Genomic DNA, 72,089 nt, shown 5'->3' with positions numbered 1-72,089 from the left:
TTGCACGCAGGCGATCGGTCACGGGCAGGTACCACACTGACAGTGCTGGACTTTTCCTGTGCGTGTAACCCTCTTCTTCATCGTCCTACTGAGCCGAGATCTGTTTGGCCACACTGCTCTTCTTTGCCCCCTTCTTGTTCTTCTTCCGACCACCCCGCAAGCCTCCCTCGTCTTCTGCATCCATGCGACAACCAGCATTTTTCTTGTACCGACTAAAGCCATAGTGCGGACAACTCGTCAAATTCTCATACTCATTGCCCCGATACAGGATGCAGTGGTTAGGGCATGCATCAAACTTTCTAAGCTTCATCGCCACTGGCCGGATCAGCTTCTTGGCCCGATAAGTATTAGCGGGCACCTTGTTAGCTGTTGGGTACGTGGTGGCAAGGTAGCTTAACAACTCATTGAAGCTAGTGTCAGACCAACCATGACGAGCCTTCAACATCAACATATGGAGGTTAAAACGGAGCGCCATGCACTCCTTTGGACAATCGCCGCCGTCCTTATAGAGAGGATCAACTGCCGCCTGCTTCAACTCTCTGAAATTCTCCAACCACTTTGGGCAACCCAACACAACGTCGTCTTCATCGAAATGTTTGACTAGATCTTCAACAAGCTGCACATCCTCAGGTTGGCTCACAGTATCCTGACCATCCCCACCGTCGCTGGCTTCATCGGCCATGTCTTGCATTAGATCATCCACCATGATGTAATCACGACAACTGTTGTCACTATCGGCTGGCGCAGCTGCTGCTGAAGATGATGAGGAGCCGGGTGCTCCTAAAGGATCTTTATTCACCGATGGTGCTATCGTCATCGGTGTCGAAGAGCTCACTCCAGATGCACCGCCACTCGCACCAACTCTTTCGCCGTGAAATGTCCAGATGGTGTAGCCCTCGACGAAACCATACATGATCAAATGAGTTTGCACCTCGCTGTCTCGGTGGGCTTTCAGGTTCTTGCAACGAGAACATGGACATATGGTTGTCATCCGCTTCAGTCTCTCACGGTGAGCTTTACCAGCAGCAATAAACTTCCTTAATTCAAAGAGGTACCGCGGATCATTCACTCTATCGATCCGGTACATCCATTCCGACCTATCCATCATACCTGCGAACATTATCCGTCACAATCAACAAATAAAGAACAATTAGGAGAAATTGATGATTTTTACGTCCAAAATCATGAAAAAGAGAGGAAATAACGATGTGAAAGATGAAGCATGCATCTATGATGAATCTAAGGTTAAAGAAATACATGACATCATTTTTTCCATTAAAATTGATCTAGATCTAGATATAGATCTAGAGAGAACTCTAGGTGATGGAAATAGAGAGAGAGGATGGAAGGAGAGAGGGGGAGCCTTTATGAACCTCTTATGATGTCCTCCTCCCTCAAATCCAAGCCCTTCAACTCAAATCAAAAGTTTCTTCAAATTTTAGGGCAAAACCTCCGCCATGAGTTTGAGAGAGAGGAAGACCCGTGGAGAAGACGAAGGGGCGGCGGTGATTATTTGTACAGGCTTTACCACGGCGGGCAATATAAAGCGCCCGCCGTAGGAAATGAACTCTTTACCGTGGTGGGCAGTTTAAAGAGCCCGCTACGGTACATCGTATTAACCGTGGCGGGTGATTCATACTGCCCGCCGCGGTAAATAACGATTTCCTGTGGCGGGCAAATAAGGTGGCCCGCCGTCGTAAACCATTTTTCTGCAGCGGGCGCCTCGGTGACTGGCCTCGGTGGCCGGCCATCGGTTAACCGTGGCGGGCAAAAGAGGTGCCCGCCACGGAGCCCATTTTGGCCACGCAGCGCAAATTGATTCCTGTAGTAGTGTCTTGTGATGGTGTTCTTCTTCACTTGAAGAATCATCCCATGACCTTATTGATGTGAGGGCTTGGTCCTTGCACGCCTTCTTCTTTGTCTTGGGTGTGGGCTTATTTGGACAAACTTCCACAAAGTGCCCCAACTCGCCGCATCCATAGCATCCTCTCTTTCTTTGATCATTTCTTTGATTGGTAAAAATGATATCTTGGAATTGGATGGGAACCCCCTTGACATTGAGCCTTTGGATCATCTTCTCCACCTTGTTAATTAGTTTGATTGATTCTTCATCAAGGTCGGAGGTGGAGGAGGAAGATTGATCATCATCACTTGATTCATCATCCTCATCTTCTTCTTCATCTTCACTTGAGGAGCTTGAGCTTGAGCTTGTCTCAACTTGCTTGCCCTTCATCTTTTTTTTTCGCTACATGCGAGAGCTTTGCCTTTGCTCGATGAAGAGGCTTCTTCTTGACCCATCTTACATGACATTTCAAATGCCACTATCTTGCCAATGACTATGCACGGGGTCATGGTGCTCAAGTCTTCCATGTTGTGAAGGATGGTGATGATGCTTGCATATTTCTTTTGCGGTAGCATGGAGATGATCTTCCTCACGATGTCCGCATCATCTAGCTTTGTTAGTCTTATTGAATGGAGCTCATTGATAATTAGATTCAAACAAGAATACATATCATGAACAAGCTCATCATCATTCATTGTAAAGGAATCATAATTTTGTTTAGCTAGACAATGTTTTTGCTCACGGACATTTGATGTGCTATCATGGAGCTCTTGAAGTTTTAACCAAATTTCATGTGCCGTATTTAAAGTGAACACTTGGTTAAACACATCCATGCTAAAAGATTCAAACAAGCAATTCTTAGCTCTAACATTGAAATGTATTTCCTTTTCTTCACTCTTCGTGGGTTTATTGGGATTCTTAATGGTTTTCATCCCATCACGAGTGACTCTCCAAACACCCAAATCAATCCGCCTCAAGGTAGCAAGCCATTCTAGCTTTATAATAGGGGAAGTTAGTGCCATCAAAGTGCGGAGGCCTAGAGGTATCCATCCCAACCACTATAAATGGCGTCGGCTCAACGGCGATTAAGCCAAAGGTCAAAATTGAGCCCACCGGCTCTGATACCAATTGAAGAGGACCGTGACGCCAAAGAGGGGGGGGGGTGAATTAGGCAACTTAAAATTCAAACTCTAAACTATGGCCTCTTTTTCTACCTTAGGCAAAACATATGCAAAAGATAAACTATCCAAATGTGCAACTATGGTTTTGCTAGTGTGTTGCTATCTCTACCGTAAAAGGAGTAATGTAATCAATGTAAATGCAGAAGCTAAAGAGCAAGGTAGAGATATGCAAACTCCTGTCGATGACTCCGGTATGTTTACCGATGTATCGAGAAGCGCGCAAGCTTCCCCTAGTCCTCGTTGGAGCCCCTCGCATGGAATCCCTCGCAAGGGCCAGGCTCCCGGTCGGGTAACTCCATGGATAGCCTTGGGCCTTCCACACGCGCAAGTGGGTCTCCGACGTGCCTTCCGGCAAGCCTCTCCCGGATGCTCCCCGCCATCTTCACTATCAAGCTTCCGGCCAAAACGCCGCGGGCCTTGTTCCCTCTGGTACACGGTGGCGGCCACACCACAAACACGGTTGGTGTGGTCTCGCAAGACTACAAGCCCCTCCAATGTACAACAATGGTGCGCGCAAGCACCGAGCGGTAAGAGGTATGCCAACCTCACTAAATACTAGGCCTCAACCTAGAGCAAGCGCATAAGCGGTGGTCTAATCAACCTAAGCACTTCACAAAGCACCTACGCTAATCACCTAATGAAACACTAAGCACTATGCAAGTGGAGATCTCTAAAATGGTGTATCAACACCCTAGATATGTTTCCTTAGCTCCACTCATAACAAATGGCCAGTTGGGGGTTGTATTTATAAGCCCCATTGAGAAAGTAGCTGTTGGGGATAAAATACTGCTTTTCTACTACTGACCGGATGCTAGAGTCGTCCTGATCGGACGTGTTCGTTCATCCCGACCGTTGGAGCCGCGAACAACTGATCGGACGCTGCCAGCGTCCGGTCACTTGCCACCAAACGTGTCCGATTGCAAGTTCACCGCTCTAGAACCTCTCTGTACTCGATCAGACGTTGCTGTCCTGTGTTCGGTCGGTTTGCCGCCAGCATCCAGTCCAGCGTCCGGTTTCTGCTGCTGTTGCTGAGCCTCTGATCGAAGCGTCCGGTTGCTTTTCGTCAGCGTCCGGTCCAGCATCCGGTCGTTGTTGTGAGCTCGTTTCTTCGCGATCTTGTGTGCGGCTTGGTTCCTATCTTCATGCTTGGTCTTTGCTTAATATCTTGGGTCTTCTCTTGTGCTCCTAAGGTCTTGCTTGAGGTGTTGATCATCGGATCATCACGTCGCCTTTGTCCAAGTCATGTCTTGCATCCTATTGAACTACAAAGCACTCACTTGCAAATTCATTAGTCCAATTTAGTTGTGTTGGTCATCAAGCACCAAAATCCAAAGTAAATGGGCCTAGGGTCCATTTTCCTTACAAGTGTTTTGCCCCACTTCAAATTTCAGTTTCTTTCATGAAACAAATATCTTGCCTTTGATGCTAGCTTTTCAGGAATTCAGAGAGGAGAAGAGAACAAAATCCACGCTCTAGAATTCAGGAATCACGCATGTCTCTAACCGTGCTCCTTTTGGCTTGTGTTTTGTAGCAAGCTACAAACAGCAACACAAGGGCTGCTATCGAGTCTCTGAAGCCCAAGCTGAAGGTCAGTTGCATTGGACCCTTACAACACTCAGTTCAACTAATGACTTTCCCTGATATAGCAAACTTCACCTAAGTGAATTCATGTGATTTCTCCAGCACTGAGACTGAACTTACTAATGGTCTGTTCCTAATTCCCCTTTCCAGAGAACACCTCACCACCATCTGCCCCCTCGTAAGCCCACCTGCGCTTCTAGTTGAGAGTTGAGATGATGCACGGTAAGCTAGCTAGCTGGCCTCCAAGCTTCTTGTATGAACTTTGCACTTGTATTTAATAATCACTCCCTATAGGCAAACAACTTTGACAAAGCACAATTAGCTAAGTACTTAAAATTTGATAGAATTAACTTTGGACTTAATGTGGCCTGTAGCGTTAGCATGAGCAATATACTAGTAGGGTAAAGTTGCTGAATTAGTACACTTCTTGAGATGTCCTAAATTGTGTGAGAATCCTGCAGGTGGCATTTTAGTTGGTTCTGATGGATTAGAGTACATCTTTGACAACAAAAGTAATTGGAACTATTGGTTGTCCTCCATTGAAAATACGGCTAAGAGACAATCAAGCAAAAGGAACCAACAAGTCAGCAACGCAGAGGTGATTTTTTTGTAACCCTGTTAGTCTTTAGTTTTGTCGACACAGAATTTTCGTCTCCGTGCCGAGGACACACGCAGCAAGCCGGAAGGGTCTGCTCGATGGAGCAGATCTACCTAGCTTTAGCGCAAGGGTGGTCGATCCTGCACAATCGTCCTGAGACATGCCTGTCAATTTGACCCTGCAATTGACAAGGAAAGAAAACTTGTTAGTAATTAAGGGCGGAACGTGCCGGTGTTGCCAGACAGTCCTGAATGTGCGGCTCTGAGAGCCGTTATGAGAGGAGATCGACTAAATAGTCGATTCCAGCATATTCATAAGAATAAATCGGTTAAAGCTCATGGGGTTGTGTAAGAAGAATCGGTTATCATCCATGATAGATATAATTTGAGCAATAATTTAATCAATGGCAATAAGATATCAATGGTGATTGGTTTAAACTGAGCCAATGATTACAAGTAACCGAACCCCTTTTTATATAAAGAAACAATTCAATACCACTTAACCATTTAATAAAGATAAATCTAATGAACATTTTAGATCTCATCTATCGCCATGACCAGTGGGCCATGAGGCAGAATCATGCTGGCCGTAGAAACAACAATAGACTCGACGACCCTAACTCATTACTAATATCAGTGGGGCATGAGGCAGAATCATGCAGGCCGTAATACAATAATAAGATCATGGGGCTAACATATCTTTCAACTTATCTCTACTTCAATAGTCTCGTGATGTGAACTGCTCGTGAAAGCACTCGATATCGGCTAAACAGCCGATTCAGGCATAACACACAGTTAAGGTCATGCCTTCTCCAGAACGGATCTACCAACTAACGATCCCCGCTCCACGGTGCTAACAATGGGGTGAGAGGCAGAATCCCACAGGCCGTGATAACGGACCATTGAAACGGTTCTCGCTAACCGATAGATCTACTCAAGATCGAACATGCCTTAACCGCACGCTATGCACGATTAAGATTGATGCAAAACAGAGGATAAAAACATAACTCATCGCTTAAGATGTAGATTAGATCAGTTTTAGATTAGCAAACGATGAGTTAAACAAGATGTAAGGCCGATCCAGATCAATCTCAATCAGGCAGAGTGATATTGCTGTAATTAGATAAACAATGAAAGCAATAAGCAATATCGGTAACTTAATGAATCTACCAAAGACTGCCATACTAAGGTAGAGCCGATAACTTGACCTTGATCTAATTCAAGCGGTGGGGTGTGAGGCAGAATCACACATGCCATACTTGAATTAGGCAAGAGTCGATAACTAGCTTATACCAGAGCCGCAGTGGGGGTCAATTAGATCGATGCAGTCATACGAATAGAGGTATAAACCATGACGGTACTTACAACAAGCAGTGGAGGTCGATCGGATCGATGCAGCCATACTTACTAAAGAACTCGTCGAGATCTACTCTACTCATACTCCTAAGGGGTGGCCAGAGCCAAAAAAGTAATTGACTTGTATTTGATTGATTGGTTGTTTTTTACAATAGACGGGGCTTGATATTTATACCCGGGGTCTAAACATGAGTCCTACCCGATCACAATTCGCTACAAATTTAGGCATGAAGGAAAACATTCCTAATTTAAGAGAACTTGGACTCTAATCTTTCCCCTTTTGTAGAGTCTGATATGTGTCTTCTTGATGCCAACCATATTTCGTCATCGTTATCTGCTGACGTCATTCGGAGAGAACCGATCTAGTGTCGCATTCGACTCGGCAGATATCAATTTATATTCAATCGACTCCTTGATTGGCACGATCTTGGAAGCCCGCGAGTTCCCTCGTTTTTCACCCAAATTTTGATGTAAACAAGTTTAAGATTCCAAGTTTACTTTGTTGAGTTCATGCTATTGTTGCCAAAATAATACAATTTTAGTTTACCTAATGCATATATAATGTTAATGATTCTTTTCAAGAGCAAGATAGAGTGGAGCGCACGATTGATGGGATGATCAACAGCAAGACAACCTTTGCTGCAGTGCTAGACATAGCTCATTACATTTTGATGTGTTCAAACTAGCTAGTGTGTGTCAGATATCTTATGTGTTTCAGTTGTGCGTGTGTTATCGACTAGGTTTGACATTGGATGGTTTCATTAATGATTTGTACGAACAAAGCATATTTTAGTTTAATGGATGTCTAAATGCTTCATTCATCATATATTGTTTGACGTGCAACTATTGTTTGAAGCTACCAAACAAAACGTTGCAATATGGACTATTGGCATAATCATTTGGTGTTTCAATATATGCTATAGCAACAAACAAATAGTGTGGCAAAAAAGCCTCAAACCAACGAAACAGCGGGCATGGCAATAGAGTCTCCAAACTATAGTAACACAATAATAATTGTGGCAGTAGAGGGTACGAGTACAACAACCACATGTTTGTCGTGGCAACAAAGGGTTCCACCTATTGCAACCTCAATGTTTACTATGGCAATAGAGGCCACCTCTAGCAATCAAATATTTTTCATGGCAATAGAGGGTTCCACCTATAGCAACCATATAGATAGTGTGGCAATAGTGAGGCCACCTGTAGCAACCAAATATTTGTTGTGGCAATAGAGGGTCCACCTATAGCAACCACAAAGATAGTGTAACAATAAAGGGACCATCTATTGCAATGCTATTTGTCAGTGTTTTGGACCGGGGGATCCTCAACCAACTAGTGAATTTGTGCTGCATGTTCCCAATCCCGGATGGTGATGCAAAGAGACACAAGGCTTATACTGGTTAAGGCAATCGGTGCCCTACGTCCAGTCTGAGAGATCGATCTTGTATTCCTTGCACCGAAGTGCTTGTAGTAGGGGGTTACAAGCTAGGTGAGAGAGGGAGCTAGTCCTAGGTCTCGGCGGGGCGTGATGTGGGCTGCTTGAGACGTTGCTCTTAGGTGGCCGGGAAGTGTGCGTGTTACAAGGTGTTTTTTCTTCGTGAGTGCCCCCCTCGAAATGGCCCAAGTCCTTTCCTTTTATAGTTTGAAGGGAGGACAAGGGTAGTACATGTGCTAACTATGCAGCGTCATGTGAACAGAGGCAGCGTGTCCGAGCCCTGTAGCCTATTCCTGTGGCGGTGTGGTCGTCGGAGCGGTCCGTCCTTGGAGCACTGGGGCGACGTGCTGGTCACATCCGATCCTGTGCGTTATGGGAGCCCTAGGGCTGCCTCGGAGCGAGCGCGGCGGTGAGCGTGCGGGTCGCTGTGGATTGATTGCACATGAGGTCGAGGCTCGGTTGGTGCCGAGGCCAAACCGCGGTGGGGGGTCTCGGCAGATGTGAATCCCGAGATAGCTGAGACCCTGGTGTAGAGTGCCGAGGCCCGGAGGGAGCGGTTGATCTAGTATACTGGTTTGGTGGCGATGATGACCCGAACCAGGCTTCCCATGCCGCATTTTTTCCGGGGCGGGAGTTACGGGGCATAGTGTAGCGCGGGCGCTGATCGTGGGCACAGCGCCTGAATACAGTGGCCGGTAATCCCCGCCATGCCCTGTCTCAGCCGGTATGGCGCTGATGCGACTTCTTGTCCCGTCGGCCTCTCCGCGGTGTCAAGCCATTGCCCGGCTGAGATTGCGGGAGTGTTTGACGCAGTAATGGGACGTGACATGCTGTTGAGAAGACCGATCGAGGTGGGAGCGACGGGTCGTTGTCATGCCAGCCTCGAATGATACGTAGGATAGTAGTCTCATCCGAGGCTGGACGCACGGGGCCTCGGGCGAGACGGAGATTGGGCTCCTTGCCGAGGCCTCCCGTGAAAGGCCTCGCACGAGGCGGAGATTGCGTCAGGGTGCCGAGACCTCCCGTGCGAGGCCTCGGGCGAGGCGGAGAGCCGGTGGGCTCGGATGAGGCTGGTGATGAGCCCATGGCTTACCCTCTAGCTTTGTTGTTGATGGGATTTAAGTGACCCTTTTGGTGTACGCTTGGGGTACCCCGTTTTATGGTACCCGACAGTAGCCCCCGAGCTTTAGGGGGAGTGCGTGCACTCTCCCTAAAGGTTTGTCGGGATATAGCTTATCGGCTCTTGTAGGGATTGTGTTTTGCTTCTTGAGGTTTCGGTGGGTGCGCGCGAGCGCACCCGCCGGGTGTAACCCCCGAGGCCCTAGAGGAGTGGAGTCACTCCAGGTGCTTTTTTCGTGTTTTGAGTGAGGAGTTTTTATCATATTTGCTGAGCCCACAAGTGTGAGTTCGGGTCATGGGGTTTCGGCAAGGTCACAGGGAGAGCCCCCGAGCCTCTGCACGAAGCAAGAGGGCGGTCAGGGGTGCCCCTGATTTTTTGTGCGGCCATCATGCTTCCTTTTCGCTCGGAAGGAGGGGTGGAATGTGCTAGGCTACCCTCGGTGGGCACGAGCGGTGGTACTTCCGGTGAGCTGTTATCGGGTAAGTCCGAGTGGAGGCCCGTGCCCCGTTCGCTAGGGGACGGCTAGTGGTCCGGAGATGCACCCCAAGGGTACCGGAGGGTTTCTCTAGTGGGTGCCGAGGCCGTTCGCTGGGCCCCGGTGGCTCGGTGCCTCCCTACGGTGGGATCCCATTCGGAGACTTCCCTGCCGGTCTCGGACACGACTTAGGATGCCCTGAGCGATTTGTTTGCTTAGGCCTCGGCCATTCGTGGGCTCGCCCATAGTCATCCCTGACTCTGTTGCCCTGGGGTGGCTGTCAAAACCTCAGGGGGCCCAGCCTTCGAACCCCTGGACCATAACGGGCCCGGTGCCCTTTATTGTATTTGTAATGAAACTTCTAGCGCGGGCTTTGGTCGTTTGTCTTTGTCTTGGGTGCAGGAGGAGCCCCCGAGCCTCCGCCCGGAGCGAGAGGGCGATCAGGGGTCCCCTGGCTTTTTTGTTCGACCCTCACATACCCTTTTCGTTCGGACAGAGGGGTTGTTTGCCGAGCCCATTCGGGTGCGAGCCGAAGCCGTTGGGTCTTGGCAAGGTTTTAGGAAGAGCTCCCTAGTCTCTGCATGGAGCAAGAGGGCCGTCGGGAGTTCCCCTGGCTTTTTGTATGCCCCTCGCGCGTGAGGGTTTGTTTGCCGAGGCCCCTTTGGGCACGAGCCTGGGTCGCGGGGTCTCGGCAAGGTTGCAGGAAGGGCTCCCTAGCCTCTGCCCGGAGCGAGAGGGCCATCGGGAGCTCCCCTGGCTTTTTGTACGACCGTCGCGCTTCCTTTTCATTCGGAAGGAGGGGTTGTTTTGTCGAGGCCCCTTGAGTGCGAGCCGGGGTCGCGAGGTCTCGGCAAAGTTGTAGGAAGAGCCCCCTAGCCTCTGCGCAGAGCAACAGGTCCGTCAGGTGTTCCCCTGGCTTTTTGTACGACCCTCACGCTTCCTTTTCGCTCAGAAGGAGGGGTGAAATGTGCCAGGCTACCCTCGGTGGGCACGAGCGTCGGCACTTCCGGTGAGCTGTTATCGGGTAAGGCCGAGTGGAGGCCCGTGCCCCGTTCGATAGGGGATGGCTAGCGGTCCAGAGACGCACTCCAAGAGTACCGGAGGGTTTCTCTAGTGGGTGCCGAGGCCGTTCGCTGGGCCTCGGTGGCTCGGCGCCTCCCTACGGTGGGATCCCATTCGGAGACCTCCCTGCCGGTCTCGGACACGACTTAGGGCGTCCCAAGCGTTTCGCTTGCTTGGGCCTCGGCCCCGTATGGGCTCGCCCATGGTCGTCCCTGACTCCGTTGTCCTGGGGCGGCTGTCGAAACCCCTGGGGGCCCAGCCTTCGAACCCCTGGACCGTAATGGGCTCGGAGCCCGGTTCCTTCATCTGAAAGGAATAGGGCGGGGGGAATATCTTCCCCATCGGCTTGGCAACAGCTGGCGCGCCTTTTGAGGCGGTTTTCTAGGGAGACGGAACGACGCCTGCTGCTGCAGCAGTTGGGCGCGACATGGTGGATGGGACATAACTGTTCCCGTAATTAATGAGAAAAAGGTGGGCACGTGGGCGGAAAAATCGGATCGGGGTTAACCGCACCGGATCCAGGGGAAACTTCCCCGATTTCATCGCCCGCGCGTTTCGCCTTCTCCCTGCATAAATACGCAAAGAGCCTCACCCCTCCTCACCTTACCTTGCCTGTGTTAGCTCTGCCCCCATCGAGCCGTCGCTAGAGCAGCGGGTGCCGGGAAGAAGAAGGGAGAAGAGCGAGCCAGGGAGAGAGCGAGAAAGAGAGAGAGAAACTCACCGCCGCATTCGATCCTTCCACCGCGTCCATGGCTGGCGACATCGTTGTCATCGAGGTGGACCCTTGGGATCCATCTGACTTCACCGAGGAGACGCTTCAGTCGCTTGTCGACGGCGGACTCCTTCGTCTGGTGATGGACCCCAACAGGCTGGAGTGGATCGCTCCGTCGGGCGAGCCTGAGCCGAGGCCCCGCGACGGTTACATCGTGAGCTTCGTCTCCTTTCATGAGCGCGGCCTCGGCGTCCCGGCGGATCAGTTCATGCGGGCGCTCCCGCACTACTATGGCATGGAGCTCCACAACTTCAACCCTAACTCCATCGCACAGGCGGCCATCTTTGTTGTCGTCTATGAGGGGTACTTGGGAATTGCTCCCCATTGGGAGTTGTGGCTCCACCTCTTCCGGGCGGGGCATACTCCTAAGTCGACGGGGACGTCGGGCACGAGGAAAGCGACGTGGGCCGGCGGCTACACTCTCCAAGTGCGCCAGGACCGCCAGCACCTCTACATCCTAGCCCAGCTCGCGTCATCCAATCGCCGATGGTACACGAGCTGGTTCTACCTTCGCAACGACGACGGAGGACTTCCCCCCTACACTAGGCGGATTGTGGGGAGCTGCCCGGAGAGGTGGAAGTACGGCGTCCCGAGGGAGGACCAGCCCAAGCTACAGCCGCTTCTGGAGGGGCTGGAGAGGCTACGGGGCCGTGGCCTTACCGCGGCTATGGTCGTGGTTGCCTTCCACCACCGGAGGGTGCTGCCGCTGATGGCTCGGCGGCGGCGGCTGTTCGAGATGAGGCCGGGTGAGCCCAATGAGGGCATCCGGATGTCCTCCGCCACCCTTTCCGACGAGGAAATTCTTCGTCGGGTGGGGAACGCGGTGGAGGCAAAGCTGAGGGGCAGCAACCTGACCCCCATCGCGATGCACCCATCGCGGGGGTTCCTCTCGCTGGTAAGTCGCGCGTCGCTGTAGCCCCCGAGCCTCCTCCGTTTTTGCTTACTTCTTATTCCCTTATGCATGTTCGCCGTTCCTGCAGGGGATGAGGGATGTGCGCGCCTCTCCGCCACCCGTTCCTGAGGATGCGAGGCGGCGGGCGATCAACCGGGTGCACGCCGAGGCGCAGAAAAAGAGGAAGGATGCCAAGGCGGTGAAGCACACGAAGAAGATCCTCGCGCATGAGGAACTGGACAAGCGCCGCCGTCAATAAAGGAAGGATGGCCTCCCGTTGGAGGAATCCCTATCACCGTCGCTGTCGACGGAGGCATCGAACGGGGATGATGAGGGTGATATGGGGCGGGGCCCCCTGGACCATCTCCCTAACGTAGGGGAGACGGTGCCCAGGGCATCGACCACGAGCCCAGCGCTCCCAGGAGGAGGAGGAGAAGCAGACCCGGGGTCGGCAATTGCCCGCTCCGGGGCCGAGGCCAACACGCCCAAGGCGTGGGCGTTGGGCAAACGTGTCGTCAGCCCAGTGGGCTCGGCGGCGGTGGAGCAAGTGGAGACGGAGACGACGCAACTGCCCCCGCAGAGGACCGAGGGGGCGCCGGGGTCCGTTGAGGACCAACCGGCGCCGATGGACACGGAGGCCATGTCTCTGCCGCCACCACCACCTTTGCGGACAAGGGTCGCCGTGGCGAAGCGGTTGCCACCCCGCTCGAGGTAGGTGTATTTTTGGTGGGGCCGCAGTGCCTTCCGTTCGTGCTTTTTCTTGTGCTGGCCCTGTGATCGTCTTGTGTTTAGCCGGAAGCGGCCTGCGGAGGTGCCTAATTTGGCGCCCCTTAAAGCGCTCAAGGTTAACCCTGGCTCCATCGCCCACTGGGTGGCGGAAGCGCAAGCCACCCTGCATCGTGGCACGGTGTCGCTGAGGGCCGACCCGAAGTAGCCGGCCACTCAAGGAGGGGCTACCAAGGCGGCCCTGACATAGGAGGGGGAGGCAGCGCCTCCGCCCCGCGATGGCGAGGCCCATGGGTCGGATGCGGCCAAGGTTCCCTTGGCCGTCGAGGCCACTGGGCCCGAGGTCCCTGAGGTTTCACAGGCCGGGGCGACGGAGGCTGCGGCGCCCAGGACCATTGAGGCCGCTGCGGCGGGCACCGGAGCCCTCACGACCGCCGAGGCCATGATGGCGGAGGCCGGAGCCCCCGAGACCACCGAGGCCATGATGGCGGAGGCCGGAGCCCCAGGGATCACCGAGGCCACGATGGCAGAGGCCGGAGCCCTCGGGACCACCGATGCTGACGTGATCGTGGTGGGGCTGCTGGCCCAGGAAGTGGAGATAAAGGCGATGGCGGCCTTTGCGGCACCCTTGGTTCAAGGCCCGCCGCCATTGCGGGAGAGTGCCCGGGAGGTGGAGATTCTTCCGATCTCCTTCGACGATACTTCCCGGGCGCAGGAGATGGCCGACGCCGAGGTGGCCGGTGTCATGGAACAGCTGGTTCCAACCCCGGACGAGGGAAGCTTGGCCCTCGCGCGGGTGCGACCCGAGCCCCATGGGTGGAACCACCCGTGTATCCTGTGGCAAAGTCGGGATGATCCTGAGACAGAGCCTTTGTTTGCCCTCGAGGACGTGCCGAGGGCGGTCGCTGGGACACGTTCGAGCAGTACCGCCAGCTGGCGGAGCGGTCTCTATGGACGGCGCTGTCCGTGGTGACCAACGATTTGCCCGGAGTCGCCCAGGTTCATGCTTTATTTTCCCATGCGGTGGTCTTTTTTCGAGTTTTCTTTGTAGGGATTGACCCCTGTTCTGTTTCCCCCAGGAGTTGGAGACCCGATCTCTTGGGAAGTCGGTCTTCCTCTACCGGGAGAGAGATGTCTGGGACCAGCTTCAGCGGCAGAAGGGCCTTCTTGCAAGCGCCAACGAGCTCCTATCGGCGCGGAGCGCGGAGGTGGAGGACTTCCGCCTTCGTTGTGCCAATGCGAAGGTCGAGGCGGTCACGGCCCAGGAGCAGCTCGCCCCACTGGCGGCGCGGGTCAAGGAGTTGGAGGAGGAGCTCACCCGCGCGGCCAGTGATCGGGATGCCTTCAGGGCTTGAGCCGTAGAAGCTACGGCCTCGGCCACGGCTCTTGCTGGGCAGCTAGGGGCGGAACAGAATGCGCACCAGCTGATAAAAGGTGCTTTGGATGAGGCTCTTGCAGCAGCTGAGGCCTCACGAACCGAGGCTGTGGTTTGGAGGGGGACGGCCGAGGGTGAGTCCTAGTCCCCTCATTTTATTTTCTTTTCCTTATGTTCGTTCCCTAACTTCCTTGTGTGACGCAGAGCTGGGGAGTGAAGCTTCTAGGGCGGCCGAGGCTTCTCGGGTCGAGGCTCAGCGCCTGAAGGAGAAAGCCGAGGCCTTTCGGGTCGAGGCCCGACACTGGGAGCTTAAGGCCAAGGGTGAGTTCCGTAGGCTTCCATCCCTAGCTAGCTTGTTTTTTCTCTCGCTCAACCCCATTCCGTTTTTCATGGTGCAGAGTCCGAGGCGGAGGTTACCCGGGCGACAGAGGCTTCTAGCGTGGTGCAGACGGTGCTCGAGACTGAGATCGGGGAGCACGAGGCGCTGAAGAGTGCCGCCCGTGCCGTCTACGACTCCCTGGCGGTCGAGGGGGTTTAGTCAGGCAGCTCCCTTGGGAGCCGTCTGACTGCACTGAGTGGTCAGGTGCGTGAGCAGCTCCAAGGAGCGCTGCACACAGGCGTCAAGCGCGCACTAGCCGTCATCGCCTGGCACTACGTTGGTGTTGACCTTCAAGCCATCAGCGACGGCTATGTCTTGCCTGATGATGACGATGAGGCCGACGAGGTGGTGACGAAGCTGTTGGAGGCGGCGAAAGGCCCTGGCACCGCGCTGGCAACGTTGTTCGAAGAGGAGGTGGTCCCTCCCCCGCTGTCTGCCGATGCCGGAGGTGCTGAGCCTTGACCTGGGCCCAAGCGGCCATGTAAAATAGAGTAGGAATTAACTATGTATCGTAACGTTTGTGGCTGCGGAGACCTTTCTTTGGAAGTATTCATGTTTCTTTAATCGTTTGTCTTGTATTTCCGAGCCTTTTCCCTCTTGTTGTCTCTGATCTGATTTCTTCGCAAAAAACCTCTTTGGAGCCTAAGCCGTCCCCTGGGCGAAAGGTGGTGAGGGAGCGCTGTAGCCCGGAGGCTTAGGCCGTCTCGCGACTCAACCGGCCTTCTGGCCCTAAGACGGGCTTTTGGTCCTTGGGTTTTCCGCAATCGATTCGTCAGAGCGTGCTAGAGGGTTTGGCGTAGGAATTTTTTCGAAAAACGACTAAAGAATGGTGCGTGGGACTTTAGGGGGAATCCCCCATCTAGCCCCCAAGGGAGATTCGGTTCTGCAGAGGCAGAGCCGAGTCTCCCTTATAGTGTCATCGTATTGCCGAGACCAACGATAGGCTTGGGGAATTTCTTGAAAAATTAGAACTAAAAAACGGGTTTCAATTGTATTTCGAGAAACAATATATACAATGCTTGGAATTTTAAGGATAAAAGCGACGTAGCTGTTCTATGTTCCAAGCATTGGTGAAGATTTCGCCCTTTTCATTGGCTAGCTTGTAGGTCCTAGGCTTCAGCACTTGGGCGATGATGTATGGTCCTTCCCATGGCGGGGTCAGCTTGTAGCGGCCCTTGTTGCTCTGTGCTAGCCTCAACACCAGGTCGCCTACCTTCAAGTCTCAGCCTCGGACGCGCCGGGCCTGATAGCGCCGTAGGGTCTGCTGGTATTTAGCCGAGTGCAGCAGCGCGATGTCTCAGGCTTCCTCTAGTTGGTTGAGGGCGTCCTCTCGGGTGGTGCGGTTGCTTCGTTCGTTATAGGCCTGTAGCCTTGGGGAACCATATTCCAAGTCAGTGGGGAGGATGGCCTTGGCCCCATAGACCAAGAAGAAAGGCGTGAACCCCATGGCTCGGCTTGGGGTGTTCCTCAGGCTCTAGATGACCGAAGGGAGTTCGGCGAGCCATTTCTTGCCAAACTTCTTCAACCGGTTGTAAATTCTTGGCTTGAGGCCTTGTAGGATCATGCCGTTGGCACGTTCTACTTGGCCGTTGGTCCTTGGGTGTCCTACGGCCGACCAGGCCACATGGATGTGGTGGTTGTCGCAAAACGTCAAGAATTTTTTGCCGATGAACTGTGTCCCGTTGTCGGTGATGATGGTGTTAGGGACCCCGAACCTGTGGATAATGTCAGTGAAGAACAGCACTGCTTGCTCGGATTTGATTCGATTGATCGGATGAGCCTCGATCCATTTGGAGAACTTGTCGATTGATACCAGTAGATGGGTGTAGCCCCCGGGGGCCTTTTGCAGAGGCCCGACCATGTCGAGCCCCCACATGGCGAACGGCCACGTGATGGGGATGGTTTGCAGGGCCAGGGCTAGGAGATGTGTCTGCCGAGCGTAGTACTGGCATCCTTCGTAGGAGCGTACTAGCTTGGTGGCGTCGGCGACCGCCATCGGCTAGTAGAACCCTTGGCGGAAAGCATTCCCCACGAGCGTCCGAGGCACCGCATGGTGCCCGCAAGCCCCTGCGTGCAAGTCCCAAAGCAGGGCTCGGCCTGCCTCGGCGGTAATGCATCGTTAGAGGACACCGGAGGGACTTCGCCTGTATAACTCATCATTGTAGAGGATGTAAGTCTTGGCTCGGCGCACAAGCCATCGGGCTTCGGTCCTATCACTAGGAAGCTCCCCCCGTTCGAGCCAATCAAGGAACGGAATTCGCCAATCCGTGTCCTGGTTGGTTTGGGGGGGCTCGGTGTTGACTTCCATGACCTCGGGCTTGGTCGAGAGAGTCTCGACAGCAGAGGGGGCGTTGAGCCCCGTCGTGGGTTCGACAGGTGGGCCCTCCTCTGCTACCAAGGCGTAGTCAATGGAAGGTTCATGGAGGTCCCTGGCAAAGACGTTCGGGGGGACCGGAGCCCAAGCCGAGGCCATCTTTGCCAGTTCATCGGCGGCCTCGTTGTACTTTCGCGCGATGTGGTTTAGTTCGAGACCATTGAACTTGTCTTCTAGGCGACGTACCAACTTGCAGTAAGCCTCCATTTTGGGGTCAAGGCAGTTTGACTCCTTCATGACTTGATCGACGATGAGCTGCGAGTCGCCGCGGACATCGAGATGGCGTACCCCAAGTTCGATGGCGACTTGCAAGCCGTTGACGAGGGCCTCATACTCGGCCACATTGTTGGAGGTGGCGAAGTGGAGCTGCACCATGTAGCACATGTGTACTCTGAGGGGTGAGATGAAGAGGAGACCCGTGCCTGCCCCGGTCTTCATCAGAGACCCATCGAAGTACATGGTCCAGCATTCTGTCTAGACTTGAGCAGGTGGTAATTGGGTGTCGGTCCACTCAGCCACAAAATCGGCCAAGACCTGAGACTAATTGCTTTCCGAGGCGCAAAAGTCAAGGCTTCCCCCATAAGCTCGACGGCCTACTTGGCTATCCTGCCTGAGGCCTCCCGGTTATGGACTATCTCTCCCAAGGGGAAAGACGATACCACAGTCACTGGGTGAGACTCGAAGTAGTGATGCAGCTTGCGCCGGGCCAGGACTACGGCGTAGACCAGCTTTTGGATGTGGGGGTAATGTGTTTTGGTCTAGGAGAGCACTTCGCTGATGAAGTAAACAGGTCGTTGGGTGGGTAGAGCATGCCCCTCTTCCCGCCTCTCTGCTACTACGGCAGCGCTGACCACTAGGGTCGTTGCGGCGACATAGAGTAAGAGGGCCTCGTCCCTGGCTGGGGGTACCAGGACGGGAGGATTTGTGAGTAGTGCTTTGAGCCTGTCAAGGGCTTCTTCGGCCTCGGGGTTCCAAGAAAAGCGTAAAGATTTTCTCAAGAGTCGGTACAGAGGCAAGCCTTTTTCGTCGAGGCGCGAGATGAAGCAGCTCAGGGCCACAAGGCATCCCATGACCCTCTACACTCCCTTGAGGTCTCTGATTGGTCCCATGCTGGTTACGTCCAAGACCTTCTCTGGGTTGGCTTCGATGCCGCAATCCGAGACTATGAATCCCAAGAGCATGCCTCGGGGGACCCCGAACACACACTTCTCGAGATTGAGCTTGATGCCCTTCTCTCTAAGGCATTTGAAGGCTACCTTCAAGTCGTTGACGAGATCTTCGGCCTTTCTGGATTTGACCACGATGTCGTCCACATAGGCCTCGACGGTTCGCCCAATGTGGTTGCCAAAGACCTAGGTCATGCACCGCTGGTACGTGGCCCCCGCATTTCTGAGGTCGAAAGGCATAGTCACGTAGCAGTACATGCCGAATGGGGTGATGAAAGAAGTCGCAAGCTGGTCAGACTCTTTCATCTTGATTTGATGGTAACCAGAATACGCATCAAGGAAAGACAGGGTCTCGCACCCCGCGGTGGAGTCAACGATTTGATCGATTCGGGGTAATGGAAAGGGGACTTTTGGACAGGCTTTATTCAAACTGGTATAGTCTACACACATCCTCTATTTCCCATTTTTCTTCCTAACTAACATGGGGTTGGCCAAGCACTCTGGGTGGGACACTTCCTTGATGAACCTAGCCGCCAAGAGTTTCTGCACCTCCTCGCCAATGGCCCTATGCTTTTCCTCATCGAATCGGCGTAGGCGTTGCTTCACCGGTCTAGAGCCAGCCCGGATGTCCAAGGCGTGCTCGGCGACCTCCCTCGGTATGCCCGGCATGTCCGAGGGACTCCATGCGAACATATCGGCATTCACACGGAGGAAGTCGATGAGCACAGCCTCCTATTTGATGTCGAGTGTGGCGCTGATCCTCAGTGCCCGGTCGTCGGGGCAGGCGGGGTCGACCGGGACGAGCTTGATGGCCTCCACGGGCTCGAACGTCCCTGCATGACGCTTGGAATTAGGCGCCTCGCCACTGAGTTGGTCGAGGTTGGCAATGAGGGTCTTGGCCTCCATGAGAGCCTCGGCGTACTCGCTGCACTCAACGTCGCAGTCGTATGCATGTTCATACATGGACTCAATCGTGATGGTACCGCTGGGGCCTGGCATCTTGAGCTTGAGGTAGGTATAGTTGGGGACTGCCATGAACTTGGCATAGCACGGTCGCCTAGGATGGCATGGTAGGTTCCCCTGAACCCGACCACCTCGAAGGTAAGGACCTCCATGCGGTAGTTGGAGGGGGTGCTGAAGCAGACGGGAAGGTCGATGCGTCTGAGGGGTCGCGTGTGTTTCCCCGGCACGATGCCGTGGAATGGTGCGGCGTCGCCTCGGAGCCTCGACCGGTCGATCTCCAAGAGCTCCAGGGTGTTGGCGTAGAGGATATTGAGGCCACTGCCTCCGTCCATCAACACCTTGGTGAGTCGGGTGTTGCCAATGATCGGGTCGACAACGAGTGGGTACTGCCTGGGATTCGGAACATGGTTGGGGTGGTCATCTCGATCAAAGGTGATCACCTCCTGAGACCAGTCGAGGTACCGGGGAGTGGCCACCTTGATCGAGAAGACCTCTCGGCGTTCCCTCTTTCGCTGCCGCGTCGTAAGGCATGCCGAGGGCCCGCCGAATATCATGAAGTCGTTGTGTACCTCAGGGAACCCGTCATCCTTGTCATCGTCCCGGTCACCGGCGCCCTTCTGCTTGGCGTCGTCGTCGGGGAGCCCGAGCCTAGCGTAGTAACGCCGCAGCATGGAGCAATCCTCGAGGGCGTGCTTTACCGGGCCTTGGTGGTAAGGGCATGGTTTCTTAAGCATGTCGTCGAAAGGTCTGGGGCCTCGGGGATTCTTATGTTCTGCGGCCATGACTAGATCGGCCTCGAGGACGGGCCGCTTCCCCTGGTGATCCTTCTTCTTTCTTTTGGGGAGGCGGGGAACCGAGGCCTCGGGGGCCTCATCCCTTCGCTTCCCCTTGGTGTCGTTCTCGGGGAAGATGGCCCCTACAGCCTCTTCGCCTGAGGCGAAGTTGGTGGCGATGTCGAGGAGCGCGGCAGCCGAGCATGGCACGTTTCGGCCTAATTCTCGGACCAAGTCTCGGCAGGTGGTGCCAGAGAGAAAAGCCTGGACAATCTCTGAGTTGCCGACGCTAGGCAACTTGGTACACTGTTTAGAGAAGCGCCGGATGAAGTCTCGGAGAGACTCGTCTGGTTTCTGGCGACAACTCTTAAGGTCCCAGGAGTTTCTAGGGCGCACGTAGAACAGTCGTGCCAGTCACGCCAGTCGTGGATCTGAGAGGGAGGAAGGTGCTCGAGCCAGGCTCGCGCCGAGTCTAACAAGAGCAAGGGGAGGTTGTGGATGATGAGCAGGTCATCGTCTGCACCGCCCAGCTGACAAGCCTGGCAGTAATCAGCAAACCAGAGCTCGGGGTTGGTCTCGCCACTATACTTTGTGAGGTTGGCCGGCTGGCAAAACTGGGCTAGAAACTGAGCATTGCGGATGGCTCTACTGAAGACTTGGGGGCCAGGTGGTTTAGGAGAAGGGCTACGGTCTTCCTCACTGTCATAACGGCTGCCCCGATGCAGATGGTAGCCTCGGGTGGGCCCCTCACTATCGTGGCGTCGTCGTCGGCCGACCACCTTGTGGTCACCCTGCGCCTCGCGTCGGTTATCGAGGCGGTCGTGGACCGGGGGGACCCTATTGATTGCCGGCACCCGAGCGGGCTCGGGACGAACCGTGGCCTCCCTATTCTGTCAGTGTGGTGCTGAGGGGAGGTCCGAGGTGGCTCCGCGCCGCCGAGAGGCGGAACTTTCTGCCTACTGTACCGTGGCGGTCTCGAGGAGATCCCAGAGCTCGCCACAAACCCGTCATCCTTCCGTGGTGGAGGGCTCGGGCATCGCGTGCACTAGCATTGCCGCAGCCGCGACATTTTGGCTAGCACGATTGAAGATTGGGGGACGATCGTCCCCTTCGTCATCGTTGATGAGGTGGTGCACGTCGCGAGCCCGTCGCCGAGCTCCTCTGTCGTCGCTGCGGCCTTGCTGCTCCTGCTCAAGAGTGCTTCGGAGCTGTTGCAGAAGGAGTTGATCTTGCTCAACCTTGGCCTGAAGCTCACGGAGCTGTTCCAGGTCCGGGCGTCGAAATTGTCCAAGGGCAAGGTTCTCGTTCCGTGCCGCCGGTGGAACAATGTGTGAAGGCGTAGCATCGCCCGTTCCCTGATGAAGCGGAGTGCGGTTGTCTACCCCCTTGTGCTCGTTGCTCGTGCTTGGCATCCCAAGTCCGATGTGGAAGCACTCACAAGTGGGATCGTAAGTACCTTCATCGTCGGAATCGGAATAGCCAAAGCAATAGTCACTTGTGGCCAAGAAGTGGCGCATGGTTTCGCGGTCATGGAGGTTGGAGAAATCCGCTCCAGCCCATGCCTCGTCCTCCTCCAAGGAGTCGGCGTGGGTGTGGGTCGACGCGGTGGTGTCGAAGTTGAGAGCGAAGCGCTGGCGGCGCTCTGAGAGATCCGCGTGAGCGGAAGCGTAGGCGTAAGCATAAGAGGCGGCAGCATTTCTCAACCCGAAGGGGTATGGAGACAGTGCCATCGCCGGGCTCTGATCTGCCGGAGTTGGCTCCTCAGGGAGTGGTGGAGCGGAGCTTGGTGTTGGGGCGTTGCCGGGTGCCACCGGCGTTTTCCCTTGTCCAGGCTCAGGCTAGACAAGTCCCCAACTAGGGACCTTGCGCCAACAGCAGGTCATGGGATACCATCGGAGAGTGGCGAATCGCCCTGGGTTCGTGTGGCATCAGGGTGATCCTACTCGCGTCATGCCTGGCGAGCGCGGCGAGAGCGGCCTCCCGGGCGCCGCCTGCGCCTGGGCTGCTGGTGTGTGGCGTCGTCGTCGACAGGCGGGGTTCGGGGTGTGAGGAGTACCATGTATTACTCGTGCCCTAGAGACATGAACTCTAGGTTCCCAAACCAGACCACCGTGCCGAGACGTAGTGGTCGTACGGGGTCTGCCATCCGGAACTTGTTGGGATGACGAAGCTGACATGCAGAGGCCCCTACCTGGTGCGCCAACTGTCGGTGTTTTGGACCGAGGGATCCTCAACCAACTAGTGAATTTGTGATGCGTGTTCCCAATCCCGGATGGTGATGCAAAGAGACACAAGGCTTATACTGGTTCAGGCAATCGGTGCCCTATGTCCAGTCTGAGAGATCGATCTTGTATTCCTTGCACCGAAGTGCTTGTAGTAGGGGGTTACAAGCTAGGTGAGAGAGGGAGCTAGTCCCAGGTCTTGGCGGGGAGTGATGTGGGCTACTTGAGACGTTGCTCTCAGGCGGCCAGGAAGTGTGCGTGTTATAGGGTGTTGTTCTTCGTGAGTGCCCCCCTCGAAATGGCCCAAGTCCTTTCCTTTTATAGTTTGAAGGGAGGACAAGGGTAGTACATGTGCTAACTATGCGGCATCATGTGAACAGAGGCAGCGTGTCTGAGCCCTGTAGCCTATTCCTGTGGCGGTGTGGTCGTCGGAGCGGTCCGTCCTTGGAGCACTGGGGTGACGTGCTGGTCACATCTGATCCTGTGCGTTATGGGAGCCCTAGGGCTGCCTCGGAGCGGGCGCGGCGGTCAGTGTGCAGGTCGCTGTGGATTGATTGCACGTGAGGTCGAGGCTCGGTTGGTGCTGAGGCCGAACCACGGTGGGGGGTCTCGGCAGACGTGAATCCCAAGATAGCCGAGACCCTGGTGTAGAGTGCCGAGGCCCGGAGGGAGCGGTTGATCTGGTATACTGGTTTGGAGGCGATGATGACCCAGACCAGGCTTCCCATGCCGCGTTTTTTTCCGGGGCGGGAGTTACGGGGCACAGTGTAGCGCGGGCGCTGATCGTGGGCACAACGCCTCAATACAGTGGCCGGTAATCCCTGCCATGCCCTGTCTCAGCTGATATGGCGCTGATGCGACTTCTTGTCCCGTCGGCCTCTCCGCAGTGTCGAGCCGTCGCCCGGCTGAGATTGCGGGAGTGGTTGACGCATTAATGGGACGTGACATGCTGTCGAGAAGACCGGTCGAGGTGGGAGCGACGGGTCATTGTCAAGCCAGCCTCGAATGATACGGAGGATAGCAGTCTCATCCGAGGCTAGACGCACGGGGCCTTGGGCAAGACGGAGATTGGGCTCCTTGCCGAGGCCTCCCGTGAAAGGCCTCGCGTGAGGCGGAGATTGCGTCAGGGCGCCGAGACCTCCTTGCCAAGTTTTTCTCTTTCTTCTTTGCTCCTCCCCCATTCTTCACCTTGCACTCATAGGACTTGTGACCTTCCTTGTGGCACACATAGCAAACCACGGTTTGTCCTTCATCAAGCTTCTTCACTCCCTTGACGGTGTTATCTTGATGAAGTTGGGCTTGCTTTGCCTTGCCTTTCACTTGAGTCAAGTCCTTGGTGAGGCGAGCTACTTCTTGCTTGAGTTGCTCATTCTCCTTTGCAACCTCTTGTGTGCATGTATCTACAACAACTTTCTCAACACAAACTTGGTTGCACAAGGATGAGTCTAAACATAAATCGTTACAAGAAGTAGAGGCATCCTTTTTAGACATGTTAAAGATAGAACTTTTCTTTTTAGATGCCTTGGTGGGGTTTGAACTAACAGCTTCAAGATTAGCAACTTTATTTGTTAGCTCATCACAATGTTTGCACATGGTTTCCATTTTAGCAAGCAAACTTTTATAAGCATCTTGTGAGCTAGCTAACTTTTCTTTTAATTTTTCATTTTTCTTTACAAGTTGCTCATCATTGATTGTGCATGCATTTGTTGTTGCACTAGCCTTAAGTTGCTCAATTTTAGTAGATAGTTCAACATTGAGATTAGCAAAGTTCTCATATCGTTCAAGCAAAGTTTTGTATGCTTCTTGTGAACTATTCAGCTTTTCTTTTAATTTTTCAAGCTTCTTTTGTTGACTAGTGCAAACTTTAGGATAATTAAGATTTTGTTGCACAATTTCATCATAAGAAGGCATTTCATCATCACTATCACTCTCACTAGAGGATGAGCTTTCGTTACCTCGTGCCATAAGGCACACACGAGAAGAGCTTGATGATGAGTGCTTGTGGCCTCGCCTCTTGTGATGGTGTTCTTCTTCACTTGAAGAATCATCCCATGACTTTATTGATGTGAGGGCTTGGTTCTTGCATGCCTTCTTCTTTGTCTTGGGTGTGGGCTTGTTTGGACAAACTTCCACAAAGGGCCCCAACTCGCCGCATCCATAGCATCCTCTCTTTCTTTGATCATTTCTTTGATTGGTAAAAATGATATCTTGGAATTAGATGGGAACCCCCTTGACATTGAGCCTTTGGATCATCTTCTCCACCTTGTTAATTAGTTTGATTGATTCTTCATCAAAGTCGGAGGTGGAGGAGGAAGATTGATCATCATCACTTGATTCATCATCCTCATCTTCTTCATCTTCACTTGAGGAGCTTAAGCTTGAGCTTGTCTCAACTTGCTTGCCCTTCATCTTCTTTTTTTCGCTACATGCGAGAGCTTTGCCTTTGCTCGATGAAGAGGCTTCTTCTTGACCCATCTTACATGACATTTCAAATGCCACTATCTTGCCAATGACTATGCACGGGGTCATGGTGCTCAAGTCTTCCATGTTGTGAAGGATGGTGATGATGCTTGCATATTTCTTTTGCGGTAGCATGGAGATGATCTTCCTCACGATGTCCACATCATCTAGCTTTGTTAGTCTTATTGAATGGAGCTCATTGATAATTAGATTCAAACGAGAATATATATCACAAACAAGCTCATCATCATTCGTTGTAAAGGAATCATAATTTTGTTTAGCTAGACAATGTTTTTGCTCACGGACATTTGATGTGCCGTCATGGAGCTCTTGAAGTTTTAACCAAATTTCATGTGCCATATTTAAAGTGAACACTTGGTTAAACACATCCATGCTAAAAGATTCAAACAAGCAATTCTTAGCTCTAACATTGAAATGTATTTCCTTTTCTTCACTCTTCGTGGGTTTATTGGGATTCTTAATGGTTTTCATCCCATCACGAGTGACTCTCCAAACACCCAAATCAATCCGCCTCAAGGTAGCAAGCCATTCTAGCTTTATAATAGGGGAAGTTAGTGCCATCAAAGTGCGGAGGCCTAGAGGTATCCATCCCAACCACTATAAATGGCGTCGGCTCAACGGCGATTAAGCCAAAGGTCCAAATTGAGCCCACCGGCTCTGATACCAATTGAAGGGGACCATGACGCCTAAGAGGGGGGGTGAATTAGGCAACTTAAAATTCAAACTCTAAACTATGGCCTCTTTTTCTACCCTAGGCAAAACATATGCAAAAGATAAACTATCCAAATGTGCAACTATGGTTTTGCTAGTGTGTTGCTATCTCTACCGTAAAAGGAGTAATGTAATCAATGTAAATGCGGAAGCTAAAGAGCAAGGTAGAGATATGCAAACTCCTGTCTATGACTCCGGTATGTTTACCGATGTATCGAGAAGCGTGCAAGCTTCCCCCTAGTCCTTGTTGGAGCCCCTCGCAAGGAATCCCTCGCAAGGGCCAGGCTCTCGGTCGGGTAACTCCATGGATAGCCTTGGGCCTTCCCCACACGCAAGTGGGTCTCCGACATGCCTTCCGGCAAGCCTCTCCCGGATGCTCCCCGCCATCTTCACTATCAAGCTTCCGGCCAAAACGCCATGGGCCTTGTTCCCTCTGGTACACGGTGGCGGCCACACCACAAACATGGTTGGTGTGGTCTCGTAAGACTACAAGCCCCTCCAATGTACAACAATGGTGCGCGCAAGCACCGAGTGGTAAGAGGTATGCCAACCTCACTAAACACTAGGCCTCAACCTAGAGCAAGCGCATAAGCGGTGGTCTAATCAACCTAAGCACTTCACAAAGCACCTACGCTAATCACCTAATGAAACACTAAGCACTATGCAAGTGGAGATCTCTAAAATGGTGTATCAACACCCTAGATATGTTTCCTTAGCTCCACTCATAACAAATGGCCGGTTGGGGGTTGTATTTATAAGCCCCATTGAGAAAGTAGCTGTTGGGGATAAAATACCGCTTTTCTGCTACTGACCGGATGCTGGAGTCATCCTGATCGGACGTGTTCGGTCGTCCCGACCGTTGGAGCCGCGAACAACTGATCGGATGCTGCCAGCGTCCGGTCACTTGCCACCAGACGCGTCCAGTCGCAAGTTCACCGCTCTAGAACCTCTCTGTACTCGATCAGACGCTACTGTCCTGTGTCCAGTCGGTTTGCCGCCAGCATCCGGTCCAGCATCTGGTTTCTGCTGCTGTTGCTGAGCCTCTGATCGAAGCGTCTGGTTGCTTTTCGTCAGCGTCCGGTCCAGCGTCCGGTCGCTGTTGTGAGCTCGTTTCTTCGCGATCTTGTGTGCGGCTTGGTTCCTATCTTCATGCTTGGACTTTGCTTAATATCTTGGGTCTTCTCTTGTGCTCCTAAGGTGTTGCTTGAGGTGTTGATCATCGGATCATCACGTTGCCTTTGTCCAAGTCATGTCTTGCATCCTATTGAACTACAAAGCACTCACTTGCAAATTCATTAGTCCAGTTTAGTTGTGTTGGTCATCAAGCACCAAAATCCAAAGTAAATGGGCCTAGGGTCCATTTTCCTTACAAGTGTTTTGCCCCACTTCAAATTTCAGTTTCTTTCATGAAACAAATATCTTGCCTTTGATGCTAGCTTTTCAAGAATTCAGAGAGGAGAAGAGAACAAAATCCACGCTCTAGAATTCAGGAATCACGCATGTCTCTAACCGTGCTCCTTTTGGCTTGTGTTTTGTAGCAAGCTACAAACAGCAACACAAGGGCTGCTATCGAGTCTCTGAAGCCCAAGCTGAAGGTCAGTTGCATTGGACCCTTACAACACTCAGTTCAACTAATGACTTTCCCTGATATAGCAAACTTCACCTAAGTGAATTCATGTGATTTCTCCAGCACTGAGACTGAACTTACTAATGGTCTGTTCCTAATTCCCCTTTCCAGAGAACACCTCACCACCATCTGCCCCCTCGTAAGCCCACCTGCGCTTCTAGTTGAGAGTTGAGATGATGCACGGTAAGCTAGCTAGCTGGCCTCCAAGCTTCTTGTATGAACTTTGCACTTGTATTTAATAATCACTCCCTATAGGCAAACAACTTTGACAAAGCACAATTAGCTAAGTACTTAAAATTTGATAGAATTAACTTTGGACTTAATGTGGCCTGTAGCGTTAGCATGAGCAATATACTAGTAGGGTAAAGTTGCTGAATTAGTACACTTCTTGAGATGTCCTAAATTGTGTGAGAATCCTGCAGGTGGCATTTTAGTTGGTTCTGATGGATTAGAGTACATCTTTGACAACAAAAGTAATTAGAACTATTGGTTGTCCTCCATTGAAAATACGGCTAAGAGACAATCAAGCAAAAGGAACCAACAAGTCAGCAACACAGAGGTGATTTTTTTGTAACCCTGTTAGTCTTTAGTTTTGTCGACACAGAATTTTCGTCTCTGTGCCGAGGACACACGCAGCAAGCCGGAAGGGTCTGCTCGATGGAGCAGATCTGCCTAGCTTTAGCGCAAGGGTGGTCGATCCTGCGCAATCATCCTGAGACGTGCCAGTCAATTTGACCCTGCAATTGACAAGGAAAGAAAACTTGTTAGTAATTAAGGGCAGAACGTGCCGGTGTTGCCAGACAGTCCTGAATGTGCGGCTCTGAGAGCCGTTATGAGAGGAGATCGACTAAATAGTCGATTCCAGCATATTCATAAGAATAAATCGGTTAAAGCTCATGGGGTTGTGTAAGAAGAATCGGTTATCATCCAATGATAGATATAATTCGAGCAATAATTTAATCAATGGCAATAAGATATCAATAGGTGATTGGTTTAAACTGAGCCTAATGATTACAAGTAACCGAACCCCTTTTCAAAACAATCATACCACTTAACCATTTAATAAAGATAAATCTAATGAACATGTTAGATCTCATCTATCGCCAATGACTAGTGGGGCATGAGGCAGAATCATGCAGGCCGTAGAAACAACAATAGACTCGACGACCCTAACTCATTACTAATATCAGTGGGGCATGAGGCAGAATCATGCAGGCTGTAATACAATAATAAGATCATGGGGCTAACATATCTTTCAACTTATTTCTACTTCAATAGTCTCGTGATGTGAACTGCTCGTGAAAGCACTCGATATCGGCTAAATAGCCGATTCAGGCATAACGCACAGTTAAGGTCATGCCTTCTCCAGAATGGATCTACCAACTAACGATCCCCGCTCCACGGTGCTAACAATGGGGTGAGAGGCAGAATCCCACAGGCCGTGATAACAGGACCATTGAAACGGTTCTCGCTAACCGATAGATCTACTCAAGATCGAACATGCCTTAACCGCACGCTATGCACGATTAAGATTGATGCAAAACAGACGATAAAAACATAACTCATCGCTTAAGATGTAGATTAGATCCAGTTTTAGATTAGCAAACGATGAGTTAAACAAGATGTAAGGCTGATCCAGATCAATCTCAATCGGGCAGAGTGATATTGCTATAATTAGATAAACAATGAAAGCAATAAGCAATATCGGTAACTTAATGAATCTACCAAAGACTGCCATACTAAGGTAGAGCCGATAACTTGACCTTGATCTAATTCAAGCAGTGGGGTGTGAAGGCAGAATCTCACATGCCATACTTGAATTAGGCAAGAGTCGATAACTAGCTTATACTAGAGCCGCAGTGGGGGTCGACCGGATCGATGCAACCATACGAACATAGGTATAAACCATGATAGTACTTACAACAAGCAGTGGAGGTCGACCGGATCGATGCAGCCGTACTTGCTAAAGAACTCGCTGAGATCTACTCTACTCCTACTCCTAAGGGGTGGCCGGAGCCGAAAAAGTAATTGACTTGTATTTGATTGATTGGTTGTTTTTTACAATAGCCGGGGCTTGATATTTATACCCAGGGTCTAAACATGAGTCCTACCCGATCTAATTTAAGATAACTTGGACCCTAATTTAAGCATGACTTGGACCCTAATCTTTCCCCTTTTGTAGAGTCCGATATGTGTCTTCTTGATGCCAACCATATTTCATCGTCGTTATCTGCTGACGTCATTCAGAGAGAACCGATCCAGTGTCGCATTCGACTCGGCAGATATCAATTTCTATTCAATCGACTCCTTGATTGGCACGATCTTGGTAGCCCGCGAGTTCCCGCATTTTTCACCCAAATTTTGGTGTAAACAAGTTTAAGATTCCAAATTTACTTTGTTGAGTCCATGCGATTGTTGCCAAAATAATACAATTTTAGTTTGCCTAATGCATATACTAATGTTAATGATTCTTTTCAGGAGCAAGATAGAGTGGAGCGCACGATTGATGGGATGATCAATAGCAAGACAACCTTTGCTGCAGTGCTAGACATAGCTCATTACATTTTGATGTGTTCAAACTAGCTAGTGTGTGTTAGATATCTTATGTGTTTCAAGTTGTGCGTGTGTTATCGACTAGGTTTGACATTGGATGGTTTCATTAATGATTTGTACGAACAAAGCATATTTTAGTTTAATGAACATCTAAATGCTTCATTCATCATATATTGTTTGACGTGCAACTATTGTTTGAAGCTACCAAACTAAACGTTGCAATATGGACTATTGGCATAATCATTTGGTGTTTCAATATATGCTATAGCAACAAACAAATAGTGTGGCAAAAAAGCCTCAAACCAACGAAACAGCAGGCATGGCAACAGAGTCTCCAAACTATAGTAACACAATAATAATTGTGGCAATAGAGGGTACGAGTACAACAACCATATGTTTGTTGTGGCAACAAAGGGTTCCACCTATTGCAACCACAATGTTTACTATGGCAACAGAGGCCACCTCTAGCAATCAAATATTTTTCGTGGCAATAGAGGGTTCCACCTATAGCAACCATATAGATAGTGTGGCAATAGCGAGGCCACCTGTAGCAACCAAATATTTGTTGTGGCAATAGAGGGTCCACCTATAGCAACCACAAAGATAGTGTGACAACAAAGGGACCATCCATTGCAATGCTATTGATGCATGGCATTAAGGTCTATGGCAACACCCATTGTCATTGCTAGTGAACCTATTGCTACTCTTTGGGTATGTGGCAATAGGTATCTTTGGCAATGCCAGGTTTGTTGCAATAGTTATGTTTGCAACACCCATGGTGGTTGCTTATACTATGTCTTGCAACACTCCATTGTGTTGCAACAACACACCTTTGTGTTGCAATAAGGGAAAACCTATTGCAACACCAAAATGAACCGTGGTGCAAACTTTAAACCACGGTTAGAGTGGCAACGCCTCCCAACGCTTTTTTTTTTGTGTTGCAAATTTGTCTATTGCAACACTTTTTGGCCTATTGCTACACTTTTAGGTAGTTGCATCAGGGGCAAAACCTTGTAGTGTTTCTCTAGTAATATCCCCAGAACTCAACAATAGAAGACAAAGCTTATCGAAGTTAGAACTAGAAGACCTTTGTGATCTTCTCTACGCTCCTATTATCTAGCCTTGATTGTGAAGTTGGGTTAAGCTAGATTTGGTTATTCTCACACACGTTTCCTCGAGTTTGATATAAAACTGGGTACTCCCAGTGAAGTGCTACATCAGTATAATATCCATGTGCTTGCAAATTATTCTATGTGCATTAATATATACCAACAAGCATTTCTGGCACCATTGCCAGTGAAACGGTTGTTGAGTTAACTTCAAACCTAGCTTATCCTTGTATCATTATTCTTTTATCTTTTATCTTTTTGTTCTTTTCTTTTATCATGGATCTAGAATCCACCCCTATCTACCAATATGCTGCACCAACAAGCGCACACCTACAATGACTACAACTATGCAAAGCCTATCCTAACGCCTGACTATAAGTTGCGCTCGTGTTTAATCAACATAGTTCAGGATCAATCTTTTTTGGGCGAAGATGATGAGAATCCCTATTCCCACCTAAATGAGTTTGAGCAAACCTGTGCATGCCTACGCATAGCGGACATGTCAGACGAAACCTTATGATGTAAGCTTTTTCCTTTCTCTTTGACAGGAAAAGCTAAACGTTGGTACAAGCTCACCATAGGGAGTAGACAAGGAGATTGGGAAGCCTTGTGTTCTATCTTTTGCTTGCAATTCTTTCCCATCTCTAGAGTAGGCAGCCTTTGTTCAGAGGTTCTATCTTGTAAATAAGAAGAACAAGAATCTCTAGGCACAACATGGGAATGTTTTAATTCTCTCATTAATATTGGCCCTGACCTTGCCATTCAAGACCCCATTCTTTTTCAACACTTTATATATGGGTCTTGATAGGAAAACCTCGAAGCATCTTGATACGGCTTCAGGAGGCTCATTCCTCCTTGTTTTTGCTAATTTAGGGAGAAGCATTCTTACTAAATTCCTAGAGAACACCCCTGAACCTGAACTTTTGCCTAACACAGCACCAGCTTCAGCTATCGCAAATCCCAAACCACCTGAAAAAGGAGGAAACTCGAATTTCGGATTTCATGCTTGAATTCGATGTTGTACTTTTTGATGAATATGGAGATACCTCGAATTACCTTACTATGAGGAGACCCCAGAAGCCTAGGAAATCATCATCCCATGAAGAACCTTTAGACCCTTATGAGGAAGCTTTCCTTAAAAAGACTACGAAAGAGCTAGTGTCTATAATAAGCAATGAATGGCTAGAAGAATCAGAGCTTTCCTCTGATGTGATTCATCTAGATTCACCTTCTATTTCCATTCATTGCCAAATCAACAAAGCTCCTTTCAATGCTCTTTATAATCTAGTTATGGGTGTTAATACCATGTCTGCATCTTTTGCTCATAATTTATTGAAACACATGCCATTAACCCCAACAACAAAGTTATTGAAAGGTCTTTCAGGACACATTCTCCCAAGTTTGGGATTCTGTATGTCCTCTCTATCCAGGTAAAAGGAACCATGGTTCATTTGAGCTTTTATATCTTTGATATCATGGAGTTCAATCTGTTGACAGAACAACTAATTGAAAGACTTATTCAAGAAGGACAAACGAGGAAGTTGAAGATAAGTGTCGGGAAAAACTTTAAACTTTATATACCTATTACTCATTCTCTAAACTCTGAGACTAAGCCAATTCCCGAGGAAGACCCAATGGAAGAGGTTAAGGTTGCATCTCTTGATGATTTGATCAAACCGAAACTTGAAGAAGATGCCCAGTTCTTCATCGAAGATGAAGACAAAAATCTTATAGATTCTGAACCTCTAGATGAATTGTTGGAACCACCTATGCCCACCATTGAGCTTAAACCCCTGCCTCCTGGTCTTAGATATTCTTTTCTCAATGTTGATCAGGATTCTCCTATGATCATAAGTGATAAACTCTCTCAGGAAGAATCCCTCTGCTTGATAATTGTCTTAGAAAAGCATCGCTCTACTTTTGGCTACTCATTCTAAGACCATAAGGGAATTAGCCCTGCTCTTTGCACCCATCGCATCCCTATAGGCCCCGACTCTATGCCTTCTAGGGAGCCATAGCGAAGGCTTAATAATGCGATGAGAGACGTTGTTAAGAAAGAGGTGTTAAAACTCTTGCACGTCGGGATCATCTACCCTGTTCTGTACAGTGAGTGGGTAAGCGCTGTTCAAGTTGTGCCTAAAATGGGAGGCATGACTGTTATAAAAAATGAAAAGAATGAATTAATCCCCTAAAGAACCGTCACTGGATGGCGGATGTGTGTTGACTACTGAAAACTTAACAAGGCGACAAAGAAAGATTATTTTTTGTTGCCCTTCATTGTTGAAATGTTGGAGCGACTGGCAAATCACTCTTTCTTCTATTTCCTTGATGGATATTCAGGTTATCATCAGATACGGATCCATCCAGATGATCAAAGCAAAACCACCTTTACATGTCCATATGGAACTTATGCTTATTGTAGAATGTCTTTTGGACTATGTAATGCTCTAGCTTCTTTTCAAAGATACATGGTGTCTATATTTTCTGATATGATTAAAGAAATCATGGAAGTTTTCATGGATGACTTTTCTATTTATGGGAAAACTTTTGATGTTTGTCTTGAAAATTTAGACAAGGTTTTGCAAAGACGTGAAGAAAAACACTTAGTCCTTAATTGGGAAAAATGTCATTTCATGGTTAGAGAAGGCATAGTGCTTGGACACTTGGTGTCTGAAAGAGGGATTGAGGTAGATAGAGCTAAAATTGAAGCAATTAAACAGTTACCTCCTCCCATAAATATTAGAGGGATCCGCTGTTTTCTTGGTCATGCTGGGTTTTACCACCACTTTATAAAAGATTTTTCACACATTTCTAGACCACTTACAAATATTTTGGCTAAGGATGGTCCCTTTGAATTTGATGATGCATGCTTAAAATCTTTTAACATTCTTAAAAAAGCACTCATCTCTGCACCAATCATTCAACCCCCTGATTGGTCGCTACCTTTGGAAATCATGTGTGATGCTAGTGATTATGTTGTGGGGGCAGTTTTGGGACAAACAAAAGATAAGAAGCATCATGCAATTGCTTATGCAAGTAAAACACTGACAGGACCAAAACTTAATTATGCAACAACTAAAAAAGAGCTCATGGCTGTTGTTTTTGCTATTGATAAGTTTAGATCTTACTTAGTAGGAGCTAAGGTGATTGTCTATACTGATAATGTTGCTTTAAAATACCTGCTCACTAAGAAAGATGCTAAACCTAGACTTATAAGATGGATTTTGTTACTCCAAGAATTTGACTGAGAAATAAAAGAAAAAGAGGGAGTAGAAAATTATGTCACCATATCAACTTGTCTATGGAAAGACCTGTCATATACCTGTTGATCTAGAATTGAAAGCTCACTGGGCCATCAAGCGATGGAACATAGACTTTGAAGCTACAGGAATCAAGAGGAAGATGCAACTCTCTGAGCTTGATGAATGGTGTGAAAAAGCATATCATAATGCCAAGATATATAAGGAGAAAACCAAAAGATGGCATGATAAGAGGATCAAAAAGGAGTTTGCCCCCAGAGATAAGGTATTACTTTTTAATTCTAGGATGAAATTATTTGGGCATGGAAAACTTTGAAGAAATGGGAAGGACCATTCAAGGTCATAAGCACTTCGTCACATGGAGCGGTGTCACACCCGATTTTAAGGATAAAATGGGATGCAAAATCTTATGTGCACCCAGAGATCAGTCACACACATAAGCCGACAAATTATGAATAGTATCATCACAAGTGTTTATTACTTCACGAATAATAGAACATAGTCTTCGCATATATGTAGCGGAAGTATAAAGAAAAGATCTCTCGCGGAAGCTCTATAGCACAGGGACGTCAACTGGTTGACCACAAGTCTAGTAATCCTTAGGGAAATTGTCATTACCATAGCCATCTGTTACCCATCCAGGATTTTTATCCAAATAATGAAAATAAACAAGCGTAAGTACATGTCGTACTCAACAAGTGTAACATGGGGTTAATGAGGCTCAAAAGGCTTGACACAGGTTTAACTGCATTCAGCTTTTAGTTGTCAAAGTTTTAGCATAAGAGTAGCAATAAATTGTTTCAATTCCCAAAGCAAAACACAAGATCAATGTAAACATGAATAATGAATAGCATAAACAGATAATTCTTAGTGATCATCTATTCTATAAGGGTCGAAGGCCGCTCGTAATCGTGAGCACGGCTGATATACCAGTTTTACACTCTATAGAGGTTATACACTTTCACTGTGAGTCATGATACCCATATGCCTAGGTTTGCAACTCCCAAAACACTTCCAAGGTGAGCAGGTAGGGGTCACTATGAAGCCTTTCAAAGGTTCGTCTAACAAGTTAGGGCCATTAGATTCACTTGGCAAACAGATATAGGAACCCCCCTGTCGAATGGCACAATTCCATCACGGCTATACACATAAGAGTAGAGGTTGTCCTATACCCGATTCGGCAAGCCATTCTTATGCCAATACAGGTAACCGCTAACAAGCTAGAAAAGGTCCTCATACTGAGCTAAAGCTAGAGCCATGTAGCCCTCACAGTTGTACTGTAAGTCCCGGAAGTTCGCTTACAGATAAGTCTTTAGGGAGAGGAATCTGAAGCATTTAGAAAGTAGCTAAATACTCCAGCCCCCTATTTCCAAGTTGCTAAAAAGTCATATTTTAAAGTTTATTGCATATACCATTAGTCAAGTTACAAGATCATGATTTAATTGAGCACTAGCAAAGCTACCCAATGCATATCCCGTAGGTGACAAGGTATATGTTCAATTCTAGGAAATCCTTATAAAGGTGACACATGCAACATGAGTTAAATGTATTAAGGTGAATAGGAAACAAGGATAATCCCATGCTATACTTGCCTTGAACAAAATGCTCCTACTGATCCTACTCATCAAAGTAGTACCCTTGATCTCCCACGAATTGCTCACCGTCTATACTCGATAATCACAGCAACATACATGCATCCAGAAGCAATCATGCATAGCAAACAAAAGCTATAGATTAGAACAGTACACCAAACAACATAAAATCAAGATGAAAAGTTTGTAAAATGAATCTACTTCTCACTACGAACACACAAACGCGAAGATCACAAAAATCGGAGCTAAAACGAAGAAGTCATGAATTAAACAAGTTTTCCTTTAGTAAAATAATAGATTAAATCTAACCTCAAACTTTAAAAGTTGAAAACCTACTAAACAGTAGTATGAATTTGTAGATTATGGAATTACGAACCCAACGCAAGTTGAACGGATCAAATCGGAGTTAAAACGAAGATTTTATAGCTAAACCAAGATTAGTGGCAAAACTATAAATAGGTCAAAACGTATTTTAGATCTAACCGAAACAAAGTACGCTTTTAAAAGAAGAAAACGAAATCGGGAAAGATGCTATGGACTGCGGGTTACAAACTAAATAATTATGAGGGCTCTTTTGCAAATCTACAAGGCGAAGGGGTGTCATAGCATCTAGGCTGTTGGATTAGATTCGGGCGGCTGAGATCAAATCAGAAAGGAGAGTGAGAGGGCTGGCCAGCAGGCGGGGTCGACGGTGAGGTTCCATGGTGGCGCCATGGACGGTGTGGGTGGTGCTCGGCAAACTTGGTCCACGGACCACCGTTCGACGAAGCAAGAGCACAAGAAGCTAGAGGAGGCGACGGCGAACACGACTAGATGGTTTACCTCGGCGTGAAGGGACGAAGGGCAGCGCGACGCTCGATGATGCGGACGGCAATGGCGGCGACTAGGGCTAGGCGGCGACTCGATGTCTCGGCGAGGCGAAAAACTTGCTGTAAGGAAAGATAGGGAGGCGGTGCAGACTCGGGCTGCTATTTATGGCGGAGCTGACTTGGGAAGCACGCCACTGCGAGGCTCGTAGCGGATGCGGACATGGCAGCATGATGAAGTCTGTGTCGGACACGAGATGGAGGAAAAAGATATGCCAGATAGGTGGGCCAGGGCGCGGCGCATCTAGCTGGGCCGGTCGCGAAAGTGGGCTGGGGTACGTGGAAGAGGGAGCTGGGCCGCGTAGAAGCAAAGGAACGCAGGCGGCTGGCCAACAGGTCAAGGAGAGCAGGCCGACTAGCTACGGTAGGCCGAATTCAAGGAAGGGAGAGAAAAATACTTTTCCATTTTCTAAACTAATTTCCAACCAAGTTTTGAATGCAAATTCCAATCAATTTGAAATCTGACGTCAAACCACACAATACAAAATAATATGCAGTAGCATGAATGCGCATACATGTGTATAGACCTATATTTGATTTTAAATTAGAACAAAATTATTATTTTCCTAAATTCAAATGCTCACAAAAATGCATAATTAAATTGTTTTCGCCTATTTTAAAATTATGCAAATTTTAGGGTGTTACAATTCTACCCCCCCTTAAAATGAATCTCGTCCTCGAGATTCGGACGATGCTTACTCAAAAAGCTGCGGGTATGTTTTCCTCAAATCCTCTTCTCTTTCCCAAGTAGCCTCATCTTTTGTATACCGATTCCACTAAACCTTACATATATTTATAACTCGGCTCCTTGTAACTCTTTCTGCTATCTCCAAAATCCTTTCTAGAAAGTCCTCATAAGTGAGATCTTCCTTAACTGTAAGTTCCTCCAATGGTATCTGCTCCTCGGGTACATGTAAACACTTCTTTAGTTGAGACACATGGAACACATCATGTACACCTAACAAACTCCCAGGCAATTCCAACTGATAAGCTACTTCTCCACGTCTCTCTAAAATCTTGAAAGGCCCAATATACCTTGGTGCTAACTTTCCTTTCATGTTAAACCTTCTCACACTTCTCATAGGTGACACCTTCAAGTAAACATAATCCCCTATTTCAAAAACCAACTCTCTTCTCCTAGTGTCGGCATAACTCTTCTGTCGAGACTGAGCCACTCACAACTTATCTCTGATCATCCTTACTTCCTCTTTTGCGTCTCTTAAAACATCTGGTCCGAACACTTGAGTTTCTCCCATTTGATTCCAAAACAATAGGGTTCTACACTTTCGTCCATACAAAGCTTCAAAATGTGTCATATTGAGACTCTTCTGATAACTATTATTGTACGAGAACTCTGCATAAGGCAAACTCTTGTCCCAACTTGTAACGTACTACAATGCACAAGCCCTCAACATATCCTCTAATATCTGATTAACCCTCTCAGTTTGTCCATCTGTCCGAGGATGATATGCTATACTAAAATTTAACTTTGTCCCCAATGAACTATGTACTTGCTGCCAAAAATGAGATGTAAATTGAGTACCTCGATCAGACATAATTTTCTTGGGAACTCCATGTAGACACACTATCCTCTCCATATATAATTGCGCCAACTTCGGTCCTTTATAATGTGTCTTGATTAGTATAAAGTGAGCAACTTTAGTTAACCGATCCACTATCACCCATATTGAATCATGACCTCTCTGAGTACGTGGTAACCCAACTATAAAATTCATACCAACTTCTCCCCACTTCCACTCAGGTAACTTCATGGGTTGTAACAATCCTGTAGGTCTTTGATGTTCAGCTTTGACCCTCGGACACGTATCACATATAGCAACATATTCATCAACATCTCTCTTTAGTCTGTACCACCAATACTTCTCTTTCAGATCCAAGTACATCTTCGTACTCCCAGGATGAATAGAATAAGCAGACTCATGTGCCTCATGAAGAATTACATCTCGTATAGCCTTATTCTCAGGGACACATAGTCTTTTCCCAAACCACAGAGTTCCATTATCATCCATACAGAAACCTGGTGCCTTACCAATCACTATGTTTTCTGCTATTTCTTTCAATTTCGCATCATGTAACTAGCCCTTACGTATTTCTTGCTCCAATTTAGGCTCCAACACCAACTCCACTGCATTAGTGACAAAACCCAAGTTCAGTCGCTCAAATTCAGCACACAACTCACTTGACATAGGTGCCACTTGCACCTCATTGGCATAACTCTTCCTGCTAAGAGCATCGGCAACCACATTCACCTTTCCTGGATGATAGTGTACTTCCAGATCGTAATCTTTAATCAACTCCAACCAGCGACGTTGTCTCATATTCAGATCCGTCTGAGTGAAAATGTACTTCAGACTCTTGTGATCAGTATAGATGTCACTCTTATGTCCAATAAGATAGTGCCTCCATATTTTCAAAGCATGAACCACTGTTGCTAACTCCAAATCATGAGTAGGATAGTTTAGCTCATGCTTTCTCAACTGTCAAGATGCATAAGCCACTACTCTGCCTTCTTACATAAGAACACATCCAAGACCTTAACGAGATGCATCACAATAGATCAAAAAGCTCTTGTTCAAATCTGGCAAAACCAACACTGGGGCGGTAGTCAATCTTTTCTTCAATTCCTCAAAGTTAGCCTACCACTTCTCGAACCACACAAACTTAGCATTTTTCTCCAACAAAGATGTCATAGGCTTGGCAAGTTTAGAGAAACCTTCTATGAACCTTTTGTAGTATCCAGCTAATCCTAAGAAACTATGAATCTCTCCTATATCAGTTGGTGATTTCCAATTCAACACATCTCTCACCTTGCTTGGATCTACTGATATTCCACCATTAGAGACAACATGGCCTAGGAAAGAAACTTCCTTCAACTAGAATTCACACTTGCTTCGCTTAGCATACAACTTGTGTTCTCTGAGCTTTTGCAAGACCAACCTTAGATGTTCAGCATGCTCTTCTTCTATTTTGGAGAATACCAACATATCATCGATAAATACCACCACAAACTTATTCAAAAACTCCATAAACACCTTATTCATCAAGTACATAAAGTAGGTAGGTGCATTGGTCAAACCAAAGGACACAATGGTGTACTCGTACAAACCATACCTCGTAGTAAAAGTTGTCTTGGGTATGTCAGTTGGATGAATCTTCAACTGATGATAGCCAGAACGAAGATCAATCTTAGAGAAAACACAAGCACCTCTCAACTGATCAAACAAGTCATCAATTCTAGGCAACGAATACTTGTTCTTGATAGTAACCTCATTGAGTGACCAATAATCAACACACATCGTCTGAGTACCATCCTTCTTGTCAACAAATATAATCGGTGCTCCCCAAGGTAACGAACTAGGATGAATGAAACCTTTCTCCTGTAACTCTTTTATTTGTTTCTTAAGTTCCTCTAATTCATTAACCCCCATTCTATATGGACGCTTAGCTATAGGTGCAGTTCTAGGTAATAATTCAATAATAAACTCAATGTTAGGTGGCATACCTGCCAAGTCATCGGGGAACACATCCGAAAACTCATCCACTACTAGGTCCTCCTTGTTGACACGATCATTAAGCTAGTTCACTTTGGCTGTTGACTGTGCTTGTACTATAACATCAACACTGATTCTATCCCCATTCAGTGTGGTCACAACAACTACCTTCTCTTGACACTGAATGACTGCCCGATTTTGCTTCATCCAGTCCATACCCAGAATCACATCAATGCTAGACGTTCTCAGCACAATGGGGCTCACTTTGAACTCTACCCCCCTTAAGGATAGACTAGTCGGAAGACACGATAGGAAGCTTGCATACTGCCTCCTGGTGAGTTTACAAATATGGGATTTTGCATGGCACATAAGGGTATGCGATGGTTTCTAACAAATGCTTGTGATATGAATGAATGCGAAGCTCCAGAATCAAAAAGAACAGTGGTAGGGGTGGAATTGACATTGAACATACTGAGCATGACTTCGGGTTCTACAAGCGCCGTCTCGGTAGACACATGGTTCACCTTTCCTGTGTTAGGTGCTGGCTTCTAGGGTGTTCCCTTCTGATTACTATGTTGACCCTGGGGTGTTTGCTGATTCTGCTTCCTGGGGCAATGGTTAGCATAATGCCCAACTTCTCCACAATGATAGCATACGTTGGGAGTGCTAGGTGCACTGGTCTTCATGGGAGTGTTGTTGGGTGTTCCCTGTCGTGGTGTCTGCTAGCCACTCGGCTGCTGAGATGTTGATTGCCATTCTGCTACTGGTTTGGGTTGCGCTGAGGGTACTGACCATGATTCCACTGATTAGGTGGTCCCTAGAACCTCTACTGGAATCCTTGCTGAGGGTTGGTGTGCGGACGAGTATTACTTCCAGAGGCCTGTCCCTGAAGCCTCCTCTTCTTGGTCTCCATCTCCTTGCGCTTATTGTCAATAACAATAGCGTGATTCACCAGTGTCTAAAAATTGGGGTATGTATTGGACATAAGTTAGAGTTGCAGACCATCATACAGACCCTTGAAAAAAGCGGCGTTGCTTATTAGCATCATCAGCCACCTCATTTGGAGCGTAATGTGACAACTGAGCAAATTTGACACGATACTTAGCCACGGACATAGATCCCTACTTCAAAGCTCTGAGTTCCTCCCGCTTGAGCTCTATCAATCCCTCTAGTATGTGGTAAGATCTGAAACTCTCTCTGAACTCCTGCCAGGTGATAGGAGGAGCATTGGCAGGACGTCCATACTCGAATGCCTCCCACCAGTCTTGGGCTTCTCTCTGAAGTTGTCCAGACGCGTACAACACCTTCTGCTGGTCATTGCACTGTGCTATGTTGAGTTGCTTTTCCACTACACGAAGCCAATCATCTGCTTCCAGTGGATTAGTGGCATGAGAAAACACTAGAGGATGACCCTTCAAGAATTCACCACGCTTGTCACGCGGTGCCCCACCAATCTGTTGATTCTGCTGATTCTGCACTAGAGCTTGCATAAGCTGTGTCTGCACTGCCAGAAGTTGCTCCATAGTCGGTGGTGGTGGTGGTGGTGGATGTGGGGGAACACCTCCATGACCTCGGCCTCTTCCTCTTCCAGACATCTGACATCCAACACAAATATTCAAAATTTAGAGATTTCCAAGTTAGAATATATTCTGAAAATTTTCTGGACGAGTTTCATCAGCAGCAGCTCGGTAAAACAGTCATATCTCGAGTTACAGAAATCCAAAAGAGGCATACTTTATATGGATGGAAATCTTACAAAATTATCTACAACTTTTATTCAGACCACATTCCCAGATTCTATCGTTAGTTTACTCAAAAATAGGATACAACCGAAACTTTTCTACATTCTAGACTGCGCAGAAACTTTATATTGAAATAGCCATATATCACAAACTGGATCAGATATAGAGGTGATTCCAGAGACATTGGAAAGATACTTGAGTCTAGTTGTTCCCATAAAAATTTCATAATTTTTGGTTGAGTAGATTTAGATTGGCACTAAGATAAGGGCAGACTGCTCCGAAAAGCAGATTCCGAGAGAACAAGATATACCAAACCCAACTATTTATTTATTGACCCAAAATTTAATATTCTTATCTATGGAACTTGCGGATATGCCCACAAAGTTCCAGCACTCATTACAAAAATCCAACTCACACATAAACATAATAACAAATCAACTAGGCACACCAAAGTTCACACCGCACTAATAGACTCGAGTCAACTTGACTTGTTCTACTAACAGCTTATTACATAAAAGGGACTCCAACATCTATTGGCGAAATTTATGGGGAAGCTCCTCGTACATCTTTGGTAGGTTGAGGCATACCCTTTGCTCATCTATCACCTGTCGGTATCTCTTAAGGGTTTCCTATTGTGCCTTCAACTGATCTTCTAGTCGTCGAATCTTCGCTACAGACTCAGCCAAAGTGTACCATCACTTGGGTAGTTGGATCCGTGCCCTGAGGGTCCATCATTGCCCACTCTAATTTAGGGTGTTGGCGAGGGAGGAATCGATATTGGTCATCCTTCATATCCTCAAATCATCGACCACGGAGACCCATGCAGGCTGCAGCGGCTTCATCTTCTATGCTATTCTCCATGGTGGCATAGTGAGCGTGATGCGCATAGTTTAAATCCAGCTGATATGTGCCCTTCTGTTTGTCCTTGATGGAGATGCACACCATAGTCTTCCAATAGGTGTCCTCCAGAGGGAGCATACGCTTGGTGCAGACGTACTCCACAACTGCGTCCCAATCACCATAGTAGGTCTGAAGAATCCCCATAAGTCGGTGGTGCGAAACGGAGGATTCACACCCTGGCTTATACCAGACCTTTGTAGTCCATCCTAAGGGAGGGATCGGCTCATCCTCTTCAACGACGTCTTCCTCATCATCATTATCGGACAATAAGACGACCTCTACTTCTTTGGTTTCTTCCTGGATTAGCTCGGGTGTAGGTACAGGTGTTGGCGAATCAAATTCTTGTTCCTGGGGTTCCTCCTCCCCATGTGGCTCCATGGACAAACCACGAGGTGGGCAGTAACCTCTGGTGCTGATGCGGGCGGTCTTACTGGGATGAGGCATCTACAGAATTAGATTTAGTTAGAGTAGAGGCAATAATTTTCATAATAGAGTGAGGCAAAAGAAGCATAAAACTTTAGCAAATAACAAGGGTGAGATGGAAAGCATGAAATGAGTGAAGCATAATAAGCTAAAATGACCATTGCTAACTAGGCTTGCGTCCTACTGTCAAAACATCTCTGATACCAATTTGTCACACCCGATTTTAAGGATAAAATAGGATGCAAAATCTTATGTGCGCCCAAAGATCAGTCACACACATAAGCCGACAAATTATGAATAGTATCATCACAAGTGTTTATTACATCATGAATATTAGAGTATAGTCTTCACATATATGTAGCGGAAGTATAAAGAAAAGATCTCTTGCGGAAGCTTCATAGCATAGGGACATCAACTGGTTGACCACAAGTCTAGTAATCCTTAGGGAAATCGTCATTACCATAGCCATCTGTTACCCACCTGGGATTTTTATCCAAATAATGAAAATAAACAAGCGTAAGTACATGTCGTACTGAACAAGTGTAACATGGGGTTCACGAGGCTCAAAAGGCTTGATATAGGTTTAACAGCGTTCAACTTTTAGTTGTCAAAGTTTTAGCATAAGAGTAGCAACAAATTGTTTCAATTCCCAGAGCAAAACACAAGATCAATGTAAACATGAATAATGAATAGCCTAAACAGATAATTCTTAGTGATCATCTATTCCATAAGGGTCCAAGGCCGCTCATGACCGTGAGCACGGCTGATATATGAGTTTTACACTCTGCAGAGGTTGTACACTTTTACTATGAGTCATGATACCCATATGCCTAGGTTTGCAACTCCCAAAACACTTCCAAGGTGAGCAGGCAGGGGTCACTATGAAGCCTTTCAAAGGTTCATCTAACAAGTTAGGGCCATTAGATTCACTTGGCAAACAGATATAGGAACCCCCTGTCGAATGGCACAATTCCATCACGGCTATACACATAAGAGTAGAGGTTGTCCTATACCTGATTCGGCAAGCCATTCTTACACCAATAAAGGTAACCGCTAACAAGCTAGAAAAGGTCCTCACACTGAGCTAAAGCCAGAGCCATGTAGCCCTCATAGTTGTACTGTAAGTCCCGGATGTTCACTTACACATAAGTCTTTAGGGAGAGGAATCTGAAGCATTTAGAAAGTAGCTAAATACTCCAGCCCCCTGTTTCCAAGTTGCTAAAAAGTCATATTTTAAAGTTTATTGCATATACCATTAGTCAAGTTACAATATCATGGTTTAATTGAGCACTAGCAAAGCTACCCAATGCATATCCCGTAGGTGACAAGGTATAAGTTCAATTCTAGGAAATCCTTATCACGGTGACACATTCAACATGAGTTAAATGTATTAAGGTGAATAGGAAACAAGGATAATCCCATGCTATACTTGCCTTGAACAAAATGCTCCTGCTGATCCTGCTCATCAAAGTAGTACCCTTGGTCTCCCATGAATTGCTCACCGTCTATACTCGATAATCATAGCAACATACATGCATCCAGAAGCAATCATGCATAGCAAACAAAGGCTATAGATTAGAACAGTACACCAAACAGCATAAAATCAAGATAAAAAGTTTATAAAACGAATCTACGTCTCACTACGAACACACAGACGCGAAGATCACAAAAATCAGATCAAAAATGAAGAAGTCATGAATTAAACAAGTTTTCCTTTAGTAAAATAATAGATTAAATCTAACCTCAAACTTTAAAAGTTGATAACCTAGTTAACAGTACTATGAACATGTAGATTATGGAATTACGAACCCAACGCAAGTTGAACGGATCAAATCGGAGTTAAAACGAAGATTTTATAGCTAAAACAAAATTAGTGGCAAAACTGTAAATAGATCAAAACGTATTTTAGATCTAACCAAAACAATGTACGCTTTCAAAAGAAGAAAACAAAATCGGGAAAGATGCTATGGACTGTGGGTTATAAATTAAATACTTATGAGGGCTCCTTTGCAAAGCTATAAGGCGAAGGGGTATCATGGCACCTGGGCTGTTGGATTAGATTCGGGCGGCTGAGATCAAATCAGAAAGGAGAGAGAGAGGGCTGGCCGGCCGGCGGGGTCGACGGTGAGGTTCCACGGCGGCGCCATGGATGGTGCGGGTGGCACTCGGCAAACTTGGTCCACGGACCACTGTTCGACGAAGCAAGAGCACAAGAAGCTAGAGGAGGGGACGGCAAACACGACTAGATGGTTTACCTCGGCATGAAGCGACGAAGGGCAGCGCGGCACTCGGCGAGGCAGAAAACTTGTTGTAAGGCGGGATACAGAGGCGGTGCAGGCTCGGGCTGCTATTTATGGCGGAGCTGGCTTGGGATGCACACCACCGCGAGGCTCGTAGCGGATGCGGACACGGCGGCGCGATGAAGTCCGTGCCGGACACGAGATGGAGGACGAAGATATGCCTGACAGGTGGGTCAGGGCGGTCAACGAGAGGGGAGAGGGGAACACATGGGCGCGGCGCATCTGGCTGGGCCGGTCGTGGAAGTGGGCCGGGGAACGTGAAAGAGGGAGCTGGGGCATGTAGAAGCAAAGGAACGCGGGCGGCTGGCCAACAGGCCGAGGAGAGCAGGCCGACCAGCTACGGCGGGCTGAATTCAAGGAAGGGAGAGAAAAATACTTTTCCATTTTCTAAACTTATTTCCAACCAAGTTTTGAATGCAAATTCCAATCAATTTGAAATCTAACTTCAAACCACACAATACAAAATAATATGCAGCAGCATGAATGCACATACATGTTTGTAGACCTATATTTGATTTTAAATTAGAACAAAATTATTATTTTCCTAAATTCAAATGCTCACAAAAATGCATAATTAAATCATTTTCGCCTATTTTAAAATTATGCAAATTTTAGGGTGTTACAAGCGGTAACACATCAAAATGACGAAGGTACGTTACTCAAGGTAAATGGCTACCGTCTCAAGATCTTTCTAGAACCTGAAAAACCACCTGAGGATTTGGATAAGGTAGATTTTCTGATTTTACCACAGATTTACACCATTGCATTCTCTTTACGTTTTGTAGTGGATAAATATTGTTTTCGGGATTAGAAACTACCGTGAGAAAAATCTCCGTGGGAGGACACCAAGTGGGACCGGCCAGTCCCACCACAAGACCAGCTGGCCCCACTGTCAGCCACCTTGCATCTAGTCAATTTTTTCGTGTATTCTAGAACCTTCCCCTCAACAATCCCGTAGTTTTTTGTCACATTCGCATATTCCTTCGTTACAAGACCTTAATGGATATATCTTGACCCCTACTGCAAGTTGCTCTCACCTATAAAAACGAGCCCCTGCCTGCCTCCATAGCCATCCCATCAAAGCATTCCATCTCCAACAGCAGCAAAGCTCTTCTCCTCCCTAGTTCCAATGGCCGGTAGAGAGATTGTCCCCTTAGGATTTAATCTAAACAAGAAGCCTAACACACTTGCGCTGAGCGTCGTTCCTCCAAAACATATAGCTCCCGTTCGTCAAAGCCAATCCTTTTTTCCCAAAATGTCCATCGTCCAGTGATCGTTTTGCCACCTCCACGTCTACTTCTTGAAGGCAATCCACATCAACAAGAGCCTCAGCTAGATGCCACAAAATTGAGCAAGGTGATGAAAGAAATCAACCACCTTCCTCCAATGGGGCACGAGGTGCTGACCGGAGTGAAGTCCAATAAGTCGATCACCCCACGTACAACCATTGATGGAGTCTAGGCTATGCTGAAGTAGATCAAGGTTGTTCCTCCTAAGGAGAAGAAGAGGAGGGCACCATCAGCTGTTCTAGAGAATGAGGAGAAGCGCCCACGGGTGACAATGACACTCCTGCAGAAGAAGATTGAAGACCTTACCGATTTTGTTCATACTTTAGAATAGAGGATTGACGAAGAACACGTTTATCACAAGAGCCTACAACACGATGTAAACGTCTTAAATCGTTATGTTACCAAGCCTAGGAAGTAAGAGTGAGATAGGTTATGATAAGGCACAAGTGGTTAAGTCAAGTGTTTAAGATTGTACGTTTAGGTTAATCGTTTATCTCAGTTGCTAGAGTGGTTGAAGTTTGTGTTAGCTAGTCAAAAGTTTGTGCTTAGTTTTGATTGTGTAATAGAGTGCCTTATGATATCAATGGAATCTTGTTATTACCTGCTCTCTATTTCTTTTTGGCTATGTGTTTGTCTCCACATGTTGTGCATAAAGGTAAATAGAAAACAATTGTAGGGGAAGCACACCGCGACAACAAGATTGAATTCGGTCGCAAAAATTGCGAAATTCAGAAAGTAATGGACCAAGAATCACATTGACCAAAGATGGACCCGAATGGGCTTTGGGCCAGGCCACCCAGTCTCCTCTATGGGCCGGTCGGCCTACTACTGGCCTCCCACCTCGCGCTTCGTCCATGGTCAGGTTTGTGACCTATATGTTCTATTTTCACATGTTATACTTTCTGTCTCGAACCAAATTGAAAATTCTTTGATAAAACAACGTAAAACATGAGGAATGATTATTTCAGTCATGACTAAAGGATAGACTCACAAAATACTTTTCCTAGAAGTCTTGCTACTGTTGGGAACTTATTATTAGGGACCCCATGTGTTGGTATATTTTAACGCGCACAGATAAATCCGCAAGCGCACGGATACCGCTATAGCTTTCACCCGGAGGTATTCCAAGTATCGTATCCATAGGGAAACGTGTGAGGTTAACTACGGTCCAACTTAACCCGGAGTAACAACAAGACTTAAGGAAGTCGGGAGTGTAGAGGAGATCGCTAAGGTTTTCTAATTCTAATCTCAATAAGCTATGTCTTCTATTGTTCAACTGGGGATATTACTATAGAAACATAGATAGAGTATGATTCCTATAGCAAAACTGTCCTGCTAGGCCTACAAAAGGGTGGTGGATTACAGAGGATTCAACGAGGCTATAAGAGTCACCCTCGCGAGTTACCACTGATCCAGAATATAAGGTACATCCACAAGTAAACCTGTCAAAGCACCACGCTTACACCTAGAATTACTACTTTAACATGTAGGGTCCTATAGATTAAAGCACTCAAAGAGCTATGAACTAGATGAACAATATAAACACGATGCTTACTTAAATTAGATGTTGATTACCAGAGAAATCTCAGATGTAGGTTAACTTCCGCCAAGGAACAAGCCGTAGAGAGAGCACCGACAAGCCGGCATCTCCTCCAAACTCTTACATCACTCTCCACCTCTCTATTTCTAAAGACTAGATCCAATGGAGATCTAATCTTCTGTTGATAGCTAGCTCTGATCCTCATGAGGAGAATTTGAATTAGGGTTTCAGGATGGCCTCCAGGGAGGGGGGCAGGTCCTGGTTATATAGCCCTGAGCTTGCAACATGAGCCCTTGGATCAAACTGACTTAAGCAATGGCCTAGATGCGTCCTCAAAGGCAGTGGAAAACCGAGCCTTGAAGATGGCTGATAGGTGGGCCCGGGAGAGGCTGGCCGGCCTACAGGTGGGGCTGGCCGCCGGCGTCTCGCCCTCCACTTCGGTGATGTGGCTTCTGCGTCCTTCTAGAACCTTCCCACGTAGGTGCCGTAGTGGAAATCCATATTTTTCTTTGACGTTTAAGTCCTCCTTGGCGGTTTTTAGATTAAACCCTGCTGGAAACACAGATTCACCAAAACTCATGGAATTTATTAGTTTAAACCCCTAAACCTTCATTGGTGATTATATTTATTCTCTTATCCATGTTTAATTGATGGTTTATAATGGTTGATAACTACTGTCAACAATTCCCCCAAGCTTAATCTTTGCTAGTCCCTTAGCAAAGCTAAACTCAGCAATGGATCAGGAGTTGCTACTATGCTTTCACGCCCAAGTCTATTTTGTATGTCTTTTCTGTAATTAAAATACGTTTATCATTTGATGACGAAGGAGGTACCTCATAGTACAAATAAAGAGAATGAATTCTACAGAATTGCAGCTATTCATGGGTACTATTCCAAAACTGACGAAAGTGGTACTTCATAGTACAAATAGTTGCAGTGCTTGTGACCCATGTTAAAATAGATCAGAAAATGGTTGTGTGTGTTATTAGGACTTAAACAAATTAAAGGCAATCTGATCTACGCGGTTGACATCTTTCGTCAGACCTCAGCTAAGGTCCCGTTGGATTGGTTTGGGATTACGAGAATCCAGTATCCCTTATTATTTAGGTTCTCTTGGATTTTAGCATTTTTAAAAATATGTGTTATGGGATTTTTCGAATCTCACATATTTGTGTGTGTGTGTGTGTTTTTAAAAAAAACAGATATGTCCCCCCAAAAAAGAGGCCAGTCTTTTCCTTCTTACTGTGTGGATTAGCTTCAGCTACACCTGTGTCATGCAGTTGATTATAGGTCACTGTCTCTTTTTTGGTTTGGTTCGTCACTGACGCATTCAAACCCCATTTAAGATTTGGATTTGGATATAAACAGCCGGATAGATAAACAGCAGTGCAAGGAGTGTAATCCACGTAGCTGGACTGGACGAGGTGCTTTGCCTGCGACGCCGGGCACCTCTCGCCGTCACTTTGATCTCGCGCTGCCCATATCAGCAGCGCGAGCACGACACCAATGAAAGGCACCCCTGAGGCAGTCCGGCCACCTCAATTCACACCGGCTCCGCCCGGATCACCTGGATATCTCATCGCCGCCACCGACGGCAAAGCTTGTGGCACCCATGCTCGGATTCGACAGGGACGACACACTCGGCCTAGGGTTCCCGATGGCGATCCTGGCCAGAGCACGGAACAGTGGAAGCATCTACAGGAGCACCAGAGGCCACACCATTGAGGCTGAACACCGCCAGACCATTTTATTGTAGCACGACACCATGGCAGCACAGCGCACAGCAGTGTCGTGCATCACCAGCTGGTTGGCTGCAGGCACACCAAATAGAGACACCGGCATCAGCAGGCAATGCGCACCAATGGTGAAATCAACAGCATCAAACCATATCAGGTAACACGAGGCCAAACGACTTCAGGAAACCAACCATGTGGGCAAATCAGAAGCAAGACAAGAACAGCAGGCAACAACAAAACATGATCATGCAGGCACACCGATCAGATAACGGATGAAATGTCCTGCGCAGAACCAACGGCCAGATCGCACCAGACGTCGTACCAGATGTCGGTGGCGGCGATGAGATATCCAGGTGATCCGGGCGGAGCCGGTGTGAATTGAGGTGGCCGGACTGCCTCAGGGGTGCCTTTCATTGGTGTCGTGCTCGCGCTGCTGATATGGGCAGCGCGAGATCAAAGTGACGGCGAGAGGTGCCCGGCGTCGCAGGCAAAGCACCTCGTCCAGTCCAGCTACGTGGATTACACTCCTTGCACTGCTGTTTATCTATCCGGCTGTTTATATCCAAATCCAAATCTTAAATGGGGTTTGAATGCGTCAGTGACGAACCAAACCAAAAAAGAGACAGTGACCTATAATCAACTGCATGACACAGGTGTAGCTGAAGCTAATCCACACAGTAAGAAGGAAAAGACTGGCCTCTTTTTTGGGGGGACATATCTGTTTTTTTTTTTAAACACACACAAATATGTGAGATTCGAAAAAACCCATAACACATATTTTTAAAAATGCTAAAATCCAAGAGAACCTAAATAATAAGGGATACTGGATTCTCGTAATCCCAAACCAATCCAACGGGACCTTAGCTAAGGTCTGACGAAAGATGTCAATCGCGTAGAACAGATTGCCTTTAATTTGTTTAAGTCGTAATAACACACACAACCATTTTCTGATCTATTTTAACATACGTCACAAGCACAGCAACTATTTGTACTATGAAGTACCACTTTCGTCAGTTTTGGAATAGTACCCATGAATAGCTGCAATTCTGTAGAATTCATTCTCTTTATTTGTACTATGAGGTACCTCCTTCGTCATCAAATGATAAACATATTTTAATTACAGAAAAGACATACAAAATATATTTCTCTTACGATATACAAAACTCAGAGTTTCCATTGTACGACACTCTCAAGTCTCTCAATATATGTGGTATTTGTGGATTCTCACCAACACTAGTACAGAAACAAGTTTTACTCCCGGTTGGGAAACCCCTTCAGTCCTGATTTCCCAATCGGGAGCACGAATCCAGGACTAAAGGGCCCCTCCTTTAGTCCCGGCTTCTCGCCCGGGACTAAAGGTCAGTCCCGGTTGGTAATACCAACCGGGGCTAAAGAGCCTCCCGGCCTGGCCACGTGGGCCGGCCCTTTAGTCCCGGTTGGTATTACCAACCGGGACTAAAGGTTTTTTTTCTTTTTTTTTTTGTTTCTATTTTCAATTGATGATTTGTTTTGGTTTTCGAATAGGTTTTCGAATACGTATTCTACGCTGCTAATAATATACGTATTCTACACGTTTATAATGTTCGAACATTTTGTACAAACTAAAGTATGAAACTAAGGTATATATTACATGCATATACATATATTGTACGTTATTTTATGTACATATAATATGTATATATATATATATATATATATATATTACAAATAAAGCTTGTATTGTATATTCTATCATATCCTTGAGATAACAAATTCACTCCATCTGGTTTGGCTTTCATGTTTCGTTCATGTCATTGTAGAACTCGTCGGCGGAGTTTAGGACCTAGTCATTAAGAAATCCTGCTATGGTGTCTTGAATTGCTTTCAGTTGGTCACGTCGTATGACTTTTTCCTTCAACCATAGAGTCTTCAATAAAAGTTAAAGGAAATGTATTAATATATATATATGTTGGTCACGTGATTACTTATATATATGAGCAATAAAAGAAATTGTGAATATATGAATATATTTATATAACGTACTTTCAGGATCTCTTCAGGAGTTCTTTTTGAGGACGCCATGATGAACTCGCAAACATAGTATCCGCAGTAATTGTTCCCCTGTTCTTGCCTCAGAACCCACTTTTACGAGAAAAATATCCGGTGAATTGAAAGCATGCATGGTGTTAATTGAATTATATATATATAAATGTAGCTAGTACTTACTTTGTGTGCGATTACATCTAGTGGCGCTTTGCAATGTCTCATGTGGTGTTTCTCAATGAAACTTTTCCAAACACTGCGCCCAATAAAATAAAATATTAATTTGGCCTTTAATAATTGTTGCAGTTAAGAGATCGGGGTATATATAGTTGCTAGAGAGACCAAATTACCTTTGGATAATATCTATCATGTCTTGGTACTCTGTTTGCTCTTTTCTTAACGAGTCTAAGATGCTCAACCGACTATTGGCCATATCGATGATCATCAATATCCAGTGATTGCTGCATATGTTTTTGTACACAAATATGATCGACATTAATTGTACTGCAGCATTTAATTTGTTTTCACTTTTCTCGTAAGATAGTTTTTGGGGAATAACTAGATTAGAGGAGGCTTTCTTCTTTGTCGGCTGGTGGGCCAACGGCTTCGTTTGCGGGGCGGACCTTTTAGGAGCTGGCTGCTTCTTGGTCATCAAGGGAGGCGGGGCAGCCGTTGGAGACCTCCTTGGAGGCATTGGAGACCTCCTTGGAGGTGGCGGCGGTGGCGGCATTGCATAATCATTGCCCGGAGCACTATGATGATCTAGAGATTAAATAATTGGACTTAGGTTGGCAGGGGCCCTGTTGTGTGAGTACAAAAAAGAATAATTAGGTATAAGAAATTGTTATTATTAATCATGCATGTCAATAGAAAATTAGTGAAAAAATTGTTTCGTTCACTTTTGTCCGCACCTATTGTCTAACAGTTGAGGAAGCGACGGTGTACTAGAGACCCCCACTACTACAGGATGGCCTTGTTGTCCCGGGCGATAACGGCCTTTAGTCCCGGTTACCGCGCCGGGACAACGATCCCGGGACTAAAGGTGGAACCTTCAGTCCCGGGTCATCGAGCCGGGACTAAAGAGGGACCTTTAGTCCCGGTTGGTGTTACCAACCGGGACTAAAGGCTCTCCAGCCGAGCAAACGTGGCCGCACCCTTTAGTCCCGGTTGATAACCCCAACCGGGACTAAATGTTCCTTTTCTTTTTCTTTTTTTTTGTTTAATTTGTTTTCAGTTCAGTTACACATATTTGTTTAATATATAATATGTTTTTATGTACGTATTCTACACTGCTAATATAAATACACGCACACATATAATTACATCTAATTCTCATCTCGAGCATTATTATATTCGAATAAAGTATGAAACTATATATATTATAGATATATACGTATATATACAACACTTTCATAATCTTGTTCTCAAAAATAACAATATCAATAAACATTTAATTTACATCATTTATTCATTAGGATCAAAGTAGAACTCGCTGTTGGGATTTAGCACTTTTTCTAGAAGAAATCCTGCTATTGACTCTTGAACTGCTTTCAGATGGTCTTTTTGCATGACCCTTTGTTTCAACCATTCAGTCTTGCATTTGAAATAAAAGGAAAAGTATTAATACATATATATATATATTCATTTAAAAATAAATAAAAAATTGATATATACGTACTCTGAGGATATCTTCAGGAGTTCTTCTTATGTGTGCAGTGATAAATTCACAAACGTAGTGTCCACACAAGTTATTACCTGGTTGCTGCCGCAAACACCACTATACGAGAAAAAGATTATTCTCATCATCTCACACGTAAATTGAAGTATGATATAGTAATTAAACACGTGGGGAAGTATATATAGTACAACTTACTGGTATTTCAACTATATTAAGTGGTGCTTTGCAATCCTTGCGGTGTTGCCGAATAAACTCTTTCCAAACCCTGTGCGACCAATAATGTACGATCGTTAATAAATTATGGCAAAGTCTATTCAATAATAGTTGTGCGCGAGAGATCAAAATTACCCCTGGATAATGTCTATCATATCTTGGTATAGTGCCCGCTCTTTTCTCAATGAGTCCAAGATTACTAACCGACTTGAGTTTAACTCGATGACAATGAGTATCCAGTGAAACCTGCATTGGTTTATACACACACGTACATGCATATAAGTTGTATTGATATTACATAAAATATGTAGACTATATTATTATTAACACTTACTCAAAGTTGTATGGGAAAAGTATTGTTGTCTTGTCGTGCTGCTTCACGAAGAACCTCATGATATTCTTCTGTGCTTCAGATACCCACTGCTCCTTGACAATAATATCGGTTTTGAATACGATATAAGGATCAATGAAGCCAACACTGATGTCTTGTATTCTTTGGAGCTCTGACATCTGGAATCTATATATAAATATAAGTTACATGTGAGGATAATTATATACACGTACGCATGGAAGTGAGTTTTATAAATAAAAGTACGAATCACTTACAAATAAAAGGAGCTAATGATTGATTTGTCGAGAGCGTCCATGTAGTATAGTTGATGCAATTCTTCGAAACTAATATGTAAGATGTCATCGCCACGGAAGTAATGATGGTCTCTAAATCTTACAAAGATCCACTCCTCACCCCTGCCACACGCCTGCATGTACCACTTGTTGAGCAAGTACATTTGCGTACCCAATTCATTCAGAGCCGCAGGGTTATACAGACTTTTGCCAAATTTATAAGTCTTCCAGGTATCAACTTCTAGGTTCTGGATTCGAGCTTTGCCCATCAATTGATCTAAGGTTAAACCAGTTAGTTCAAAAAAAAGCATTAAGGTCTTGAACCGACACTTCTCCAGAGTTGTCTGGTCGATAGACTTCTATGTTGGAACCATATTCATTAGCAACAACAAGATTTTGCATTGGTTGCTTCTATTGTCCGAGCTGTGGGACATCCTTCCCTGATGCTCTTTTCCTTTTCTTATCTACATCATGTGACTTCACGAGGGAGTGGTCATAGTCTGATAGTGGCGGAGACTTACGAAGTTTAAGCATCTTTTTCTTGTGAGCTTTGACCTTCTGCCTCAGTAGATCTCGTGGTATGTAAAAGTACGGCTTCTCCTTAAGCTTCGCTTGTCTCTGCTTTTGGATATCTATAAAAAATTCTCACTTTTTTGTCTTCTTCAGCTACTATTTGCTCATTAGTCTTTTCAGGAAGTATTTCTTGAGAAATAACTCTTTTTTTTAGGGTCTTCTTTGCCGCCGGGACCTTAGACGTCTCTGTAGTGCGTCGCTATGGAGGGGGTGGGGGCGGTGTTGGAGACCGGCGTGGAGGCGATGAGGCCGGTGTTGGAGACCGGCATGGAGGTGTTGGAGATCGTTGTGGAGGCGGTGGGGCCGGTGTAAGAGTTGGAGATCGTTGTGGAGGTGATGGAGCCAGTGTAGGAGTTGGAGATCGCCATGGGGATGAAGTCGTCTCGCCCCCCGCGACGCTGTGATGAGATGGGGAATGAATGATTGGGCTAGGCTGGGGGGAGACCCTGCTACAAAAACAAGTTGTGAGTCAATTATTTTTGAAGCCAATATAAAATTATTTGAAAATAATATTTCATTCACTTTCATTCGTACCTAGGGTGAGGTAGGGGAAGTGGTGGCATCCCAGGAATGATGATGAAGCGTTTGCGCCATTGAATAAATGTCTTCTCTGCTTCTCCTAGTGTCTTCTCCCCATCACTGCCTTCAATGTCAAGAGGAACATTGCTGTAACCTTTGAGCACTCTATCGACCGAGACGCTAGCATATCCAGGTTGAATAACTGACCCATGGATTCTTGGTGTCTTCGTTCGGTCTATTGGAGATACAACCCCGACAGCCACCATGATTGATGCATTATTACCATCTGGAATGTGCAGCTCACATGTTGTTAGAGGCTCGGTAATGTCATCAACAGGGAAGCGCAACCCAGCGTCATCTTGAATAACTGGCAGCTCCGTGGAAGCACAACTGCTTTTCATCTGACCAACGGGGCTAATGGTGACTCTCGGCGTTGATTGCGATTGCATTTGACTCATTGCTAGCTGCACTTGCCTCTTGATCTCCTCCTGCATTCTTGCCTCAAGAGATTTTTCTCGTTCACGTGATTCAAGCAATGCTTGTCGTGACTCATTAACAAATTGCTCCAATACACAGATTCAGTCTGCCTCCTCATCCTTCTTTCTCTGGCGGCTTCTGTAGGTATCCTTGTCTGCTGGGAATGCTTGTAGCCATGGAACCGCCCCATAGCCTCTCGTTCGACCACCGTGTTCGGGATTCTCTAGGGCATATGTCAATTCATCCTTCTCTCTGTTGGGCTTGAAAACACCACTATCAGCTTCTTCCCTAGCACGAGCTAGTCTCTGTGTTGCTCTCTTAATTTTTTGGCTGAAAATTAGCTTGCCAGTGTCTGGGTCTAGGCTTCCCCCATGAGCGTAGAACCAATTCTTCGCGCGTTGAGGCCAGTTCTTCTCTATTGTTTCAGGTATGATTCCCTTGGCAGTAATCTCTGCTTCTAGGTTCTGCCACTTGGGAATAACACTCCTATAACCACCTGATCCCATGCGATGATGGTATTGCTTCTGTCGGGCATTCTGCTGATTCCTCATCACACGTTCCTCGCTCTCTTGAGATGTCTTGTATTGTACGAAGTCATCCCAATGGGACTCCAACTTGACAAACGCCTTAGCATTGAAATCCGGCGTATCATTCTTCAAGATAAACTTTTTATACAATATCTTCTTCCAACTCTGGAACAATGTTGCCATCGTCTTCATTGTCCAATCCCTCACTAGCTCCTTCAAAGCATCATCTGCTTGTAATGTGAAATGTTGAGTGATATCTCTCCAAGCTAGGTTCTTGTCACGATCAGATACAAAACTAACATTAGGAGCGGATATCTTCTGCTTCCATTCATGAGCACTAACTGGGATCCTATCCCTTATAATGAACCCACATTGATTGACATATGTCTGAGCATGTGGTCCCAATGGTTTGCAGGTGTCGGTGTTGAATTCTGATATTATGAAACGGCCCTCTAATGGCTTTTTTGGCCCTCGGACTTTCCTACTCTTGCCGGTGGTTGATGTAGATCCAGAGACCGGCTACATGAGTAGAAACACAACGATTAACAACAAATATACGTACGCATGCATCTATAAGAGATGATAGATAATCGAATATACCTCGCCAGTATTTTCTTGCGCGACAATTTGTTGATCTTCAACCACCGAGATATTCAGGATATCCTCAATCAGCAAAGTACTGACTCGTGTCATCTACATCCGCATTGGTGCCGGCGTTGATAATATCCGCCATTATGTCATCATTCAAGTTATCATCCGGAGCAGCCATTTGTATCTTCAAGATAACACATAGATAGAATTACTATAGCACATAACATAAGTACATGTGATAACACATATAGAATTACTAAATCCAATTAAATATAATAACACATAATATTTCATAAGGATAAACAATAATAAGGTATAGGCTTTGGAATCAAATCAAAAACACTTTCGATCCAAAAACATGGAAATAAGTACATGTATAGAATGATACAATTTTCTCTCTCTCTCAACACATAGAAATAAGTGCATATGTATATATCTCTAGATATGCATGTGATAACACATAGAATGTCTCTCTAGATACAATTTTCTCTCTCTCTCAACACATGGAAATAATTAAGTACATGTATATATACACATAGAAATAATTAAGTACATATATATGTATACATATAGAATCTTTCTCTAGATATGCATGTGATATAGATAGAATTACTAATAAAATATCCAAGTGATATATAGATAGAATTACTAAAATAAAATATGCATGTGTTATTGAGATAGAATTACTAATAAAATATGCATGTGTCAATTACTAAAACAAAATTAAATCTAACATATATATAGAGAGATAGAATATAATTACTAAATCCAATTAAATAAAATAACACACATATATCTAGATAGAATTAATTACTAAATCTAATTAAACCTAACATATATACATAGATAGAATTACTAAATCAAAATTAAATCTAACACATATATATAAAGAGAGATAGAATAATAATTACTAAATATATCAAAAACTATAATAAAAAACTATCTAAATAAAGTACTAATTAAATTTTAATACATTTAAATCTAATTAACATATATAAAAAACTATCTAAAAAACTATCTAAAAAACTAAGAATAAACTACTAATTTAATTTTAATACATTTTAATCTAACATATATATCAAAAACTATCCGAAAACTATCTAAAAAACTATCTAAAAAAATATGGCCGAGAGTAGCTAGCTAGCAGGCTAGTTGGGGCGGATGGCGGGCGTGCTGGCCAGCCACGGGGCCGAGCTGAGCACCTCGCGCGAGGACGACGTACGGCGGTGACGAGCTCAACGGCCGCCGGGCGGGGCTCGACGACGAGGCCGGGCGGAGGTAGACGACGACGGCGGCGCGGCAGAGACGAGCTCGATGGCCGGGCACGGCAGAGACGAGATCGACGTGTAGATCGAAAAGGAGAAGATGAACAGAATAGGAACCGTTTGATATATATATGCCGGGACCCTTTAGTCCCGGCTGGTGTTACCAGCCGGGACTAAACGCCATTTAGTCCCGGCTGGTAAGCCGAACCGGGACTAAAGGTCCAACCCTTTAGTCCTGGCTCGGCTTACCAGCCGGGACTAAAGGAGATTTAGTTCCGGTTGGTGTTACCAGCCGGGACTAAAGGTATTTTTGGGCGGGCAATTCCACCCACCTTTTAGTCCCGGTTCCTGGCCTGGGCCGGGACTGAAGGCCTGAAAATTTTGGCAGCCCGCCAGAGTAATTGGAAAGGCCTGGGATTTTTATTTTGTTCTCCTTGTTTAATACTAGGTTAATCAATTAATTCTATAGCAACTTCAATACTTTGCAATATTTATTTTAAAAAATACTATTGATTAACTAATTATTTATTGTAAATAGGAAAATTTTGTAACCTAAAGTTTTTAATTTCTTTTATGAATGTAGAATATAAATGTTACTAATACTAAGTATTTTGTTAATGCAAAAATATATTTGTAACTTAAAATTAATAAAACTAATATTATTCGATAGGAAATTTATTATCACATTATTGTAACGTCAATGTTTCAATTTTTTCTCGGTTTTTGACCAAAATGACAGGAAATTTTTGTTGAACCTATAAAAATAAAGAAAATATAGTATTTTTGTTCTACAACTTTTTCAAATGAAAAAATGACCTATATAACGATTGTAGATCTTGATGAGTTGAACAAACTTAATATTCAAAACTTTTCAATTTGAGACAATCTAGGGTTCCCAAAACTAGTTTGTAGGCGTCAAAATTTAAAAATCACAAATTTGAACCATCTAAAATTTCTCAAATGGAAAGTTGACCAAAACAACAATTGTATATATTGATGAGCTGAACAAACTTGGTATTCAAAACTTTTCAATTTGAGACAATCTAGGGTTCTGAAAACTAGTTTGTATGCATCAAAATTTAAAAATCACAAATTTGAACCATCCAAACTATCTCGAATGGAAAGTTGACCAAAACAACAATTGTAGATCTTGATGATCTTAACAAACTTGGTATTCAAAACTTTTCAATTTGAAGTCATTTAGAGTCCATAATACTAGAGTCAATGTGTTGTTTTTTCATTTCACCAAATTTGACTTGGTCAAACTTCTCAAATGAGACAGTAATGACCTCAGATGAAAAATCTCTGAATACCAAGTTTGATCATCTTAGCAAGATCTACAATTTTTACATAGCTCATTTTCCCATTTGAGAAAGTTTTATCAAACACTAGTCACAAATTCTTGAATCTCATATAGACTTTCCAAAACTGTCACACACTTGTGAAATTTGAACTACATTTTATTCAAACTTTCTCAAATGAAAAATGGCCTACATACGGATTGTAGATCTCGATGAGCTGAACAAAATTGGTATTCAAAACTTTTCAATTTGAGACAATCTAGGGTTCCGAAAACTAGTTTGTAGGCGTCGAAATTTAAAAATCACAAATTTGAACCGTCTAAACTTTCTCAAATGGAAAGTTGACCAAAACAACAATTGTAGATCTTGATGAGTTTAGCAAACTTGGTATTCAAAACTTTTCAATTTGAAGTCATTTAGAGTTCATAATACTAGAGTCAAAGTGTTTTTTTTCATTTGACCAATTTTGACTTGGTCAAACTTGCTCAAATGAGACACTAAATGACCTCAGATGAAAAAACTCTGAATATCAAGTTTGATCATCTCAGCAAGATCTACAATTGTTACATAGCTCATTTTCCCATTTGAGAAAGTTTTATCAAACATTAGTCACAAATTCTTGAATCTCATATAAACTTTCTAAAACTATGTCACACACTTGTGAAATTTGAACTATATTTTGTTCAAAATTTCTCAAATGAAAAAATGGCCTATATAAGGATTGTAGATCTTGATGAGCTGAACAAACTTGGTATTCAAAACTTTTCAATTTGAGACAATCTAGGGTTCCGAAAACTAGTTTGTAGGCGTCGGAATTTAAAAATCACAAATTTGAACCATCCAAACTTTCTCAAATGGAAAGCCGACCAAAACCACAATTGTAGATCTTAATGAGTTTAACAAACTTGGTATTCAAAACTTTTCAATTTGAAGTCATTTAGAGTTCATAATACTAGAGTCAATGTGTTGTTTTTTTCATTTGACCAAATTTGACTTGGTCAAACTTGCTCAAATGAGACACTAAATGACCCCAGATGAAAAAACTCTGAATACCAAGTTTGATCATCTCAGCAAGATCTACAATTGTTACATAGCTCATTTTCCCATTTGAGAAAGTTTTATCAAACACTAGTTATAAATTCTTGAATCTCATATAGGCTTTCTAAAACTATGTCACACACTTGTGAAATTTGAAACATATATTAAACATATTACAATGTGAAGTCATAACATATTATATAATATCCGTCTCTAAAACATAATATATTAAACATGCATTGTTGTATCATGCGGGCACAACAGTGAATTTCTTCTTGACGTATGACCCTTGGTTATGATCTTGTCGTAACCATGGAGTGTCTTCATCATTTAACATGATGCTTGGATCTTTCTTCACTATGAAGGGTGGAATTCAGACATTTCTTTTATAATCTTCTGACATGTCTGACTTGTCTTCAATTCCCACTATATTTATTTTCCCAGAAAGAACTATGTGGCGCTTTGGCTCATTGATCATTGAGTTGATGTCTTCGTTTTTTCCTCTCTTTGATTTTGTAGACATGTCTTTCACATAGAACACCTGACTCACATCGGCAGCAAGGATGAATGGTTCGTCTTTGTACCCAATATTGTTGAGGTCCACTGTTGTCATTCCATACTCTTTGTCGACTGTTACCCCTCCTCCGGTCAGCTTCACCCATTGGCACCGGAACAAAGGGACTTTAAAATTAGGTGCGTAGTCTAGTTCCCATATCTCTTCTATGCGGCCATAATATGTTTGTATATTCCCATTTGGATCTGTGCCATCTATGCGAACACCACTATTTTGATTGGTGCTCCTTTTATCTTGGGCAACTATGTAAAATGTATTCCCATTTATCTCGTACCCTTGGTACGTGAGGATATGCCACAATGGTTGCCTAGCCAACAAATACAGTTGCTCATCAATATTGTCATCGCCTTGACATTCTTTTCGCAACCAACCGCTGAAACTTTCCATGTGCTGACACCTAATCCAAGCTTCAGTCTTCCCTGGAAACTTGGATCGTAAGAACACCTTATGTATCTCGATGTACAGATGCACCAATGACGAGTTCTGAAGAACTGTGTAGTGTGCTTTATTGAAATAATCATCTTCCATGCCAATATATGTTTTCTTCCCTAAAGTTCCTTTACCACTGAGTCTACCCTTGTGTCACGATTTCGGAACGCCAATCGGGGCAAGGTCAGGAATAAAGTCAACATAGAACTCAATGACCTCCTCTATTCCATAGCCCTAGGCGATGCTTCCTTCAGGCTTAGAACGGACTTTCACATATTTCTTCAAGACTCCCATAAACCTCTCGAAGGGGAACATGTTATGTAAGAACATAGGTCCAAGAATACTAATCTCCTTCACCAAATGAACTAGGAGGTGTGTCATGATATTAAAGAAGGATGGAGGGAACACCAACTCAAAGCTGACAAGACATTGAACCACATCATTCTGTAGAGTAGCTAGTTCCACTGGATTGATTGCCTTCTGAGAAATTGCATTGAGGAATGCACATAGCTTCACGGTGGCTAGACATACATGCGGAGGTAGAATTCCTCTTAAAGCAACTGGAAGCAATTGCATCATAAGCACGTGGCAGTCGTGGGACTTTAAGTTTAGGAATTTCTTCTCTGGCACATTTATTATACCCTTTATATTGGAGGAGAATCCCAATGGGACCTTGATGCTGCTTAGACATTCGAACATGCTGTCCCTCTCTTCTTGGCTAAGCGTGTAGCTAGCAGGACTTAAGTAATGACATCCATCATCTGTCTTCTCTGGATGAAGGTTGTCTCGTTCTTTCATGCCCTGCAAGTCCTGGCATGCTTCAAGTGAATCCTTTGGCTTCTCGTACACACCCATGAATCCTCATAGGTTCACACAAAGATTCTTTGTCAGGTGCATCACGTCGATTGCGTTGCGGACCTCTAGGACTTACCAATAGGGTAGCTCCCAAAAGATGGACTTCTTCTTCCACATGGGTGCGTGTCCCTTAGCATCTTTGGGAATAGATTCGCTGCCTTGTCCCTTTCCAAATACTACTTTCACATCCTTGACCATTGCGAGTACATCTTTCCCGGTTCGGTTATGAGGCTTCTTCCGGTGGTCTGGTTTACCTTTAAAATGCTTCCCTTTCTTTCTTACTTGGTGATTCAAATGAAGGAATCGGCAATGGCCAAGGTACATGACCTTTCGACATCTTTTCAAATATATACTGTCAAGGTCATCAAAACAATGTGTGCATGCATTATATCCTTTGTTTGTCTGACCTAAAAGATTACTTAAAGCAGGCCAATCATTGATTGTTACGAACAACATTGCTCGTAGGTCAAAGTGTTCTTGTTTGTACTCATCCTAGACACGTACACCTGGTTTGTTCCATAAAACTAGAAGTTCTTCAACTAATGGCTTCAGATAGACATCAATGTTGTTGCCAGGTTGCCTCGGACCTTGGATGAGGATCGGCATCATAATGAACTTCTGCTTCATGCATAACCATAGAGGAAGGTTGTAGATACATAGAGTAACTGGCCAAGTGCTATGACTAGTGCTCTGCTCCCCAAAAGGATTCATACCATCTGTACTTAAGGCGAACCTCAAGTTTCTAGCCTCATTTGCAAACTCTGGAAATTCCCTGTCTATCGCTCTCCACTAGGACCCATCAGCTGGGTGTCTCAGCATATTGTCTACCTTACGGTCTTCTTTATGCCACCACAACAACTTTGCATGGTCTTTATTTCTGAACAAACATTTTAAGCGTGGTATTATAGGAGCATACCACATAACCTTGGTAGGGATTTTCTTTCTAGGACGTTGTTCACCCTCGACGTCACCATGATCATCGCGCCTGATCTTGTACCGCGCTGCTTTACATACCGGGCATTCATCCAAATTCTCGTATTCATTGCCATGGTAGAGGATGCAGTCATTAGGACATGCATGTATCTTCTGGATTTTTAATCCCAAAGGGCAGACAACCTTTTTTGCTTCGTACGTAGTGGTGGGCAATTCATTTGGCTTCGGAAGCATCTTCTTTATGAGGTTCAATAAATTCCCAAATGCCTTGTCGGATACACCATTCTTTGCCTTCCACTGTAGCAATTCCAGTGTTGTACCCAGCTTTTTTTGCCCCTCTTCGGCCGTCGGGTATAGCAACTTCCTATGATCCTCAAGCATGCGCTCGAACTTAACTTTCTCTTTTTCACTTTTGCATTCTTGTTGTGCATCACGAATGGCATCGCCAAGAGCATCACCGAGATCATCTTTTGCCGCTACCTCTTCTTCATCTCCCCCCATTGTAGTATCATCAAAGGCACCATACTGAGCAATAATGTCATCAATGTCTAAATCTTCTCCTTCACCTTCTTCCATCATGACCCCGCTTTCTCCATGCTTAGTCCAACATATATAGTTTGACATGAAACCTGACTTAAGCAAATGTGAATGAAAACTCATTGAGCTTGAATATTCCTTTAAATTCTTATATAGGGCACATGGACAGCACATGAAACCATCCCGCTTATTTGCCTCGGCCACACCTAAGAAATAGTGCACGCCCTCAATAAAGTCTTGGGAGCGGCGATCGGCATTGTACATCCAATGGCGTGACATAATCTGCATTACACGACAAATTATGAAAACCTTGAACATAATTAAGTATTTTATTACACAACATAGATGACACACACACGGTTGATTAATAAACTAAGCCTGGCTACAACGTAAGCAATCCCAACTATCACTAAACAAACTAAAACTACAATGTACTTTAGTAACATAATTATTTCGTGACCGTACGCAACTAAAACAGACAAATCATTCGTCTATTGAATATCAATAAGCTTCTCCTACTCGCTCACTGCCTCATCATCAGCAGCCGCTACCTCAAGCGCACCCGAATTCTGCATGTATGTAGCATAATCTTCCTCCCAGTACCAATCATCGCATCCATTGCCCTCCCACCGAAATTAAAGCCAAAAAATATTTAGTCAAAAATATTCAAGAAAAGCAGGTCAATTAGCCATAATAATCAAATGCGTAAGAAACTCACATCGCGATCCGGACACTTGTAGAAAACACGACTCTTGTTGGGTCCTTGTCTCTTGACTCGGTACTCCATCACAATCTTCTGCTTACACTTGCCACAGATAATGAGAGGGAGTTCTGGCCTCAGTCGTTTTGCATCCGAACGGGAGGCCGAGGATCCGGTACCAGTTGTCATCTACTTTCTATACTTATTTTGGCAAACTAGTGTAAATTTCACATTTTCTAAAATAATATATTTAAACAAAACTAAAATTATTTATTTATCTAACTAAACCATGAAATATGTACTATGTATAATAGTAAAATACCAAACTATCAAGTGATTTTACTATTATAAATCATCATGTGATTTTGAGCTAAAAATGACATAGAAATCATAATCAAATCCACCATATCAAGTTACTTTCTATACTTATTTTTGCAAACTATTGTAAATTTCTCATTTCTAAAGTAATATATTAAAAAAATAAAAATATTTATTTATCTAACTAAACCATGAAATGTACTACATATACTAGCAATACTAAACTATCAAGTGATTTTGATGAACTAATTTAACTTTTATTTATCCAAACATATATGCAAATCATCATGTGATTTTGAGCTAAAAATGACATAAAATCATAATAAAGTCCAACATATAAAGTTACACATGCATCTACATCGCAAAATGAGATAAGCTACTGATAAAATATAAGAGGATTAAGTTTGTTACCTCCAAAATCGAAGAGCAACACCAATGGAGGGGGAGAGAGCAAGAACAACAGCAAGCTGAAGAACAGAGGCAGTGAGTTTGAATGGAATGGCTCGGGCTCGGGGAGGAAGAAATGAGCTGGTCTATGGGCCAGGATAATTAGTCCCGGTTAAGGGGCCAAACTAGGACTAAAGATTAATCTTTATTCCCGGGGCATCACCCAAACCGGGACTAAAAGCTTTAGTCCCGGCTGGTATTAATAACCGGGACTAAAGGTTTACCTTTAGTCCCGGTTGGTAATACCAGCCGGGACTAAAGATCCCTGCCCCGCGGACGACCGTTGGGCAGGAACCTTTAGTCCTGGAGGCAAAAAATGCCGAGGCTAATGCCAAATTGGGACATCTTTCTAAAGTCCGTTCTCTAGTAGTGCCCAGGAATAATGATGTAGCGCTTGCGCCATAGTCTGAATGTCTTCTCTGCTTCTCCTAGAGTCTTCTCCCCATCACCTCCTGGAATGTCAAGATCCAGATCACTAAAACCTTTGTTAACTCTATCCACTGAGACGCTAAAATATCCAGGTGGTATTATTGCCCCATGGATTCTTGGTGTCTTAGTAGGATCTGGAGGAGAAAAAACACCGAGAGCCACCATGATTGTGGCATTCTCTTTTGGAATATGTAGCTCACATGATGTAAACGGTGCAGTGATGTCATCCACGGGGAAACGTAGCATTGTGTCATCTTGATTTGGCAACTCCGTGGAAGCGCAGCTGCTTTTCAACTGATCAGGGGGGCTAATATTAATGTTGATTTCTGGATATGATGCCTGCCTTTGGGCACTCATTGCTATTTGCACTTGCTTTATGATTTCGTCCTGCATTCTAGCTTGCATGTCTTTTTCGTACTCCTGTGCTTGAAGCAACGCCTCCCGTGACTCACAAGCATATTCCTCCAACCTGTTGATCCGCGCTGCTTCCTCATCCTTCCTTCTCTACCGGCTTCTGTAGGTATCTCTGTTGTTAGGGAAACCATGCTCCCAAGAAATGTTTCGTCCTAAACCTCTCGTTCGGCCACTGTGTTCAGTAGTCCTAATGGCATACGTCAGTTCATCCTTCTCTCTATTGGGCCTGAACGGACCAATAGCTTTAGCTTGTAGAGCATAAGAAAATCTTTGTGTTACTCTTTCGAGTTTTGGGCCATGAACTAGCTTCCTGGTCTCTAGGTCCAGTCTTCCCCCATGAGCGAAAAACAAATTCTTTGCGCGTTTGGGCCAATGGAGTGATTCTAGTGTGATACCCTTGGCAAGAATGTCCGCTTCCATTTTTTCCCACTTGGGAATGGCAGTCGCGTAGCCACCTGATCCCATGCCATGGTGGTATACCTTCTGTCGGGCATTCTCTTGGTTCCTTCTCACCCGTTCCTCGCCCTCTTCTGATGTCTTGTACTGTACAAAATCATTCCAGTAGGGCCTCAACTTCATGAGCGGGCCCCTAGTATTGAAATTGGGCGACGTATTTCGTGTATAGGGATTTCTTCCAAGTCTGGAATTGTGTGGCCATCTTCTTCATAGCCCACTTTCGAACTAGCTCCTTCAATTCATCATCGTTGATATCATCATAATCATCCGCTTGCAACGTGAAATATTGAAGGATATCATCCCAAATTAAATTCTTATTAAGATCAGAGACAAAACAAACATGAGGCTCGTTGATCTTTTGCTTCCATTCACGGGCACTGATCGGAAGTCTATCCCTTACAAGGTACCCACAGTGTTGCACGAATTTCCTTGCATGTGGACCAAGTGGTTCACCTGTCTCGATATTGAATTCCAATATTATGTAGCGCCCCTCCAATGGCTTTTTCGGGCCTCGAAAATTTTTGCTTTTCGCTGTTGTGGTCATCGATCCAGAGGGCTACGTATAAAAAAGAATAAATAAATATCATGTGTACACATAATAGATGATAGATATTCAAATATATATATAATATTCAAATATATATACCTCGCCAGTATTTTCTTGCACAATATTTTCTTGATTATTTTCAAGAGCCAGGTATTGACTCCCGTCATCTACATCCTGCTAGTCACCATTGGCAAATTGAGTGCCGGTGTTGATAATATCTATCATTTCTTCATCCATATTGTCTCTCGGGGCAGCCATCTAGCTTTTACACCACTAGATATATCTATAAAAAATAAAAACCATATATCTATAAAATGGATCAAGTCATGTGCTTAAAATTAATTAAATAACTACACTCGAAATTCAAGTCTCCAAAGCATAACTTTGATTTCTTATTTTCTAGAAATATTTATTGGCAAGTGATATATAAAACAAATTTAGATATATAACAATATAAATTAATTATATAACCCTATTTTTTATGGTTTCTTTAGGTTACAAACAATGCGCCCCCTAATAATTTCTACATGGTCGGATGCAACAAAAATAGTGTGCTGCATCAAAAAGTGAGGAGATGGGAAAAAATATGAGAAAATGCGGATACGATGCGCACATTTTTTTTGGTATTATCTACAAAAAGGTGGATAAAGAAGAACAAGAGTCGCAACAGAAGTTTGAACAAAACTTCTCCCTCCTTTAGCATTGTCGTCTACTCGTCTTGTTCACCATAGTCCACTCCTCGGCCCTTAATTTGCTTGCCTTGGCCACCAACACGAGAAGCACCGGCACGCGAAAGAAAAGAGCTGCTGGACCCCGGCCAGGTTTTGGGCTCTGTTTTAGACTTGGGTTTGCAGCCAGCCCAGGTTTGCGCAATAGAAATGGTGTCGATCGCTTGGGGGAGTTGAGACTTGTGGAGGACCAGGATCGTGAAGTTGGACTACATTTCCGATGCTCGTTTCTGACGTTCGAGGCGGGCTATGACTACGGCCATGGCGCAGCAGGCACAAGAGCCGGCTCGATGGCTCAACGCAAAATCGCGCAACAAAAATTGAAGAGCCATATCCCATTACAAGATTGCCGACATGAGGGCTCGGCACACGCATCCATCCGATTACAAAAGGGGTAATAAGAAGAAAAGGCAGTTACCATGGCGACGATGTGGCTGGACAGCCAGAGGCGAGAGCCACAGAGGCACGCGCGATCTTCGGTGTGGATGAGGACGAGCGAGGCGGTGGCGGCGTCAGCGGAGACCACACCTGACCCAGACACGGCGGTGGCGGCGAGCTTGCGCTTGAGCGAGCAGTTCCAGTGGTTCTTGACGGCGTTGTCGGTGCAGCCAGGGAGGACGCGCGCAATGGAGGCCCAGCGGTTGCCGAGCCGCGCGTGGGCGCAGCCGATGGCGGCGTCCTCCTCGGGCATGAAGGGGCAGGCGCTCCGGTGAGGACGAGCGAGGTGGGTCAGGGATGAGGACGACGCGCGCTCCAGCAAGGACGAGCGAGGCACGCGGCCTAGGGATGAGCGACGTGAGCTGCGGCGACGATGGACGAGGATGAGCGAGGTGTGCGCTGGCCAGCCGGAGAAGAAGCGCGCGTGCGCGTGGGGCCAGTGACAAAGCATGCGTGCATGATGAGGCGAGGCTAGGGTGGTCGCCTGGGGGCGGCAGCGCTGCTAGATCAGATCTGGTGGAGAAGACGAGGCGACGGCATGGCTTGGCGGCTACTGGATCCGGTTGGAGAAGAAGGCACAGTATGAGTTGAGGTGGAGATGATGACAAACAGCGTGGGGACGGCGGCGAAGATCGAAGTGAAGCGTGGCGGTGGTGGCGCGGCCAGACTTGGATCGATCGGGCGGCGGAGACAGAGACGAAGAGAACTAGAGAAGGGAGAAGGGCGTGGTTTATAAAGGGGGACCTTTAGTCCCGGGTGAAGCTAGGGCCCGAGACTAAAGGTTCTTTAGTCCTGGGTGATGGTTAGAACTGGGACTAAAGGTATGACCTTTAGTCCCGGGTGTAGCCATGGCCCAGGAGTAAAGGGGATTTTGGCGGGCCGCGAAAACACAGCCCATCTTGTGTCCCGGGTGGTTGATCCACCGGGGAGTAAAGGTGGGTTGCAGTTTGGCTTCCTGCTAGTTTCAAGCCCCATTTGTTTTTTTTATATATTTCTTTCTATAAAATGTTAAAGTCTTGTTAATTACACAGTAAATTAAATACAAGGCATAAAATTGTTTTAAAAGAATATGGATTTACTTTTGCTTTATTGCACACAGGAAAATTGTGTGACCTAAAGTTTTTTGTTTTTTCTTATAAATATTGAAACATAATGTCATTAATAATTACTATTTTGTTAATGCAAAAATGTAGTGTTTAATTTAAATCACTAAAACTTTGTGTTCGATTGGAAATTTGTTTTCACATCATTTTAACGTAAATCTTTTCATTTTTTCATCACTCATTGTCCAAAAGCGACATGGAAATCCCACCATCAAACACAAATTTAATCTGAACATAGAAAAAAAAGGAAACACCTAATAAACATCTCTGAATTCATAATTATTACATAATACCTCTAATACACACTATTAAACATCACTATATATATCAAGCGGGCACAGTAGTGAACTTCTTCTTAACGTATATCCCTTGGTTATTATCGCGCCATAACCATGGAGTGTCCTCATCATTTAGCTAGATGCTTGGGTCTTTGTTCACTGTGAAGGGTGGAATTCGGTCATCCTTTTCATAATCTTCTGATATGTCTGACTTGTCTTCAATTCCGACGATGTTTCTTTTCCCTAAAAGAATTATGTGGCGCTTTGGCTCATTGATTGGGTCGGTGTTGTTTTCCCTCTGTTTAGTTTTGTAGACATGTCCTTGACATAGAACACCTGATTCACATCCTTGGCAAGGATGAACAGTTCATCTTTGTACCCAATATTATTGAGGTCCACGGTTGTCATTCCATACTGGTTGTCGACTGCTACCCCGCCTCCAGTCGCCTTTACCCATTGGCACTTGAACAAAGGTACCTTAAAAGTAGGTGCATAGTTTAGTTCCCATATCTTCTCTATGCGGCCATAATATGTTTGCTTATTTCTATTAGGGTCGGTGGCATCTATGCGGACACCACTATTTTGGTTGGTGCTCCTTTTATCTTGGGCTACTGTGTAAAATGTATTCCCATTTATCTCGTACCCTTTGTATGTGAGGATATGCCACGATGACTGCCTAGCCAACAAATACAGTTACTCATCAATACTCTCATCACCCTGACATTCTTTTCGCAACCAGTCATCGAAAGTTTCCATGTGCTAATGCGTAATCCAAGCTTCAGACTTCCCTGGAAACTCAGATCGGAGCAACTCTTTATGTGTCTCAATATACGGATCGTAATCCAAGGAGGAGTTTTGCAGAACTATGTAGTGTGCTTTATTAAAATAATTGTCCTATGTACCAATATATGGTTTCTTCTCTAGTGTCCCCTTTCCACTTAGTCTCCCCTCGTGTCACGATTCAGGAACACCAATCGGGTCAAGGTCAGGAATAAAGTCAACACAAAACTCAATGACCTCCTCTGTTCCATAGCCCTTGGCAATGCTTTCTTCTGGCCAAGCACGGTTGTGAACATATTTCTTTAGGTCTCCCATGAACCTCTCAAAGGGGAACATGTTGTGCAGGAACACAGGACCAAGAATGCTAATCTCCTTGACAAGGTAAACTAGGAGGTGTGTCATGATATTAAAGAAGGAAGGAGGGAACACCAACTCAAAGCTAACAAGACATTGAACCACATCATTCTATAGTTTAGCTAGATCCAATGGATCGATTGCCTTATGAGAAATTGCATTGAGGAATGCACATAGCTTCACGGTGGATAGACGTACATTTGGAGGTAGAATTCCTCTTAATGCAACTGGAAGCAATTGCATCATGAGCACGTGGCAGTCATGGGACTTTAAGTTTAGGAATTTCTTCTTTGGTACATTTATTATACCCTTTATATTCGAGGAGAATCCAGATGGTACCTTGATGCTTGCTAGGCATTCAAACATGCTTTCCTTCTCTTCTTTGCTAAGAGTGTAGCTGGCAGGACTTAAGTAATGGCGTCCATCATCTGTCTTTTCTGGACGTAGGTTGTCTCGTTCTTTCAAACATCGTAGGTCCTATCGTGCTTCGAGTGTGTCCTTAGGCTTCCCATACACACCCATGAAGCCTAGCAGGTTCACACAAAGATTCTTCGTCAGGTGCATCACGTCGATCGCGCTACGGACCTCTAGGACTTGCCAATAGGGTAGCTCCCAAAATATGGACTTCTTCTTCCACATGGGTGCGTGACCGTCGGCGTCGTTCGGAACAGGTTCGCTGCCATGTGCCTTTCTAAATACTACTTTCACATCCTCGACCATATTGAGTACATCCTCACCAGCTCGGTTGCCCGGCTTGGACTGGTGGTCTGCCTTACCTTTAAAATGCTTGCCTTTCTTTCTTAGGGGGTGATTCATAGGAAGAAATCGACGATGGCCAAGGTACACGACCTTTCGATATTTTTTCAAGAATATACCTTTAATGTCATCGAAACAGTGCGTGCATGCATTATATCCCTTGTTTGATTGTCCTGAAAGATTACTTAGAGCAGGCCAATCATTGATTGTTATGAACAACAATGCTCATAGGTCAAAGTGCTCCTATTTGTG

General features: G+C 45.8%; 1 protein-coding gene and 1 pseudogene across 1 annotated transcript; both read right to left on the bottom strand.

Moving 5' to 3' along the window:
• The window catches only part of LOC136480490 (uncharacterized), a 1,698-nt pseudogene extending 881 nt beyond the window's left edge, over positions 1-817 (bottom strand).
• Positions 818-41,124: 40,307 nt separating this feature from the next.
• Positions 41,125-41,526, bottom strand: LOC136480489 (uncharacterized). Its single transcript, XM_066478017.1, has one exon. It carries the CDS (start codon positions 41,524-41,526, stop codon positions 41,125-41,127), a length of 402 nt encoding a protein of 133 aa, XP_066334114.1.
• Between the last annotated feature and the right edge of the window lie 30,563 nt (positions 41,527-72,089).

Source organism: Miscanthus floridulus, chromosome 9 (genome assembly GCF_019320115.1).
Source record: "Miscanthus floridulus cultivar M001 chromosome 9, ASM1932011v1, whole genome shotgun sequence".
NCBI lineage: Eukaryota > Viridiplantae > Streptophyta > Magnoliopsida > Poales > Poaceae > Miscanthus > Miscanthus floridulus.
Note: the sequence above shows the minus strand (reverse complement) of the source record. Positions and strands in the feature narration are given on the sequence as shown.

What these genes read in the sequence shown, in the direction of transcription:
- LOC136480489 (XM_066478017.1), bottom strand. Translation starts at nt 41,526, where the DNA reads ATGGAGCAACTTCTGGCAGTGCAGACACAGCTTATGCAAGCTCTAGTG.